This window comes from Lactuca saligna, chromosome 3 (genome assembly GCF_052625555.1).
Source record: "Lactuca saligna cultivar CGN05327 chromosome 3, ASM5262555v1, whole genome shotgun sequence".
NCBI lineage: Eukaryota > Viridiplantae > Streptophyta > Magnoliopsida > Asterales > Asteraceae > Lactuca > Lactuca saligna.
In genome coordinates, this window is record NC_136419.1 from 94,792,639 (window position 1) to 94,864,727 (window position 72,089).

General features: G+C 35.4%; 3 protein-coding genes and 1 long non-coding RNA gene across 4 annotated transcripts; 3 read left to right on the forward strand and 1 right to left on the reverse strand.

Moving 5' to 3' along the window:
* The first annotated feature begins 29,712 nt into the window (after nucleotides 1-29,712).
* LOC145037021 (uncharacterized) lies at nucleotides 29,713-30,842 on the forward strand. Its single transcript, XM_078985568.1, has one exon. It carries the CDS (start codon nucleotides 29,867-29,869, stop codon nucleotides 30,719-30,721), a length of 855 nt encoding a protein of 284 aa, XP_078841694.1. The 5' UTR covers nucleotides 29,713-29,866; the 3' UTR covers nucleotides 30,722-30,842.
* On the forward strand, nucleotides 30,810-31,973 carry LOC145037022 (glutathione S-transferase F11-like). Its single transcript, XM_078985569.1, has 3 exons — nucleotides 30,810-31,139; nucleotides 31,260-31,308; nucleotides 31,386-31,973. Exons 1-3 carry the CDS (start codon nucleotides 30,993-30,995, stop codon nucleotides 31,829-31,831), a joined length of 642 nt encoding a protein of 213 aa, XP_078841695.1. The 5' UTR covers nucleotides 30,810-30,992; the 3' UTR covers nucleotides 31,832-31,973.
* A 925-nt stretch (nucleotides 31,974-32,898) lies between these two features.
* LOC145033853 (uncharacterized) lies at nucleotides 32,899-38,595 on the forward strand. Its single transcript, XR_013677746.1, has 3 exons — nucleotides 32,899-33,062; nucleotides 36,858-38,226; nucleotides 38,342-38,595. It is a non-coding gene; the product is annotated as an uncharacterized LOC145033853 (long non-coding RNA).
* A 31,228-nt stretch (nucleotides 38,596-69,823) lies between these two features.
* LOC145035794 (uncharacterized) lies at nucleotides 69,824-71,887 on the reverse strand. Its single transcript, XM_078984305.1, has 2 exons — nucleotides 71,138-71,887; nucleotides 69,824-70,690 (listed from the first exon to the last, which is right to left on the reverse strand). The coding sequence occupies exons 1-2, from the start codon at nucleotides 71,885-71,887 to the stop codon at nucleotides 69,824-69,826; spliced, it is 1,617 nt and encodes a 538-aa protein (XP_078840431.1).
* Nucleotides 71,888-72,089: the final 202 nt, after the last annotated feature.

The window sequence follows — 72,089 nt, forward strand, 5'->3', positions numbered from 1 at the left end:
TTAATACCTACTTCCAACATATTATCGACTGTGGATGGTTTGAATAACTTAGTCATTCGGGAAGAATGACCTAGTTATTCTGGAAGTCAAAACATGCAAAGTGAAACACAAGAATAATCGAATCCAATATGGTCTCAGAACTTATGAATATAAATAAAACACCTTTTATTTATCACCATATTGATTACACATTATTCATTGTATAATGTTTCAACTGATCAACTTTATACTTGAATCAAAACAATAGTCATGCCATGCTCTAAGCAAGCACACTATGTTTATCCAAACAATAGTCATGCCATACACCAAGTATGCACACTATGTTTGTCCAAACATTAGTTATGCCATACACCAAGTATGCACACTAAGTTTGTCTATGATTTTTACTTTGTGAAACAGATCGATTGAACATAAGTCCAATGATTCTCATTTCACAATCCCGAAACCTTACTGCAAATGTAATAATTCCAAATTCCTGCCATTTACCGAAATCTGTTAGATTTTAAACATATATGCACTGATCCTCTTGTAATGATTTTGCGCAAAGTCAAAAAGACTTGTCAATGGAAATTACAGAGTATTCCAATGGAGATCATTCCATGGAAACGAAGTCTCAAATTCAAATTACATTGCTTTGAACATCCTTCTTGCATTAATTTTTCTAATCTTATACAGATTGAATAACTTCCACCTATGGAGACATTTCCATATTCCCATTTTGACTATCACTTATGAACATGAGTTTCCTCCTTTCAGATTATGTCAATAGTGTCCTTCCAAAATTAACACTATACTTCTAACTATACCTGAGCAACCAATCTTTGGTAAACCTTAGATTGTCCTCGACAATTGCTTAATCATTTTAGTCATATCCAATTCTAGACCTTTTCCCTTCTTAATACCCCCAAGCATTTGGAAAATTTAGAAAGGATAAATATTATAGCAATTGCAATCGATCCTATACCCGAAGCATATGGGACACTATTCATGATGTCTCACATAAAGACATGATTCTAGACCAGTCTTTTGCTACAATATTTTTATTTGGCATGTTTTCATAACTCGACTATGAAGAAGGATGTCGTAATCATAATCGAATTTTAAGAATGCAATATATATAGAATTTCTTTAAGTTGAGTCATTCCAACAAAAAATTCATATATATATATATATATATATATATATATATATATATATATATATATATATCCTTGACTAAAGATGATTAAAATCTCAATCTAAGCTTTTAGAATTGAAATGAAGTATAATTTTCTCTCCCTTAATTATAGCAAAACAAGTTTTCCCAATGGAAACTTTTGTTTTCTATACTTAACATTGCTAACTTGCAACACTTATCATAATTATCATGCTCCCACTAACATGATGATTATTAGCATAACAATTATGCTCCCACTAGTTTTGACATGTATCCAAAAATCAGTTGGACTTCTAGAAATCAATACATTATTGACTTTCTTACCAAATTTTAGATTTCTGATACGAGATGCTTTGATAAGACCTTATCAAAATCATACACCTTTTCTTAGATAGCTCACATGTGTGTCTAAACAATTATAGAACTATGAAAAGGGATGTCGTAATCATAGTCTCAATTAGGGTTGTAAACGAACTAAACGTTCGGCGACCCGTTCGTGAACTGTTCGGCGGGAAGTTTGTTTATGTTTGTTTATTTAATAAATGAATGAACATGAACAAAAATTATCGTTCGTTTAGTTAAATGAACGAGCATGAACAATGGTCTCATTCGTTCATTTATGTTCGTGAACTTTCTTTTATGATGTTCATTTACGTACATTTATGTTCGTTCGTTTAAGTTTATTTATATTCATCTATATTCAATTATTTTTTATTATATTGCTATATTATATGTTCGTTTATGTTCATATATGTTCAATTGTGTTTTTTTTATCTTTGTTCATTTATGTTCGTTTAGCATGTTCACAAACATAAATGAACGAACATGAACAAAGTAATTTGTTAAATGAACGAACATGAACAAGAAAATCTCGTTCGTTTATCCGTTCGTGTTCGTTTGTTGTTTGGCGAACTTAAACGAACGAACATGAACAAGACCTTGTTCGTGTTCGTTTGGTTCGTTTATAGCCCTAGTCTCAATTGTTTAGACCTTTGCGATTTCTCACAAGTATACGTTAGTATGTTGGTTAACCACACACGCTCCACTAACGACTTTGAGAATGCAAATGTCACAATTGCTATCTACTTAAAATCTTCTTAGTGAAAGCGTTTCCTCACCATCATTTTCATGAATCGAGAGAAATATTATGACACTTAGATTTTATGGTGTATGTTTTCCTATCCATGTGAATTTTGTCAAAACCATAATCACACGACAAGGTTAGTGACAAATTCAAATTCATATGGACTGAACTTGTGCAGTCTTAACTTCTTGCCACCTAGCAGCATAAGGGCATACCATTGCTTCCAAGTTGTTATGCCACCAATTGAGAACTTTCAGAACTCATATGCAGAGCCAACTTCAACTGGAATAGGTACAAAAATAGAAATATTTCAATAGGATAGGTTATAAACCTCAAGTTGTGTGCTAGTGATAAACTATCGGTTTTATTCTTGATTAGATCTTGAAACTCTTTCAGGATCTTTTAGACTCCCACTGTCCTCTTGACATATAAGAATCTCTTGGCAAGTACCACGCCTTGACAAAACAAACATTCAAGAGATAGTGAGGATTCTTATCAAGACAAACACTTCACACAATTGGCCTTAGTTGGTCTTTGTTTTATCCAAAACATGACAGTTTACCACTTTCAAATGTACGAGAGTAGAACACATTTTACTCTTACATTTGACAAATGTTATAAACTTTCTTTAAGATGTATCACTCAAGTTACAATCTTGGAGTATGACTCTAAGACTTTTTTTGGAACGAAGTACGACTCATCTTCTTGATTTAACCAGTTCAACAATTCATGACTCCTATTCATAGCCAAAAGAATGCACAAATGTGTCCTTAGAGGATGAATTGTGATATGGTCTCACAATCATTAAGATGATCATAAAACATAATACTAAAGTATTCTCGTATCGTTTCATATTTGAGAAACTTTTATCTTTCTGCCAAATTTGATTCTTCTCATTCGTTCTTCCATACATCGAAACTTTTTCAATGCTTTAGAATTATAATTAAACTTGTAAGTATAACCATATTTACTAAACTTTAGTAAATGATGACGAATAGTATTATCAATATTTTGTGATGGACTTGACCAGTGCACAAGAATGTGTACTTGATCCCTTAGTCCTTCACATGACTCACATATACATGTGAACAAGGAATTAGTCTTAATTTTCCAAAGATGAAAATTCTCATTCATCATACAATATAACTTGCATGATTCCAAGTTTTGGTCCAATTAAAACTTGGGTGATGAGAATCTTTCCTTATTTGGTAAATTTAGACATTACCACAAATGAAAGAATCAAATTCATATTTCCACTATTGCTAAAAACATACAAACATTAATTTTCCATAAATTTCATTGCAAGGAGATATAAAATAAATTAAAATTGTATTTATTTATAAAATGCGGAATTTTTTTTCCTTACAATGCAACTTTAAATGAAAACTATGTTATTACATGTTTCCTAGAAATATATCATAACTCCTAAGTAGTATCTCAAGAATCCGATCTTTGAACCATGCGATTGAAATCCATCTTCGTGATTAGATTCAACATACTCTTCGATTAAGTTTACTTCCCTTTGCTTGATCCTGCCAAACATCGAAATGTAACCGAGTCATATTTTGCATTAAAAATCATCCATTAGGAACTTAAAAGAGTTAGATAATGGACCTACCTAAAGCAGAGTCAAACTTTTTGATTCTTCCTTCTCTCATATCCTTCAGGTAGCCAGGGAAACTTCACAACCAATGCCCCTTACTTTGGCAATAGAAACATATGGACCCTTTGGGAATGGTACACGCGACAATCTCAGACTTAGCCTTTCTCTTTACCATTTGGTCAACCGAGTTGACTATGGCCGATCCCTTTCCATTGGGAAGAGAAAGCTCTTCTGGATTTCCGATGTTACCATTGTCAATGTCCATGGAAGTTTGGGAAGTCGATCTTCCAATCAATTTTGATTTGTCAGTGCTCCAAATCATTGTTGATTCAGCAACATTAAGCAAATATGTAAGATCATTAAGGGTCATGTCATAGTCTGTTACATAGTAGTCCCAAAGGAACTCACTATGTGACTTAGAAAGTGATCGATGAAGTCAACAACCAACTTCCTCAAGACTTTGACACCCAATTCTCCCGGCTTGTCAATATGTGTGACTTCATCTCCAAGATGTGAGCACACATAGAAATTGTTTGCCAATAGGGCTTGAGTGACCTTGAACTATTTAAGAACTTGTGGGTTAGGGAGAATAATTGGTGGAGGTGAAGGAATAGAAGTATGATTTCCATGAACCAACCACGGGACATCATCTTCATTTGGAAAGCTTGTTCAAAGGGATTTGGGAAGATCATAGTTATCTAAACAAGACATCTACAATGGGAGAAATTCAAGTTAGTTGATTTAAGTCCTTAATATAACACCCAATATGAAATATTAAGGCTAGGACCCAACACAATATTTTATAACTTGGAAGATGGATGTTGTAATACAAGCTATAAAATATTTGAAGGTAGGTGAATGATGATTCACCAATTTCAACCATGAAAAATGAAATAGAAATTAGGTTTTAATTGGTTTGAAACTCCTAGATCTTTTGAGATTCATTGAACTTTTCAATGGCATGTTTCAATCTCGATTGTGCCCTCTCTAGTTTATCACTGGGATACCGATGATCACAAAAAAAAGTGTGAATAACCATGCAAATATACTTGGTACCCTTAATATTTATCACTTAATCGATGTGTCGGTTAACCACACACGCTCCAACGATTCTATGATAAACATTAAGTTACCCTTTGCCTAGATTCTTAAATCCAAGCTAGTGTGTCGGTTAACCACACGCACTTCACTACCGACTTAAGCAAAGTGCAAAGTGTAATTTCATGGGTTAGCACCAAATTCACATTTTCCTAAAGTAACTAAGATTGGGAATTTATAAAAGGTTTAGTTACTCTATATTTATCATTATACTTACAATCAAGGGAGAATTATAGTCCTTGTCCTACCCGTTCGGTTAACGACCCTCCACCAGTCAAGGAGGCGGTAGGTGAGAGTGGACATCCATTAAGCTGTCGTTTTATAGGCAGCAACCTTATACCCCCCCTTTAGACCGACTTTGTGAATGAGACCTACTAACGGTAAGACTGACTCGATCTTATACATATATATATATATATATATATATATATATATATATATATATATATATATATATATATATATATATATATATATATATATATATATATAGGTTCAGGTTCATTTGAGATCATTCTAATTTTGTGAGACCGTGAGACCAAATCTAAAAATAATTTTAAAATGCAAAATAAATGGAAAAATCCAAAAATTCTTTTTTTTTAAATATTATTTTCGGAACTTGAATTAACTAAAAAAAACAAAAAAAAATCCGTTTTTTTGAAAAATAAGTGAAATATTCTAATAGAATATTATATTGACATATTCTAAAAAATAATTTTAAAATGCAGAATAAATAGAAAAATCCAAAAATTATTTTTTTAAATATTATTTTCGGAACTTGAATTAACTAAAAAAATAAAAAAATAAAAAAAAAATGCGTCTCACGGTCTCACAAAATTAGGTCGTCTCACATGAACCTAACCCTATATATATATATATATATATATATATATATATATATATATATATATATATATATATATATATATATATATATATATATATATATATATATTATTAACTTATAATACTATAAAGTATAATTGTTGAATTTTAATTTTTAAAACTCTAGGGTTTGGAATTAAAGTGTGTGTGAGACTTTACAAATTCCAAAACTTGAGGGCAAGTTTTGAACAATTCAAAAAACCTTTGGATTTTCATAACTTAGGAGTTTAATTAAGGTTTTTTATGAAAGAGTTTTCAAGTTCCATAACTTGAGGACAAGTTATGGAAGACATAAAAAACATTTTATGATGACATTAAAATTAGAGACTCTTCCATTTTCATAACTTATGACTTTTAATGACACTTTAAAAGAAAAAAACTCTTCATATTCCATAACTTGAGGACAAGATATGGAGATCAAATTACCAATTAACACATTAATCAAGTAATTTTTCTATGAACAAGATCAAACTCATAAATGAAGATAATTCATATCAGCAATTTTCAAGAACTTAGCTAATCACATAAACTAAAACAAGTCTTGAAACTTTGACAATTATCCTTTATTTGGATGAGAATAAACATTACTATAACATCAAAATCAAATTTTATGAACAAAACACTTTGTGGTAATGATTCTAATCCAGAACATGCCAAAAAAACTATTTTTTTCACTAAATAGTCACCACCTCTCGGTAAATTTTACCACCATGTGGTGAACTGGGAGATTCCAAAAAAACGATGTTTCTTGCAAATAGCATCAAGTATAATTGAAAACAAGCCTAGTCTCTGATACCACTGATGGGTTTTGAGCATTCTAACACTCCTATAGTGTATATGCAACCCGATAAACCTTGGATCTATGTTTTCTCTATTATACATGCAAATATTCAATATTCCAAGGTTTCATCCTAACTGGCATAATATGAAGCAACTATACTACAAAAGCCTAGTTAGATAACATACTTTTTGATGTAGCTTGAAGTCTTGAACTTTAAGAGCTTAGCCCCAATAGTGTGGAAGCCTCTAGTGGAATCAAAAATCACCAAAAACACATTGGAAAACTTGAGAGAATAGTAAGCAAACTTGAAATTAGACCACTCTTGTTTACTCACACACTAGTGCAATTTCATGTGCTAAGGACCTATTTATATAGTGTGTTGGATTAGGGTTACATTCATGTAAACCCTAATACCCATGACCTTTCATTTCCATAAGATCCATAGGTTAAAGCTACATGGACTATCAATGGACTTTCCATACAAGCCTAGCCCATTCTAAATAAGCATTGTCCCACTCTATACAAATACAAGAGTCCATATTTAATTGGTTGCTTTTGATCACCATATTAATTCTAAATTAATTCATGATCAATACTAATTTAATAATATGATTCAATATTGATATATTAGAACTTATAATATATTGATCTAAATCATAAACATAATATTCTCGAAAGACTATCCATATAAATTGTTACGGTGAAGTGCAACCCAAATGGACCATGCTACTCTCGGGTCAAATACATATCAATAACAGTTATGGGCTTAGACATCTAATCCAATAGGATGTCCCAAGTTGATTATACTTTTAGATCTTGAGTCATTAAGGGTTGTAAAGGCATAAAGGTGCAAACTTTATGCCATCTGAGTCTCATGCAAACCCTTAGGATGTTGTTATGGCCGTTTTAGCCCTAAAGGAGCCATTCATAGAAGCAAGCTCGAGACTTTACGTGGTCAACTAATGTCTAGGACCTAGATCTAGGTCTTTATTCTTTGGTTTGGAAAGCTAAGGCTATTTGGACAAGATCTATGTCCTAAAAGGACTTAGGGTTTCAGAAAAACCCTTCAAAAAGGGTTATCAATGGATAAAGTTGGAAACTTCACCCTTAGAAAGGTCGTTTTAGTGAAAAGTCAAAGTGTGGGCTTTAGATCTAGAGAGAAAGGGCTTAATCAGTTAAGATGGCCAAACAGACAGAAGGACTCATCGAGTCCATAGGGGAAATCGATGAGTCGTGTTGGGTTGTCCCGATTCAGTTTATAGAAAACGAGGAGTCTGTAGAGGGACTCAATGGGTAGACTCGCCAAGTCACGACCATGAGTTGCTCGATAGGACTCGACGAGTCGGAGGAACGGCTCAGCGAGTTGAGTTACAATTTCAGGATTTCAGGGTTTAAGAACTCAATGAGTTAACAGGTTGAATCGACGAGTTGGTCAACTCAGAATGTTGACTTTAACCAGAGCATTGACTTTGACTAGGGGTAAAATGGTCATTTTACCCTTGGACAGATTTTCAGTTTGCTGACTAAGTACTTATCATATAGAGTTAGCTAGGGAGTCGTGGGAGCAGTCAGAAGTGATTCCTCACACATGAGTTCATCATCCAGTCTGAGAGGTGAGTTTTTCTCCAGCAGGTGCTGGTCGAAGGCACCAATGCCAACCTGTTTATCTATGTTGGAGTATATCGGACTTCGTTCCGATGCCGAGGTTAGCCCGAGGTAGATTATATTATTCCAGACTTTGGTCTGATGTCGGGGGGTCCCGAGATGAGTATTTGTATGCTTGATGTATTTATGATTCATGCATGTTATGTGTTATGTGTTCCGAGGCAAGCCTGATGCATGTTAGTTTATTTGTTATATGTTATGTGTTCCGGGCTTTGGTTTGATGGCTGGGTAAGCCCGATGTATGTTATATGCTTATGTTATGTGATTATGATATATGATATGTTGTGTATGTATCGGGGTAAGCCCGATGCTAGGGTGAGCCCGATGCCAGACGTGGTCTGATGTCGGGGTGAGCCCGATGTCGGGTTCGTCTCGATGCACCTGGGCGGTCTCCTATAGTTGTGTTATCTGTTATGATATATATGTATAGTTTTTAGTAGTTTGGGGGATCTCACTAAGCTTCGTGCTTATGGTTCTCATTTTGGTTTCAGGTACTTCAGCTAGCAAAGGGAAGGGATTAGGGTGATCGCATGGCGTACACCACAATTTTTCCTAGCCTGGGAGATTACTCTGATATTTTCAGTGTTGTAAATATTGGCCTAGGCGGCCAATTAATCGGCACCTAGGCGCTTGGCAGTCCTCGACTAATGACGGTTATAGCTAATCGGCCTCTCTTATCGGATGTGATGAAAATCGGTCAAAGTTGGAGATTATCGGAGCTAGGCGGGGTGTAGGCGATCTAATCGGTTGACCAAGTGAACGAAACTTAAAAACTTTCAGGGGCTAAATTTTCAAAATGTAAAAATTGACGGTAGGGTTCCTTCCCGTTAAGCCATTCCATCACATTCATTTTTTTTTCATTTTGAAAGTCTCTCTGTCGGACTCATGGAAGGAGCGAACGAACTCCACCATGTTCTTCACCATTCACGACGTCGTATTCTTCTCCGTTCACGACGGCGTTGTCTTCCTCATCTGAAGTTCGTCTGAAGCACACTGGTATCATCTGAAGTTCTTCATCTTCTGCTGAAGCTTCTGTGTGAGGCTCTGACGCCTTCCGTTCCTCGCCTGGCGTCTTCTGTTCATCCCGCGACTTCTCCTTCAGGTTAGTCTCCAGTCTCCACTTCTCATTCTTTTATTTGTTATATGAATTCCAATTTCTAGAAATTAGTTGGGGAAGAAAATGGGTTTAATCATTTTTTAGAATATGTTTAAGCGTTTTTCTAGAATATATTTAAGCATTTTCTAGAAATTATTTCAGGTTAGTCTCCGTCTTCTGTTCTTTGTCTACCAATTTCTAGAATCTATTTTAGCATTTTTGAATCTAATATGTTTCTATTTCAAGTTTCCAGCTCTAATCTGTTTAATCTGTTGTGTTATATACCAATTATTAATCGATGTTTCTTGAAATGCTATAGCAGATCCTTGTTGAACCTTTGGGAATGTGCAAGAGGTGAATTACACTCCAAATTGCAGCTTGATTTTCCTAGGTTCTTAAAACCGATGCTTATATCCCATGTTTCAAGTGGGTTTTGGCTGGTAAGTTCAAAAGAGATTATTATACCCATTATAACTATATTCATGAGGTTGATATGTTTATTTGATAACTAGCATGCCAAGTGTTTGTGTAAATGCTTAAGAGAAATTTCAGTGATTTTGGTTGTTTATGGTGCGACAGTGGTGGAGTAGCTGAGGTTGTGATGGTGCTTGAACAGATGCAAACAGGAAAGTTGTCAATGGTGGTGTTTGGTGGTTGGAGCAAAAACAGATGGAGCAAATGGTGGTATTTTGCTATTCTTATTAGGGGTAGAAAGGGGGTGGTGGTTTAAGGTTGTTGCAGCTCTCAATTAGGTGGCTTGAATGAACTCGTTATGAAAACATGGTTTTGAAGAATTGATGAAGAACATTCAAGAACAAATGAAGAACATTTGTAATTCTTGGCTGATATGGTTGTTTAATCCAAATCATCAATGAACTAATATCTTTGTTAACTTGTTTACATATATTATTAGGATTAATGTTATATTTATTAAATTTTTAATAATTAATGGTCCCCGATTAATCCCTTGGCCCCAGTCCACCGCCGAGCCTACGTCGAGCGTTTTCTGCAACCTTGGATATTTTATATGAGATTTTGATATTTTGACAGATATTATGATATTTTAAGATACATGGTTTATAATTTTATACTAAGGTGATAATATTTATGGTTTTATTAATAATTTAAAAATAAAATTTTTGGACCGTATTTTTGGATGTTTCGTGTGTGTGTGTGTGTGTGTATATATGTAAGTAGAACACATCAAAAAGAAAAATCGGTTGAATTGGAATCGAACTAAGGTGGTTTTTTAAAAGTTAATGCATTCTCACAAACTATCAAGAAGAAATGAATATTGGTTTATATATTCTTAGTGGTTCGCCAATAACCAACAACACAAGAACAATCTTTCTAAAAAAAAATGCCTATAACATTGTATATAGTATAATGTTATTAAGTTAATAAGGGCTCTATTTTATCTATGTCCTTTTGCGTTCGAACGTCTTGAACTCCCTTAGGGTTGGCCCTGAATATGTTAAAACACTAATATTATCCAAAAATACAAAAAACACATGATACAACACTGTATAAGTAGTTTATTGATTCATTCAAGATAATAAAACAAAAAAAAGTGCAACTAGTGCTCTTGTGTTAATGTAAATTTTCTTGAATCAAGAGTTTTCAATTTGGACATACACTGTGCTTAATGTTTGTTTTAGTCACACAGATATTCTTGACACTTAACACCAACCGCCTTTCCCCGTAATGTTACATCACATTAGACATATCTTATTTTAGATATAATCATAATGAAATTTTCATCGATGGTCCCATTAATTTACTCTAGTTTCATATTCCGAGAGTTACACCTTAACACAAGTTATCATCCTCTTCATCCCAAAGTTTTTGTCATAGAAAACCCTAATCACATTTTGAACATGTTTATTCATCGAGTAACACATGTCCTTACACATTTTCTTAAAGAGAAAAAATGATTGATTTTAATATTTTTAAAATGTTTCAATTTAGTATAAAACTGTATTTTTCTACTCTGTGAAATAAAAATGGTTTGATATAAAATTCCAAGTCATTTTGCATAAACTCTATTTATTCCAAGTAAGAAATAACTTTTGATTCCAAGGAGTAGCAAGTTGGATACTCTTTTACCTAAAATCCTCAAACTTCGAGATGAAAATTATTGTTATTGATGATATGGGATTTAGGGTAAGCAGTGATAAATTAATAATCAAAGTTGATTGAGAGGTTATAAAAACAAACATTAAGTGAATATCCTTTCAAAACACTTAAGTTATGTCTAAACTTTTAGGACGAAAGCTAAGTTGTACCTTCATAGAGAACTGATATTATGTCTAAAGAATGAAGTAGACAAAACTTGTTACATAGATGTAAGCTTACTATGTAGAGGTAAGGTTAAGTTATTTCTTTGAAGTAAAGTTACACTAACTTCAGTTTAAAAATGATGAAGGAACATAGAACAATACTTTAGGGAAAAAAAGGTTGAAGTATCTACGGTTTCAGGAGAAGATCCAACAATATTTTAGAGAAACATCAAATTAAATAGCAAAGCAAAGTTAAAGAAATATTCTATAATGAATTTGATTAAACTTTGCTTTGGGGGAAACTAAGTTTCCTTCAAAAACTAAATATCTCGATTCATTAATCCTAATGTGTCTAAAAGAGAACAAAAGTGATTTGATCTAGTGCTTTCGTAAAGACATCGACTATCTTCTCATTAGTTGGGACAAAATCCATAATGTTTTCTTTTAAAATGTTATCCTTCATGAAGTGATATTCGATATTCATATAGTTAGTCAATGATTTCTGGACTGAATTATGAGAAATGGAAATAACACTTTTAGAATAAAAAATACATGGTACACAAAAGAATAGAATAAACATATTCGGTAATTTGAATTTTCATCCATAAAACATGAGATATGTAGCTTGTTACAATGATGTATACTGGCTCCATGGTTAAAAGAGATACGTAGCTATGTTCATTAGTTTGTCAAATAACAAGTTTTCCACCAATAAATTGACATCCTCTAGATGTTATTTTCCTATCTAGTTTATAACATGCATGACCTGGTTTTTTGATGCCTGCAAACAAAATTTCTTTCTAACTGGATACCAAATACCTACGGCCTTTGTCCTGTTCAAGTATATAATGATTAGCTTGGTGGTTGTCAAATAATATCCCTTTAGTGTGACTTGATATTTAGCACATAATAATGTAGAAAAAATCTAGTCTACATGACTAGCAGTTATCTATAGGAGAAAACTAATCATGTCTCTATACATCTTCTAGTCAATAGGGTCACCTAATAGGTCCTAAGGCAATTTGTTTATAAATACAATGGGTACCTTCATTGAAGCACATTTTTTCTTTAATATTTGTTTAATAATTTTCTTTTCTATATCTCTTGGTACGTGGGGCTCCACTTACTTGACTAGAAGACCCAAAAAGAAATTAATTTCTATATTTATGCTTATTTGAAATTTGTTGCCATGTGCCTTGTGAAGTCAATTACCAATGTTTCATTTGTCAAGCTAAAGATAACATCATCCACATATATAGATCTAAAAAGCATGAGATGTTTTTAATTTGATATGCAAAAGAGGGTAGGATCTACAACATCACACTTGAACCCATACTCAATTAGAAAGTTAGATAAAGTTTCATACTAGGCTCATGGTGCATTTTCAAGCCATATACAACTTTCTCTACTTAATAACAATTGTTTGAAAGTTAAAAACTTTGCAACCCAGAGGTTGATATAAGTATACATCTTCCTTTAATTCTTCCATTCTCGAAAGAAAATTTGATTTCCACTTATAAAGTTTGATGTACAAAGGTTAATCGTAGGTGATTCCTAATTGTTTATGATATCCTTAGGTAAACAATCTAATTGTGTTACTAATGAGTACTTCAGAGTCATCAGGTTTTTTTCCAAATAACCATCAAGTCCCAGCTACTGTATTGTCCCTTGGTAGAGGAACCAACTATGAATTATTATCCCTTTCGAATTCCTCATTGGAGCTAACTACTAAAAATTGTTCAATTCAAATTCTTCTCCTTCTTCCTACATGATTTGTATCTAATATGGATTCAACTAGCAATACATGATTTGTATCTAATATGGATTCAACTAGCAATATAAAGGCGTCAAATTGGCATTTATATTGAACATCCTTTAATATGATTACTAGAAACTTTTACTTTCAAATTTTTCCAATTCTTCGAGTTCTCCCCATGCACATGTGAGCAGCCCATAGATAAATCTTTATCTTCCGAGAAAATGAATAAATGTTGTTCTACAACTAATTCTATGGTATGATTTCTAAGCTCTCCTTAATAATTAAGATTCACCCTGCTCCCTTATGAAGGTTGTTGTCAAATTTATAATAACTATAGCTACACTCTCCCCCTCAATATGAGATGTAGGACGTTCAATCAACGAGTCTCTAAATGGAGAAAATGCTAAGGGAATTTTCTAGTGTTGAGCAACATGAGGCACAAAAAGTTTGTGAATTTATGTTAGTCTCTAGAGGGTCATATTAAGAATCATAATCAACTTCCATGAACTGAATATGTTAGCTTTTAAGAGGAGTATCACTTTCAAGAATAAAGTGGTATTATGGATATCTTTGGGATTCCATACATAATGATTGACATTCTTTAAATTAGTCATATAATTTGGGTGTTTATCTTAATGTTTAACTAAGAATATTGAAATTTAAACATAAATCTACTACAAAATGATTAATATTTGACAATTATGATAAAAAAAATTGGTGTTGAAGAAAAAGGGAAAATATTGGAACAAAATATGGAGCATATAAGGGCAGAATTTGAAGTTGCATTGAAAGATCGGGTAGCGCCACAACTGATAAGGAATGTTGCCACAAAAAAGAGTTTTACTTCGAGAACAATCCATGTAGATCATGCTTAGCGGTACGATGACAAATCCATAGAGACGTGAAGTTTAATTTCCTATAAATACGAGATTTTCACATCTCAATTCGGTGTGTAGAAAAGAATCCTCCTTTATTACAAAAAAATAAACGATATTATCATTCTAAATGCACATAAATTCGAAAAGGTGAATTATTTAAGATTTGTTGAAGAAATATTGAATTAGTTTATGAACATTGAATTAGTTGCTTATTAATCATTATTATTAGTAATTAGACCTCAATTTGAAGTTATCTTGTCTATCAGTAATCACTTTATAACCTCATTGCAATATCAAAAAATCACCCTAAGAAAAGGGTATTCGAAATCTAAGTATAATTGATTCAATATTCCTTTCTTCAATTCAATTCTTTGTTTATTCGATAAATAAAAGTAATTCTTTAAAAGTAAAGTTTAAACAGCCCCCTCCCTTTATTATTTTTAGTTTCAATTCATTTAATTTGTTGCTAGTCATACCTATTCTCGAGTGTTCGACACCTATATTTTCCATGTTTATATTATACCCAATGACGTTCATTGCATGTGTGTATTGGTTAACTCGTGATAGATTAATGATATGTAAATTTAAAAGATGATGTTTTAGTATAAAAATATACTTATTAGTAATTATTAAACTCTACATCAAAACTTTCTTCAAAATAGATAGCCTCATCAGATTTCTATTTGGATTTGTTAATGTTGTCTATATATATATATATATATATATATATATATATATATATATATATATATATATATTGATGAAATACCTACAACCAAAGATTAAAGAGAATTTGATGTTTGGTTTTGAACCCTTCATACCCTTGTAAGGACATTTATAAATATGTTTGTTGATGATACTTCAGTTAGACAAAAACAGGACACAAAGATATCTTTTGCCCAAAAGTAGAGTGACGGATTTTTGAAATTCAACATAGACTTATAATCTTCGATCAAGGTTCTTTTTCATCTCTACACAACGCCATAGTATTGCATGATATACGGAGCATAGAATTTGTTCTCAATTAATTTAGAAACCATATAATTATTGAGTGTATGATTAGTGAATTCCATTCCATTATCACTCTTAATAGTTCGAATGAGTAACATGAGTTATAACTATATAAATTTGATAAAGTAGTTCATATAACGTTTCTTATTTTAGTCTTGAAAAATATCAATACAAAATGAGTGAAGTCATCAACAATGACTAATATATATTTCTTGTGAGAAAACTTTCAACAACTAAGACTCAACAAAGATCAATATGATGGTGGTGTAGAGGACTAGTGATGTCAGAGTCATAAATTAATTGATTTCTCTTCTTCACTTTCTTTCCATACTCATATGCATAACATAGTCTTTTCCTATCAAACTTGAGGAGTGTCATCCTCACACCATTTCACTACTAGTAAGACTATGTTTTATGATACCCATTGCGTGTCATAAAAGGGAACAGATGACATGAAAATTGTATGTCATTAAAGCTCATGTCATAAAGAAAGACGATGCATTCTAGGAAGAAATCTAATTCCTTTCCAGCCTTGCCTGTCAAGACACATTCTAGGAGCCATGTTACCCAATATACCAACCACTAGTTAAACATTTTATCACATTACACAAAGTGAAAAAATCGTATTCTTAATCAACACAAAAATTTGTTAAAACGGTGTTGTTAAAGACCACAAAAAAGACATGTTGGTAAGCATATAAAAATGTATGTAATAACTAGTAAGGGTATTCCGATCATTTCAAGGAAAGGAGTTAGTGAGGTACGCAGTTATAGCAATGTTACCCCAATACAAAGTGAATTTATCTTCTATTACTAGGTTAAAAAATAAAAGTTGTAACACCCAGAATCAGGAAGACCAAGAAAAGAAAGGCTAAGCTCTAAATCAAGAGTCAACTCGTCGAGTCCAGGGAGGAACTCGACGAGTCGGAGCAGGATCCGGGTCATTGAGTAAGTGATCGACTCGGCAAGTCAGCGAGTGGACTCGGCGAGTCTGGTCTAGGCGAGAAAAACCCTAATCCCAGAGGTTGTGCCCTATATAAAGCACATTATAACCCACCCTCAGCCACTTTGCTCCCCTTTTGAGTTCCAGAAACCCTAGAATTGAGTGAGCCTTCATTATTTGACAGAATAAAGCCTTGAAGGAGAGAATCTTGGAGAGGGACTTGACGATCAAGGGCTTTACTGCAAAGGAGTGGTGTAGATCCCGGATTTACTTCAGTTGGAGCTTTCATTTGAGGTAATAGTCTGTTGTTTGGGCTTATGTGCATCTAAATCTATCTTATGTTTGAGTTTTGGGCATTTTGAGTATGGATGAGATCTATTTCGAGTTTGGAGTAGATCTGAGGTTGCTACCTCAGATCTAGGTTGGTAATAACCCAAAAAGTCATAAAGTTTAGGCCAATAAGTTATTGCTGAAGCCCCTTTGTTACAAACCCTAGCCCTAGAGTGTTCTAAGCGTATAACTCCTTGGTTAAACGTAAAGTTTGCCACTTTACGTGGGGGTTAGGCTCTAGAGGAATGGATATATGGATTTGAGCCCCTACATGGCTCGGAAATCCACTGTACGGATTAAGAACTGAAGAGACTTGGCGAGTCACATAGGTGTGCTCGGCGAGTTGTATGATCATGAGTATGAACTCGGCAAGTTGGAAGAACACCTCGTCGAGTCTGTCGAAGATTGCCTTGGACTCGGCGAGTCTGTTCTTGGCCTCAGCGATTCTGGTCGCAGAACCTCAAACCTTTTCTGGTTAAGCCTTGAATCAGTGAGTAAGGAGGTGACTCAGTGAGTGGAGCAGGACAGAACTCGGAAATCAGTAGACTCAGCGAGTCATGGTCTGACTCGGCGAGTCGAATCGCGATTGAAAGGGGTTTCTGAGCTTATGAACTCGGTGAGTTAGTAGGCTGACTCGGCGAGTAGGGTCAGCCTGGAAGGTTGACTTTGACCTTGACCAGAGTTGACTTAGTTTGAACGTTGAAGGGCAGTTTGGGACTAAGTGTTATATTTGGTATTAGTATATTGGGGAGTCATTGGACTAGCAGTGCGAGAGTTATCAGATATCAGTCAGCAGGGTATCAGCAAGAACTCCAGCAGTGCAGGTGAGTTTCCTTCCAGTAGGAATGGGTCTAAGGCCACAATGTTGGCCCTTTTAGCTATTAGTAGTTTCCGGACTTCGGTCCGATGCAGTAGTTAGTATGTTTGATGCCTTCATGGCTCAGACAAGATTTATGTGTTATGTGCTCTGGGTTATGGCCCGATGCAGTATGCAGTATATGTGTTCATGCTAGTTGATATGTTTATGCTATGCTATGTTTAGTTAGATCCGGATTTCGGTCCGATGTAGTCAGTTCCGGACTTCGGTCCGATGCAGTTATGTGACAACCCGAAATTTCCATTTTGTACAAACTATATCACTTCAATAGAAGTTGTAGCAGTCACAGTTAATTTTCAGACTCTTCGCATAAGTTTGAGAAATTCAGGGTTTACACTTCAGGAAATATCAGGAGAGTGGGTGCACTAGGGTTTTGTGCAACACTGTTATTCCAACACTCTATTTTATTAGGGATCATTTTAGGAATAAAAATATTTTCTACCAAAATTTCTCAGGACTATAAATAGATTTCTAAATCAAAATCATTCATTATTCACATTTCCGACTAGAGAAAAGCCATTTTCTCTCTGACGGATCTTCGGGTTTTTATACCAAAACATGAGTAACTCTTTATAGTAATGTTAGAAAGCTTTATATGTGTCTATAACATGATTTAGAAGGCTAAAACATGAGATCTAGGAGTTTACACCCCAAGGTGTTCTTGGGCGGTAAACTCCCAAAACGAAGCCAAAACCGACCCTTGTGTTATGATAAAGCCCTAGACTCATATGTATACATGTTAGGGACAAGAAAACAACCAAAATCCACCCAAAGTTGGGAGTTTACGGCCATAAATTATCATAGGCCGTAAACTCCAAATTCAAACCCTAAATGGTACTTTTATAGCTCCTAAAGGCTTAGACAATTACCTAGACTTGTTCCCATTAAATCTAGGGCATTAAGCACATCAAAGAACACAAACAAAGGAGAGTTTACGGCCCAAGTGTATCTTAGGCCGTAAACTCCATAGAAATGGACAAAAGGGTGTTTTCAAGACACCTAAAGCCCTAGACCCCTTCATGGAATTGTTTCCCACAAAAATGAAGAACCAAAGTACATAGAAATCACTCATCAAAGTGAGTTTATGGCCAAGAGAATGCTCTTGGGCCGTAAACTCAAAAGAATGGCACCAAAGTGTGCCTAAGGTCCCCATTTGCTTTAAACAATTGCCTAGAACATATCCGTCAAATGCAAGAGGCTTGAAAACAACAAAAACCCACCATACTTAGAGTTTACGGCCGTAAACTCTAAGGGGAATGGCCTTGAGGTCGTAAACTCCTATTTGGAGTACTTCTAGACCTTAAACACTTCCAAGGACTTAGCCACTAAGTTAGAATAATTCTAGAAAGCATTTGGGACTTCAAAACACACCAAACACACATGTTTGGGAGTCTACGGCCGTAAACTCAAGAGTTTACAACCATGAACTCCATGTGTGATGGTTTATAGAGAGTAAACTCTCATATAGGGTCCTTTGGAAACCCTAAACACAAATACCTTGTCCCACAATAACTTAGGTGCAATCCTTAAGGCTTAAAACACTTATATAAAGTGTTTATTATGTCTAGGATGTCTTAACTTTATCAATTAGTCATTTAAGTCTAATTGAGTGCATATATGTGTGATTATATGTTCATTAGGATCGTAGTGTGTGCACAAGTCCTCGCTTGACACCTAGCAATCCGATACCGTTCAGTTCATTCCAGTCACCAACTACAGGTGAGTTCATACCCCTAATCAATGTTTTAAATGATTTTAAATGCTTTAAAGAGGGGAATAGAAGTAGAAACAAACCTGTTATTAAATCATTGTTATGTATTTTATAACTGTGTTTGTCATTTAAACAGATTTCACATACTACAAAATGTGATGCATGAAATGGTTTTAAATCTTAAAAACACATTGTTATCTATTGTTTTATCTTTGAAATGTATATTAAAATGACATCAAGTCATTGTTAATTATTATTCAAAACCCACAAGATGTCTTATAAAACCATTTTACATCATTGAACTAAACTATGCATGTACACTTATATTCTTATATATGTATTGATGTTATAGTTTACAGTTTTCATTTAGTTTCTCACATCCTTGAGTAGTAAGAGTGTATAAACCTACTTGAACAACCAATTACCTTCCAGTAAATTATCATAGGGATAATTTGGAGATATCAAACATAATTCCTATTACAAGGAATCACACAAGAGTCAGTTCATTCATGAGTCTATACTAGTACATTACCTGATACATGAGTACCTTTATATTTGATTACATGATACATGAGTACGTTTACATATACTTACATGATACATGAATACCATACATGAATACTGTTACTTAGATACATTATCCTGTACTCACTTACGTGGATACTTGTACCTAGAGTTATTAGGAAGATTTTTTCGTACCTTCGGTGTAAATTTTCCTCCCTATCCCAATTCAATGGGATGTCTATACGGGACTAACCATTCTGGAACCCAGCTGTTAGCAACACTGGGTGATGAACATCTACGGATGTCTAAGGTTGTTTATGATATTAGGAGTCAGTTACAGAACTAACCATTCCTCCATCTCCTGTTGCAACAGGGGATGAGATGAAACTCTTCGGATGATCATTAGGTTAACGTTGTTATGGGATTAACCCCCTTCCACCCTGCTGCCGCTACAGAGGGTGAGTGGACAAATCTTCGGATGTTCATTAGGTTATATAGGTCGTGTTAACCCTAGTACTTGGGGATAACAGTTACATATGATGTGTTGGTCCTAGTACCTAGTGACAACACTTACAGTAGTACATTTTCCTGTTTACTTTATTTTGTGATTCTTTCACATAAACGATGAGTTAGACTAAGTACTTTAGTACTAAACAATTAAAGGAAAACTATCATTTTACTTACAAAATATTCGGGTCTTGGTAGAAGACTACATCTCAAACTGATAGAAAATAAGGGATTTTCTAGGGTTTTTCATACGTACATCAACATTTTCATTTACCAATTTACATGGCCTTTATAACAGATTTTCACAAACAAGGCAATGACACTTATATACTTATGAATTCACCAAATTTAAAGCTGATACTCGCTTTCAAAATAACTTGTATTCTCAGGTCATCAGTAGACAGGTATGGAGGCCAGGTTTTGGGAAGACGGAGCAGAAAAGTCTCGTTCTTTTATTTTGATTGTATATTTTTGGTGTCTTACTACAATGAAAGAAACACACATGTATTAAAACTTTACTTATAATGCAATGGATGATGTTGTTGCTTGTTTATTATATTACACTGTTGTGATACTACACATGATGTCCTCCACCCCTGAACGTTTCCGCCGTTCGTGGTTTTGGGGTGTGACAAGTTAGTTCCGGACTTCCGGACTTCGGTCCGATGCAGTTAGTTCCGGACTTCCAAACTTTGGGGGATCTCACTAAGCTTCGTGCTTACGGTTTCAGTTTTTGGTTTCAGGTACTCAGTTTTCAAAAGAGGAGCTCGAAGAGGTTGCAGTGCACACACCATAGCCAGTTAGCCTGGGATGTCTTACTCTGATAAAAAGTTATGTTTGAAATTAATACTATGAAATTATGTTATGACTTATGATACGGTTTTTATAAATGTGGTTTTAGTAATGTTTTAAAAGAAATTTTTAGTCGTGAAAATTGGGTCGTTACAAAAGTACAATGTTCTGATAAGACTTTTTTATATAAAAAAAATACAATGACAAAATAAGATCAAGAGGGAAAAAGAAAATAGAAGCTACCATCTGGAGGCTCAATTGAAAGGAAATTCAAAATATGTGCAGCTGAAGCATCATAGTCCATCATAAATGCATAGAAGAATATAGTGGATCCAATATGTAGTCATCTTCAAATATAAGAATGAACAAAAATATGTCAAAACAGACAAAAAAATTTGGTCAGGAAGTACCTCGGTGATAAGTATAATGTGATATGGGTACTGAGGAGTAGTTAAGAATGTGGCAAAGTTGACAGGTAAGCCATCATGAGGCCTCAATACTACAATTGGGGACGACTTATGATCATCCTAAATCTTTATCTATTCAACAAAATTTCAAAAAACAGAACTTAATTAGTTAATTTGTTGACATTTAATAGCTAAAGCAGTAAATTATATATGTATTTGTCACATGAAAATATATGAAGCCAAGTTCTATGAATTATCAACATACATTTTCCAATTCCAATAACAGGAACTTCTTGCAACAAATCAGATCATCCATCAAGTCAAGTTTTATGTAATTTGTGAAAGAACATACACAAGATGGGAAAAGGGTTTACCTATTTGTGACAATGATAACAAACTATAGGATGAATAGATTCACCCTTCTCCTACAACCTGAATGAGAATAACTATCTTCCAAGTAATTTGTGGCTTGTCCTTTTCATTTGCTCCATACTTCCATCTATAATTTTCCATAAATAATGTTGAACATTAACCACTTTCATTACCCATGTTTATACATGGTTAGTGGACATTAATCACTTTACTATACTCTAGCTCTTTCTACGAGATGGTTTACTTTAGTAGAAATACCTATTTTCGATGTTAACATATAAACATCCTTGATTAAACAATAAAAATATGACACAAAGGCTAACACTGTTCATGGAAAGCTCATAAAGGCTGAAAGACCACCCTCATGACTCATAGAATAATGAATGAAAACTCACTTCATATGTTTTCAAATATGAATTCCAGATGAGTAGTACCAATGATGAAGGAGAAAGCCACAAACAATGTAGTAGTATACTACTAGATTAACATCAATACAAACCTAAGAGCCTCTAAGGTCTATACCATATTTTCCCAATTAATTCAACCCTAAATCTTAGAACTAATACCGCATCCAAGAATATCTACAAACACCAAAGATATAATAAATGAGGTGTGTGGGATAATACAGAACTCAACTTCATTAAAGATGATCCATTAGAAAGGAAATTATGTAAATGTAAATGCATAGAAAAAAAATACAAGAACTTTAAATACTGAAAGAGAAAACATAAATTACTTGATTATGAACACTCAAATTACAAAAAACATCTTCACAAATTAGCAACGCATAAACACGTATATGAACAAAGTAACAAACAGAGTCATTGATTTTACATACTGATGGTAAAAGCGTGCCCCTCCAAGTCGACATCAAATTCAAATACTGAACCTTCACTCCTAATTCCAGTCATGTGCCCCTTTTCCAATAAGACCTAGATGTCTATTTTGTGAAGATGATGGAGATTACCAATAAGACCTAGGGATCGATTTTAGTCATCTGTCCATTTATCTTTAATTTTGTGAAGATGATGAAGAAAAGAATAAGATGAAGCAATAATGGCAAGGATTAGCACAAACTGTATCACCTTACACAATCATAGACGACATCAAAAAAGAAAACTTGATTTTAGCATCCTTTAACTTCATATAAAACAAAAAAAAATGAAATTTTGTATTTGTGTGTGTACGATAAAGAGAGAGAGAGAGAGAGAGAGAGAGAGAGAGAAGAGAGAGAAAGGGACAAGTGGGTTTCTTTCGATCAACCCAGAAATAGAGGTCCTTCATGGATCTATGGAGAGTAAAAAGAATATGGAAGAAGAAGTCGGAGGTGTCGATTCATCAGAGGGTAAAGTAGTGAACGACAATTTAATGGATTGAGGGAGAGTGTAGAGGAAAAGGAAGGTGGTGTGCTTAAAATTTTTGGGGAAATCGTTTACCCATTAATTATCAAACACGCATTCTTCAAAATTTTATAAAATGAAAGAAATTCTAGGACACTTAAAAATATGTGTACTAAATCCTTAAAATTTTGGAAGAGATGTCATTATTTTTTGGACACATACTTTTGGGTATCATAAACCACCGCATGTCATGGTTCACGTGTCATTAAAGGCCTATATTATACTATTGTTTAGATTATTCATATACCATAAACGAAGGAGATCAAGTATTCACTTCCGCAATTAACTTAGTTATGAGATGGTTGTTGACATGAAGCATATTCTCTTTTCTATGATGAGGTTCATGTTTAATGGATACATAGTTGATTAGCGACTCAAGATTATAGGGCATATTTCTATGTTCTTCGTGATGATGTATCTAAAGAATTCATTGAACTCTAAACAACAACTTTTCAAATGAAGTTAGCTTATATTAATCTATTTATGATTTAATCTAACAACATAAGCAACCTTCTGAATAGTAGAGCTTCCATGTTTCAGTATTCTATATCTTAACCGTTTGTGGAAGTTCCATTAAAAACAATATTGGAATAAGTCAGGTGGAGAAAATACTATAACTTGGTTTTGGTTAATGAATTTTTTTATGCATGTATATGTATATGATACATACTTCGAGGATGACTTGACACAACACTTTTCTTGAAGTTTAAGCTCTTTCTATAGTAGGTAGGGTAAACTATAAACTATTTTCCCTTAGTCACATATGAAGAAGAAATATATATTGCTCATCAACTGTTTCATCCTCAGAACCTTTACGTAAGGTTCAAACAATTTCTCTTGAATAGATATTATTGGACATAGTCCTAGAAGTTTGAGAGACAATTTCATTATAAACATGATTATTACTAAAGTTTGAAGTATGATTATGTAACGACCATGTTTTTGGGCTAAGCAAAAGTAGATGATTTAATAGTATAGGTCAACCAATATAACTCATTTCGAAATAATAAAGATGAATTAATTGAGTATTATGTGAATTATGTGAATTTATGTGCTTTATACTTAATTATAAAAGTATTATAAATAAAGGATAAAAATAAGCATAAAAAATAAAGTGTGAGATAAACTCGATATCTATACATAAAGTTGTAGTGGTCGAAAAAAAGGATCTCGGGTATATAAAGAACGCTGAAATCCGAGTTATAACGAAGAAGTTATGACCTGTTGAAGTTTTATGGCAAAACCAGCACGGTACTAGGAAATGTAAATAGTGAATTTACAATAGAAGACTTTTTAGACTTACCAATATAAAAAAAAGTTGTATTATACATTAAACCAAGAACGTGCATAAAAAGAATGCCCAAATTTGACTTCGTATGAGGAAGTTATGATTTTTCTAAGATTTGGCATAGTAGTGCACAACCCGATACTCGAATTTTAGATCGAGCTGTTTTTGTCCAACACGATCTAAATGATAGTTGAAGATCTCATTAATAGGAACTCAACGATAAAAAGACAGACGAAAACGGAGTCTGTATGAAGAAGTTATGAATTTTACGCGGTCATTTAACAGTATAATCTCCTCCTACTGTTAAATTTAAGATCGGTCGAGAACTAGCCGATGGGGTAAAAATGAAAGTTGTAGATTTTATTTTTACCTATGTATGGATATAAAGAACATCAAAAAAGGAGATCGTATGTGAAAATTACTGATTTTAGAAGTCGGAAGTGTATTGTGCGAAACTGGGCGATGTGGCACATTCCTGACCATTGCTTTCTCCCAAAGGCTTGCCACCAGATGGTGACATGTGGCACCAAGATGAGCCATATTTCACCCTATAAATACAACCCCTTCCACCCTCAGTCTTCATACCTTTCCCATTCTTTCTTTTCTCTACTCTCTCTCTAAACCTCCCAAAACCCTCCTAAGCCCTAAGGAACTCCCCTAGCGTTAAATGAAAGCCCCGAAGCGCTCGATGGCTCTGAGAAGAAGAGATTTTCAGCTCGGAAATACTGCTCCAGCGAAGCCAAGTTTTTAATAAAAATCCGCTGTAAGTGAGACATGCCTACCATACCTTAAAAATAGCTTACATATAAATATAATATCGTTATTATGAACCTATAAATAAGATTTATCAGTGATTCAAAGTCGTCATACTGATTGATCTACTTACAGGAATGATGTTTAGGTTGTGATTTAGTGACATGTTTAAAGTGGATTTCCAAACAGTATACTTCGTATACCAAACAAACCCTACCTCCGATATGATCCTACATGGTTGTTCCTTACTTGATAGATCATGAAGTAGACTCTGAGTTAATGACAAATCTATATTAATAATTAGTCGCAATAAATATTAGACTAAAATCTAGTGGTAATAATACTAGGTTTCGTCGAAGGAAATCATATTGTTAAGAAGCGAAGCGCTGCTCGAATTTCGATTTGTCACTTTAACAAGTGAGTGCATTGTTACTTTCATCTTACACATAGATATGAAGTATTTTATATAAATTACGTGCTAAGTGTGCATATTGTATGTATACTTGCTATATATGCTGGATGAACGATTTTTATACACGTTTTAAATGATTTAAATTGTATATGTATTATATATCTACAAAATGTGTTGGGTAAAACATGGGTAGATGTAATAGACGATGTGTGATAAAATGATGAGAGGCCTCGATTTTTTAAAATGATCCAGTCATCTAGCGGAGTATAGATGACAACCACGGACTATTCTAGACAATCCAATGGAACGCTAGCAGGCTCACAACCTGTAAGTGTTTCTTTGAAATTAGTGTTCACCAGCAGTATTCTATCCCCCACAAGGTTTCCTTAATTGACATAAATTGCTGAGGAACCCTCGAAGCAGTGTTGTCACCCCGATGAAAGTCCTTAGACTAGGTCCCTTGTGTTAGATGTTTTAGGGATGTAAAGTGAAGATAACGGGAACGGGTAATCGGGTTTGCTTGGTTTGATAAAGTTAATAAGTTTATTTATTGTGGGTTGAAAACCCTATGTGCTCACCAGACTCCCAAGCCTGACCCACTCAGTTTCTTGTATTACAGGTAGTGGCACACGAGCATAGATATGATGTTGGGATAAGGGTTTACGGAATATAGGCCTGTAAATATGAAATAATGTAGTAAGGCTTATATTGTACTGTTTATGCTTTTGATCTGTATCGAACATGACATCCCGATGTTTTTAATGAAATATATTTCTTCGAAAATGCTTTGATAAATCTTTATCATATTTTCTTTTGGGAACAAATTCTGCAACACTTTTCTCTAAAATATTACTCTGACTTTTAAACAAGCATAAACAAAATCGGTCTTTTCTACCCGTAAAAATGGGGATGTCACAGCTTAGTCCTGTGAAATCATCTTGGATAAAACAAATTATCTTATGGTTTTAGATAAAGCAAAATACTAACTTTTATGTGGCAATAGTTAGGGACAAATTTCACTACTAGAGTATCGAAAACATGGACATAAGCCTGACAATCGTGTCATGTTCAGGTTGGCGGAACAAAATATACAACATGAATACGACCCATTTAACGATACAGGTCACGGGTTGACGAGTTTGGAACATAAACCCATATATAACCCGTCCACCCACTTATTAATGCGGGTTCATAGCTAGGTAATTTCGTGAGTTATATTTGATTTTGTAGGTTTCAGGGTTCGTCCATCACACAAGGGAGACCAGGAAAAGGCTTATTCGATTTTGTTTGTGAGATTATTTAGGGTAACGTGTTGCAAATCAACAAATGGTTATCAACGAGTCAAATGGTCAATGGTATAATACATAAGATATATATTTTTAATTAAAATTCTAAACGGGATGGCGGGTCAACCCGTATATATATATTTTTTAGAAACTCATCTATGACCTGTTTAACAAACGAGTTGACGGGTTGCGTATTGGTAGGTTGAAAAACTCAACCCAAACCCGTTTATCTCGTGTTGTGTCATGGGTCGTGTCGAGAATTTTAGTAGGCCTACATGGATATAAGGCTTATTTTCATAGTTGACGATTGGATATATTTGTACATTTCCGCCGATACGATGGAGTGTTTTGCGGCAAAATAAATATGTGGTTGAGATTGATTACCTCAATATATATATATATATATATATATATATATATATATATATATATATATATATATATATATATATATATATATTAGTAGAGGTTCATTTGACACCATGATATTTTTGTAAGACATGAGGATGTGATTGTAACCACTCATCTTGGAGATAAAAAAAAAATCTAAAATGTAAAATAAATAGAAAAGTCCAAAAATCCTTTTTTAATTATTATTTTGCTCATTTTGTTTACCATAATAATAATAATAATAATAATAATAATAATAATAAAATAATTGTCGTTTTTTTAAATAACATAAAATATTATAATACAATATTATACTATAAATATTCAAATCATCATTTTAATATTCTACCACAACTATTTGATATGTTAAAATATTATAATATTATACTAAAATTGTTAGAATTTTTTATAATATTCTAATATTCTATTAAAATTGTTTGAATAATTGTAGTCTAATATTTTACTATGTGCACATTCTAATCGTTTGTTGTAATTTTTATAGTAGAATATATTTTATTAGAATATTTCATAGATAATTTAAAAAATCGGTAATTTATTTATTTATTTTTTATTTTTTTATTTTTTTGGAAAATATAAATGATGATAATAATATTTAGAAAAATCAAAAAATTTCAATAAATTTTGCTATTTAAAAATATTTTTTATATCTTAAATGAGTGTATAAGATTGCATCCCATGTTTCACAAAATATAGTCATCTCTCTCTTTTCTCTTTCTCTCTCTCTCTCTCTCTCTATATATATATATATATATATATATATATATATATATATATATATATATATATATAGAGAGAGAGAGAGAGAGAGATATCTAGGTTCAAGTATTCTAACTAATTATTGCGCGAAAATCGTATGCTATGAGAATAATAAAAAAGAATATGTTGTTTGATTATATAAATATGTTTAATCTTACATAACTATAACGAGTAACACATTCTCACTAATTAAATCGTCTATAAGGTTATTATACACTTATTATTATTATTTTCATATCTGTTAGAATGTTGTCAAAATGTTTGTTAGGGTCATATTCTGTCAAAATCAAAATGAATGAAAACGATGTGTGAGAATAAAAATAAAAAATAATTAGTTAGATTGCATGAAAATGACGATATTTTTATAAGGTTGAACGTATTTTTATATGTTGGAGATGTTGATTACTTACAGAGCTGGGAAAATGATAATGAAATCACGAATTTCAATTCTGTTGGAATGGAATGATAAATTCCAATTCTATTGGAATCACAGAAGTTGATGCTAGAAGAACGTACCACAAAATTGAAACGGATCAAATTATTCTTTTAGAATGTATTAGTCGTTTTTAGATTTTGATGTATTCTTTCCGGTTTTGATTAGTTTTTTTAGTTTTATTCTTTAACAATAAATATAGTTATTAATAATTTTTACCCGTATTCTATAAGAAATAATGTATTTTTTATTTTTATTCTTCTAATGATTGTTCAAGAATTTGTTATTCTACAAGAAGTTTTTAAATTCATGATCAAAAAATAGTTTTAAGAATATTTTTATTATTTATGGTTCAAGAATATTTTTAATTTTTAATATACACATAAACATATTCTGTCAGAATGTTCGAATTAAAATAATTATAATTCTTAAAATTGGATTTTTAAAATTAATAGAATCTATAATCCCTTAAAAATGCAATTTTTCTTTATTAAGTCTATATTAATTGACTGAATTACCCTTATAATTAATTAAGATGATATTTTTAATTATATTTAATTCAATAATATATATTAAATTTGAGTGGTTTACATTTATGCATACAATAACATAATAGATACTCTAAACAAAATAACCTAAGACTATATATATATATATATATACTAGCAGTGTACCCGCGCAAAGCGGCGGGGCGTGTTCCTCTACAAAAATGTTATGTTACAAAAGAAAGTACATATCGAAGACAAAATAATCAAACTATGGTGTTATTTGGGAGATAAAGTCATTTTTTGTTCCTGGACAGTGGGTTTTATAGCAGATGACGGAACAAAGAGGTATATGCGATTGGAGGGATATTTGAATCAACATGCTAAATTTAAGGATATCTAAAAGGGTTCAAAATTTGAATAAATCCGGGATTTGAGGGAACCATATCAAATTGCTAAGAAATATAAGAAGATTTGATGATAAATATTTGAATTCAAAACGTGGTTAAAATTTAATATTATTTTATTAATGATCACTTGTACTATCAGTTTCATCTTTTGGACGTCTTAAAAAAATATTATTATTATAATCAATCTATTTTTAGAAATAGTTAAATTTCTTTTATAAGATAGTATATATATATATATATATATATATATATATATATATATATATATATATATATATATATATATATATATATATATATATATATATATATAAAAGAGTTAGAATTTAGAAACCTTTAATATACATTATTTATTCCATTGGTTTGTGCTTTGTATTTTTGTTCACGCTTCCACTAATTTCAAATATATTTGCCTCCTTCACTATAACAATCCCACCAACTTCCCTATTTCTGTTCGACATCCCCATTGTTCACATTCTAAACACCAGATATTCATGGAACAAGATTCACCACCAACCTTGGTTCTTTTTAATTCCCATCAAAGCCAACAATTCCAACCCCTTAACGACGACTACGAAGACGATGAAGCTTTATCTCTTTGTGATCTCACCACCAGCAAACACGAAGTCCCGAAAGCTAACCATCCAGAAGAACAATTTTCCGACGATGTTGAACAAGATTTCGACTTCGGCGGCGCCGGAAACAGTTTGCCGGAAAATAAAATGTGCAGCGCCGACGAGCTTTTCTTCCATGGTCAAATTCTGCCGTTACATCATTCAGTTAGTTTACCATCTGAGTTAATAACCGATGGCCGGAGCTTCATCCGCTCCGTCTCATTTTCTGGATCCGAACCCACAAGTGTTGTTAGCAGCAGAAGCAGCAGCACTCGTAGTAATAATTCAGGAACCAGTGGGAGTGGTAGTACGTCAGGATCCGAATTCACCAAAACTCGAAACCAGTTCCATTCCCACCCGAGTCCGACGCCACAGATCCGAACCCGTAGCGTTCATCACTCCAACCCGAAAACATCATCAAAGTGGAGCTTTTTACAGTTGGGTATGATGAAACCACAAGAAATCGGATTGGAGGATCTCAAGAATCGGAGCCAGAGAAGCCATGGGAGTATCAAAAGCCTCAGCATGAACATGAAGGATCAAAATCAGAATAATAAGAAGAAGAAGACGCAACTAGCGTTGTTTGGAGGGTGTAAATGTTCTGCAAACGCCATCGAAAACACAGTTTATTCGAGGATTCCGATGGTCAAACCAACAGGTTTGAAAGAAGAAGAGACCAAATCGCGAATTTCGAAAGAAAGTAACGTTGGAAGGAGTAAAAGATTTTTTATATAAATATTACACACACTATAGGGCATTAAGTTGAGATTATTTAAACTTTAGGGTTTCTTTGAAAAAGTAGAACATTTCATTGGTTGATAGTGCTCGTGGAAATCCAGTCAACCACCATTCCTCATCTAACATTCTAAAATATGTTTGTTGGTTGACAACCCCCAAAATGTCACATTGTTAAAATCTAACCCCCATTTGAAATAACCTTTCTATTTAAGTACCTTCCTCATCATATGCTTCAATTCATCCACAAGACCTCAAAGTTCCTAAGAAAATGGTGGTCAAGGTATATGGTCCAAATAGGTCAGCATGCACACTGCGAGTATTGGCTTGCTTTTTGGAGCTTGATGTCGACTTTGAGCGCATAAACGTTGATCTCAACTCCAACGAACATAAACAACCAAAGTTTTTACTAAAACAGGTAAATCTTTTGTTGTAACACATACTAATGTACTCGTATATCAATATATCATATGTACGTTTGTAATTAATGAGCTATCATGCAAAATTACAAACTGCTAAAACTGTGTTATCCTTGTAGCCTTTTGGTCAAGTCCCGGTTGTTGAGGATGGAGATTTTCGGCTTTTTGGTAATGTGACATACATACGATGTCATTCATTGTTAAACGTCATTAAAATAATCTAACTCTTTCAAAATTTTGTGTAGAGTCAAGGGCGATCATAAGATATTACGCAACAAAATACGCTGATAAAAATCAAAAGCTTTATGGAACTACTTTTGAGGAGAAAGCCTTAGTTGACCAATGGCTAGAAGTCGAAGCGCATCACTTCAATGACATGGTTTACACAATCGTTCTTCAGAAACTTATCATCCCAGAAATGGGAGGGAAAACTGACTTTACCCTAGTTGAGAATTGTGAAAAGAAGCTTGAGAAAGTGTTTGAAGTTTACGAAGAACAACTATCGAAGCATAGGTATCTAGTTGGAGATTGTTTCACCCTTGCTGATCTAAGCCATCTTCCTGGGATTAAATACTTGATGAATGAAGCTGAACTAGGGCACATGGTGACACAGAAGAAGAATGTGAATTCATGGTGGAATGATATTTCAAACCGACATGCTTGGAAGAAACTTATGCTTCTCATGGATTAAGTGATCATATGTGTAGTTTAAACTTTCTATCGTTGATGATTTGTTGCTTTCTTATAGGAGTTACAATGAACTTTGAGTTTGAAAGTTGAAATAAGTCGTGGTTTTGCTTTTGGAAATAAACCGTTGTTTAGTTTTTGGATCATTATGGTATATGTTTTTGGGTATATCAGTGTTTCTTTTTAAAGTTAAATATAGCACATAGTTAATAATCATTTGATGAAGTTAAGATTTGGTAATTTTATATTAATGTTGGAAAGTAGGTTCTTATAATAAATTCTTACTTGTTGGAAAGTAGGTTCTTATAATAAATTCTTACTTGTTTTTCTACATTTGAACTGTCGAATCATCGAACATCAGAATGGTTAAAGCAGCTTTCTATTCAAGAAAGTACTCCTCTTTAGATTCAGCGCACATAAATGCCAACTCAAAATTATATCCTTTGATTTATAAAATAAATATATTAACTTTTTGACTTGACTTTTATCTTTTATAATTTTGCTCAAATTCTCATAAATTGTCAATTTTCATTTAAGTTTTCTAATAAATTTGAAAATATCAATCTAATCCAAACATTTTAATTAATTTAGTTAAATTTCCAACCTAGTTTATTAAATAAGTTGAAATCTAGTTAGAATGTTTGATTTTTTCCAACTTATTAAATTTATTAATTAAATGGACGAATCTGGATTATTTAAAAATAATAATAAAAAACAAATAACCTAATTAAATAAATTACAAGCTCTAATAATTATTCAAATAATAGTTAAAAAAGAAATTACAATAAATAAATAGCTACTGATGAGACACTTTAATATAATAATGGTATCCATTTCCAGGTCATGCTATAATATGTCCAAATGATATTATACTAACATTCTTGACAAAAAGTTACTATTAAGATATGTGGCTCTTTCTTCTTCAAGTGCATCATTTGGCAATCTAGCGAATAGTCCAAAATGCTAAAATTGTATGTGGATCAGAAAACAACACAAGTTAAAATTGGCATGTCATATAATATATAAACTATACTATAATCTAATGGCATATAATCAAACATGTCACAAAAACATAGGGGTAAAACCAAAAAAAAATTTGGAAGCTCAAAAAAATGCACGGCATGTGAGTGAGTACTTAGTGAGGTCGGAGTTGCTCGGGATAACCGGTTTTGGGATGGCAGTACCGCTAGGGAGCTTATACCGACCAGAAATCGGTGTGCTCAGGTGGATGATAGGTATATGATCCCGTGTTTAATGTTTGTTTTCTTTCTCTTCCACTTTGACCGGTCATTGGTCAAAAAATTTAATAATTTTTTTAAACTTATATTTATAACTATCTCATCATATTTGATTTCCATTTTATTCTATCTCAATTCCATTCTATTTTCTTTTAATTATATTCCAACAATTTTCAACTCTTCATTTTCTCCAGTTTTATAGAAAATGAATTTAAACATTCGAAAAATAGTAATGAAAAATTGTACAAACTATTCATCCTCGTGTATTTTTTATTTTTACAAGTGTGTTTTAATTAAAAAAAGTTATGTTTTATTTAACTTCGATTTCTAATTCAATTAAATTAAAAATAATGATGTGTTAGTCAGTTGAATGAGTTTAAAATGATGTTATTTAGTGATGTAAGTTGCAGAAGATGAAAAAGAACCAAAAGAGAAAAATTGATAGGTAGGTAAAGTAACAATGAGCTAATGGCTTGGAAGGAACCACTCCTTTCTCTTTGTATAAAATATATGAAGTAATTAAAATGGTCCCATATATAAACATTAATGAAGTTTATGATAAATAAATAAATAAATTAATTAATAATAATAATAATAATAATAATAATAATAATAATAATAATAAACACTCGAAACTTGAGAGCATAATATCCTAAACAAAAAAAATCACCTGAAATATAAAATGATCGAAATAATCGGGTCGGTCAAAATGATATTTCATTCACAACAATTTATAGAAAACTATGGAATGATAATGAAAATACAAGAAGCAAATGTAAATTCCAAAACAACTTTCATATTAACAAAGTTTATTTATTTGTTTTTTTTACATCAGGAAACCCTCCTTATATATGTTTGAACAGTTAAGAGGAGATGATTATGTTTTACAAATTAGTATTATGTGAGGCAGTGATGATCTCTATACAAAGCTACTTTATATACAGTTATCATACATATTTATAAAGCTAGCATTTTTTCTTGAATCTCATGCATTTGAAACCCCCATTATTCTTTTCTTTTCACCACATTCATTTGAAACTCCCATGAATTTTCAATTTCTTTATAATAATAATTATAATTTGGTAATTAGGTTAAATAAATATCAAATCTAAAGTGTAATCATATATAAACTACATTTCAATATTAAAATAATATCTTTACTGCTACTTATAAAATTATGTTTTTTAACATTTAACATATTATACTTAATTTATTAGTTTTAATACATATTGTTGGATATAAACCATTATCATTTTAATAGTATAATTTTTGAATAATTTTTATAAAATACTTAATTTATTAATTAAAATATAACATTATAGGCTCAACTTAGATATAAAACTTATTTAACTTAAACAACCCAAAGATTATTTTATAAATACTTAAAAGTGATAAATGGTAGTGTCTTTCTAATAATGATTGTAAGTTGGTTAAAAAAGTTAAATAAATATCAAACCTAAAGTGTAGTCATAAATAGACTAAATTTCAATTTTAAAATAATATATTTACTTCTATTTATAAAGTTATGTATTTAAATTTTAACATATTATACTTAATTTATTAGATTTAAAATGTTGTTGCATGTAAACAATTATCAGTTTAAATCTACAACTTTTGAAGAATTTGGACAAAATAACTAAATTATTAATTTAAATATAATATTACAGTGTCAACTTAAATATAAATTACAATTCCACTAAAAAAACCAAATAATATTTTATAAATAGTTAAAAGTGATAAATTATAGTGATAAATGAAAAAACTAAATTGTAATATCAGTTTAACTAAAATATTTATTAAATATATTTTTATAATCGTTAAAAATTTTCAAATAAGTAGCTTAAAATAACTTATAATAACAATAGTTAAAAATAACTCTATATAAATTATTATATTGTTATCTTTAAAATAAAAAAATAATGTTTGATGTTTTTAAATAATTATAATGATAGAAATTAAAACATTAAGCAAATAAATTTTAAAAAATCAATTACCAATAACAACTACTATAAATAATATTAAACCATATATAATATTTAATTTTATTGATGTGTAACTCGTGAGTAGAAGTTCATTCAAACGATTGAAATTATGACGTTATAATATATATATATATATATATATATATATATATATATATATATATATATATATATATATACATATATATATATATATATATATATATATATATATATATATATTATCATATAATTCAAAATAATCAATAAATTATATCAAATTAATATACGAATTATTATATCAAATTTAACAAAAACGGTACTGTTATATTTAAAAAAATATATATTTGTAAAGACTTCAACTATATAGGTTTTTCTGCGCATTACAATATCAACTCAAATATAAATTTCAGTTCCATTTAAAAACGTAAAGAATATTTTGTAAATAGTTAAGTTATAGTGATAAAAGCAAAAACTAAATTGTAATATCAATTTAACTAAAATATTTCTTAAATATATTTTTATAATCGTTAAAAGTTTCCAAATAAGTAGCTTAAAATAACTTACAATAAAAATAGTTAAAAACAACTCTATATAAATAATTATAGTTAGCTTTAAAATAAAAAACAAATAAAAAAACAATGTTTGATGTTTCAAATAATTCTAATGATAGAACTTAAAACATTAGGCAAATAAATTTTAAAAAATTAATTAACAATAAAAACAAATCTATAAATAACATCAAATCTTATATTATATTTAATTTTATTCATGTGTAACTCGCGAGTAGAAGTCATTTAAACGATTGAGATTTTGAAGTTACAATAAATGTATATATTATCATATAATTCAAAATAATCAATATATTATATCAATTTAGTATATACAAATTATTATATCAAATTTAACAATGTTATTGTTATATTAAAAAAACATATATTTGTAAAGACTTCAACTATATAGGTGTTTCTGCACAACGCGCGGGCATTCGCCTAGTATAATATAAGATCATCATAGTTTACCTAACCATAATTGAAACAAATAAATGACTATCATCAAACATTCAAACTTATAAAACTACTCCAATAAACACAAATAACAAAACCTTGTAGACAAACAATAATGCTTTCAATTAACCTGCAAAAAATTAGAGGTAACCTTTATAGGACTTGTATGTGATAAAAGGTATCTTTGAGATGGTAAGTTAACTTTGTGACCTTTTCAACAGCTGCAAAACAACAAATTGAAATATGTTTGGTTTGGAAATTAATGAAACTATGTAAACTAGAATTTAAAGCAACTTAACAATCAATAGTTTTAAACTTGTCTTATTTCTTCCTTTTAAAAGCTTGTAAATGCTAGATAATTCTTCCATAACATTTAGACATTTCATCAAACACTTCATATTCATTTTTAAGCATTTGGTACATTGAAAGAAAAAAACGATACAAATAACCAGTCATACTTGTGAGTCGTGTAACACCTCAAATTTCAAACTAAACTTTTTTCATTTTTAATTTGCCCAAAATATTGTTCATAAATCAAACCATCAGAAAATAACAAGTATCAAGTACATATCATCACTATAAATATCAGAGTGCCACATAATGCCCAATATGAAAATCTCTTAGCGAGTGTGTATTGTTAGCCTAATAAGATTTTGGGCTTTATCTTGTATTGGGTTTTATGATTAGGCATTTTAGCTAGGAAACCTAAATAGCTAGTCTATACGTTATGTCTTTCCTTTTCATTGTATTTGTACTTCTCTTTGATGATAATAGGAAACCCTAGCCATTATATGTTTTTCACTTGTTAGTTTTCATGGTATCAGAGTTGTAGCAGGCACAATACTATTCATCGAAGTTACCATTCATCAATACTGTTCATATGCACTATTCATCAAAGTTACTATTCATCAGCACTCTTCACGTATTTTTTTTCAATTTTGTGTATGATTTTCTTGCAATTGTGTGTATGATTTTCTTGCTCGTTTCTGTATTCAATTTGATCTGATTTTTTCTTTTCAACAACTTTGAGGGTTTTGTTTCTTCTGTTGGTTTGGTTGATTTTGAGATCTTGATTGTTGTTGATACTATTCGTATTTGTTGTTGTTTTGGTTATTCTCGTTTGATTGATATTAGAAATATGGCCCCAAGAGATGATTATATTTAGTACATTAGTATCAAACTCGATGGAAAGAACTATGCCTATTGGAGTTATGTTATGAAGAATTTCTTTGGAGGCAAAACTATGTGGGGGATTGTTATAGGTGACAGGAAGAAATCAACAGACGAGAAGGCTGATAACTATGCAACCTTATTGGATTCATGGGAGACTGATAACTCCAAGATCATTACTCGGATTAATAATTCTATTATCAAGTCTATTGGTACTCAGTTGGAAAAGTATGACACAACAAAGGAGGTTTGGGATCAGTTGGTTACGTTGTATACTCAGTTTAACTTTGCAGAGCAGTATCAGTTAGAGTTTGATATTAGAACCTTCTAACAGAACAATCTTAGTGTTCAAGAATTTTATGCGGCTATGTCGGATTTGTGGGATCAGTTGGCTCTTACAGATATTGATGTGTTGAAGGATTTTAAGCCTTATATTGATAGAATGGACGAGCAACGTTTGGTTCAATTCTTGATGGAATTACGTTTAGATTTGAAGGCATGCATGAATCAATCTTTCATCACACACCTCTTCTCACTGTTGATCCGGTTGTTTACGTGTTGATGGCTGAAGAAACTCGTATCATGTCCCATGTTGAAAAAGGTCCCAACACAGCCACTCCTGTTGTCTTTGTTGTTCCACAACAACCTTAATCTTCAAACAAAAATCATCCCAAACTTACATCTGATGAATGTGCTTTCTGTAAGAAGAAGGACCATTTGAAGGCAAATTGTCCTTTGCTCACAAGCAAGGGAAATCAGCAACAACAGCAAACGAGATCACCTGCACAGTCTCAGCCTTCACATCAGAGTAGGTCTTCTGGACAACCACGTCCCTCATTTCCATCTTGTAGGCCACCACAGTATGATGCTGCTACACCTTTAATTGAGAATGAAACAGATTGTACACCACCATCAGCCTGGATCCACAAATTTTTGAGCAGTTCAGACAGTTCATTGTTGCTAATCCAACTGCCATGTCAGCTTCCATGTCTCATTCAGTTATGTCTTCATCCAACACGTCAGGTATTCCTTCATCCTTATGGATATTGGATTATGGTGCATCTCATCATATGTCACCACATTTGTCATCTTCTCCTTCATTATCTTCTCATACACCTATCTTTGTTATTTCTATTAGTGTTACACCCATGTCAGTTGTCACACCCCCAAACCGAGATGGCAGAAACATTCGGTGGCGGAGGACGTCAAGTACAGTATCATAATAATGAACAATAGTAAAATAAGCAACAACATTCATTGAGTTAATAAAATAGTTAATACATGTGTATTCTTTGTAAAGTAGTATGACACCAAAAATGTAAAGCAAAATAAAAGACGAATCTGAACATGCACCGTCTTCTCAAAAACCTGCTTGAGTACCTGCTTACTAGATTCCTGAGAATACAAGTTATTTTGAAAGAGAGTATCAACATTTAAGTTGATGAGTTTATAAATATTTTAGTGTCAAGTTTTTACATTTGTTTCATGAAAATGTTTGTATTTGTTTAGTAAAAATGTTTACATCTAACTAGTGAAACTGTTTGTATCTTTCCAAGAAAATCCTATATTTTTTGTATTAAATGAAAAGTAGTCTTCTACCCAGACTCAACTGTTTGTATGACATGTTTTCTTGAAAATAGTTTAAAATATATGTTTGTGCTTGAAATAGAATAAATGTATGTTTTACATATTTGAAAAACTATCTTTACTCGAAAATAGTATGCATTTCTGATGTGAGAATATCGTCATATGAATGTAATGGAAAAATGAAGATATACAGTAGTATTGTCTAAGATACACTAATGATGCATTAACTACCTTGAAAACCAATTGGTTAATTAAGGTTAAAATGTGATTAGGTTGTAACCAGGCTTGATAGACTAGTATAATAGACGACGTTCTTTAGGCGTCGATAATGATATGACATTTGTCACCCGTAGACCTACAAGTCCCACTGTAGCTAGCAGTAAGGTGTGGGATGGTCAATCCCGTATAGATCTATACACAAATTCACACTTTCCCTCCAGGAGACTCTGTTTACAAAACGTAACATAGCAAGTGTATTTCTATGCCATGAAATAGTATTTCACATTGTAGTTATCTTGTTCTTGTTATAGTATGTAAGTTCCTTTTTATTCTTGAAAATGAATAGTATGCTTTGTAAATGAATAGTAATAGTATGTATGTATTGACTAATGTATTGTTTCTCTGTTCTAGAAATAGTATGCAGTGATCCTCTAAACTATACCTATTATAGTTTACTAGTATGTTTGTTTGGAATGTTACTGATTTGTAGAAAAGACTCAATTGTCCAACATATGCAACTGAGTTAAGTGTATTCCTTGAAAATAATGAGGTTTAATATCCAGGCATATATTTAGCAAGTATAACTATGATTTAACCAACAGTCGGACTAGTGATCCTACCCTAAGCCCACAACCAAACAAGGAACATGAGTTACGGTATTTAGCAATAGTCTTAAGTCCGTTAATGCATACGTATACATAAATATGTACACAAATATGATTTTGATATAAACAAAAATCTAAACATTGTTTTAAAAGAGTTTTAAATTAATTTTAACAACATTTGAATATAAAAAATCCTTTTTGTTTGTTTGTCTCCACTTGAAAATGAATAACACAAATATATTGTTTTTCTACTTGTATTCACCCCTTAAAAGCATTTAATAGAGTAAATTGTATGGGTATGAACTCACCTTATTTGAGTAACGCGATTGAAGTGTAAGTCCCTGATCTGCTTGTTTATCAATCATATATGTTTGATGGTGCGGAATCCCGATCAAACGGATTATGCCAGATCTAATAGATGAGAAGGAGAAGAAGATGATGATGAATCTTGAATGTAATCATGATATGATTGAAGTTCCTTACACAAGATTCACTTTCTCTCTCTAAAACACACCTTAACTTTCGCACACTTAAGCTCCTCTCTTCTTTCACTCACTCCCCCCCCCCTTTACACCTATATTTATAGGGAACATGGGACGAACACAAGTTCACGGCCGTGAAAGGGTTTACGTCGGTAAACACCCACCTAGCCGTAAACACATAAAATATTATATAAAAACACAATTGCCCAAAAAAGCAAAGTATAACCCATATTTTTTACCCAACAATCTCTCCCTTGGTTTATAGCTTTCTTTTCTTCATTGACCGAACAAGCTCCCCCTAAAAAGTAGATGACTTTTCTTGTAAATCTTCATCGAGAGCTTGGCTTCAACATTAATCTTCAAATTCTTCACAACTTCAAGATGAACTTGGTGAATCTTCAATAAATGACCTCATCTTGAGCAATTGGGCTTTTCTTCAGAATTTGACATTGGACGCACATTGGGTGAGGATGCTTGATGTACTGATTCTTGAAAGATAACTCTTTCATCTTGAGAATATTCAGAGATAACATCTGAGAGAACAAATCTTTTGGACCACTTCAGCAAGTTCATAGGTAGCAGTAGACTGATTGAGGAGGCTTCAATGCAACCCGTCACATAATCTTCAATTACAACTTCACCTAGCTTCTGGGGTAGAACGATTGAATGTTGAAAGAATAATATTCATTTCTTGCTCCTTGGAATGAGAATTCTTCGATGATCACGGATGAAGCTTCAGCTCAGAAAATCTCGATATAGTCTCCATGAGTCTCATCTACACCTAAATTCACTTTTCAAGACAAAACAAAACTAAAAGAAAACTTAGCACACAATATTTTTGGATTTTTCATATTTTCTGGAAAAATTAAAAAACAAAAACAGAAAAAAAAATATTTTTGGATTTTCTGATTTTTCTGAACAAGAAATAAACTAGAAATAACACTATTTTTGGATTTTTAATTTTTCTTATTTTTGTTTGGTTTTAAAATTTTAATTATCCCCCTAAATTTGTGCATGGAGGAAAACTATGAACAAATTTAACAAAAACAAAAATATTTAGGATTAAAGTTGTGAGACAGTCTTAACTTGTTTATAAGTACCTTCACCTTCATGAATAGATCTGGTCAATTGTCGGTATTGTAGTTCATTTAAACATGAATGCTATTGACAAATTTTTCTAAATAAACCGTTTAGCTGACGACAACCACAGGTATTGTTGTCCACTTAAATTAAGCAGCGAGATTTACAAACAACCTCTAAATGGTTCAATTTTAGTTTCACTAGAACATGTTCCCCACTTCCCGATATACCCTGTTATCAAGAACTTCCAAAGAACTCCTTACTTTAGGTGAGTAAACAATTATTAAGGAGGAAGTCAGATTTAGAAATAGGTGCATATGTTGTGTCCCAATTCAGATGTCTTCCAATCACACAGAGGGAACAACATATGACTAACATATATAGGGGTTAAAGAGATAGAATGTTGCATATGCTGTGTCCAAGGTCGGATCTTCCGATCACGCAGAGGGGACATCATACGGATAACAGATAGAAAGAATTTCAGAGATAAGGAGGTGTGTGGAATTAGAGTTGCATATGTTGCAATCCAGGTCGGATCTCTTCCAATCACGTAGAGGAAGCAACATACGACTGACCGATAGAAAGCAAGAAAATAATTTCCTACATACCTACCTTATCAGAACCCCCCCAGTTGCCCTATCAGAACCAGAATTAAGGACATAAGTCCGTACATCAAGGAAGAGTTAAGCTACAGTTCTAGATACGTATTAATTTAGTGTATCTTGTGGGTTCCCGTGTTTATCTCACTGCTCAATCTACCCAAGTGTCGTATGGTCAGTCCAAATGAAACTATCTAAGTCTATATTGTATAGTCGTTTCATGGTCAATCAATGTCTAGTCCTTTTTGAATCCTTTCAGCCTACCAGCACATTGAACACAAAGTCTAGACAATTCGATTTTAGTGCATTACACGCATTATAAATTGCCCTTTAGCACTAGACTTCATATCACTTCCCAACATATTACCTACTAACGAAAAACTATAAGAAAATAAAAAATTGTCTTTGAAACGAATCGGAGTAATATAAACTCAGAAGTATAAAGAAGAAAACGCAAACCGTAATTCACCGATTGAATTTGCATTCAGAAGGTCTGAGAACAGCATGCATAATCTCAGAACATATCCGAAAATTATTCATGTCATTAAGCACTAACCCGATTTGTGATCTCTTCCTTTCCTCCTTTCCTGCAAAAGGACACATACTCTCAAACAAAGGTCTGAATGTTGTATAGTTGAGAGATGTCCCCTATCATGTGCCTGGAATAGCCACTACCAACAAACCAAAGTCTGATGATATGCCTCTATAGCTACTCCGACACAGAGCGGGATCAGTTGGTCTTTGGAATACAATCCATTTTGAAGCTGGGTCGACCTTTGTCATCTTTGCACGGTACTCTCTCCCACGACATATCCTTATTATCACAAAAAAAAGATGTAGAAATATTAGAAGCATTAGGAGATTTGGGAGAGTGAGCCTTTGGAACCCATTTGTAGTTCAGTTTAAGCCATTTATTTTTCGATCTGATGGGTGGCTCAGTACTTGATTTTGATCTTGATGTCGGCCGTTGAATTGACTTTGACCTAACCGGTCTTTGTTTCACTGGGGATCTCTTGGAATGGGCTTCTTGGATGATATTCCCTTCTTGACCTTAGGATTCGGATTATTGTGGGTTTGATTCTTGGCCTTCTGTGAGTTCCAGTCACCATTGTCTGAATGTGACCTTGAGGGGTTTTTTTTGGAGTATCTCCCTCTTAGCGCGTTTTGCCATACATATGCATAGTAGGGAACGTATGCATGATTTGGTTTTAGGAAATGTGTCCAGGTGTTCCACAGTGAAAACGTGTCTTTTTCTTCACTGTGAAGTTGTTTCTTCCTGCCCCTGGTGGCGTATCCTTGTCTTGTCTCTTATTATTCCCACAAGCACAATTACAATAGGTACTATGTTTCACTGGAATTGGTGGCCTATATTTCTTAACAACAGGTTGATTAGAAGCAACTGAGTTCGAAGCAACAGATTCAGAGTTCAAGGATATGTTGATTTGTTCAATGGTGTTCTCCTTGTTCTCATCCTCTGCTACTTTACCTGCACATGAAGTAGAAGAATTAGTATTTTCAACCAGAATACCTCCTGACACAAATCCAACTGGTTTGCCATATTGAGGATGTGCCTCCCTGTCAATTTCTTCCTGTATCATAGGGATGGATGTATAGTTATGATTGAAAGGTGGAGGAACACTATCATACCCTAGACCTTTTGTTGGTTATTTTTTAATTGTAGACAATGGTCTATCATGTTTGTAACTACTTTGCTTGACACATCAAATTTTTTAAAATCAAAATATGAAGTTTCAAATTTGCTTTTTAATGTGTCAAGCTCAGCAGTTAACTCAGCAAGTTGTTTCTTAACATAGTCATACTTTTCACATTTATTATTATAATCTTCCTGAAGCCTCCTAAAGTCTTTGATTTTTTATTCTAATTCAGCCTTTAGGGGTGGTTTCTGTCCTTTTCTGAGTTGATATCCTTGATATTGTAGGTCCTTGACTTCCTTTTTTAGCAAATCATTATCTTCACGAAGAAGTTTAATCGTAGGTTCACAAGATGGAGTACATGAAACTTCATTGACTAGGATGTGTGCGGAACTCATTGTTTTTCCACACTTCAAAGCATCAAGTTCTTCAGTTACAGCAGGAAGACTAAGACAATTGATATCTTTTGTCTTCTTGATGACAACCACGTTCATATCCGATGATTTCGGAAGCGAATTCAACAACTTTTTGTTTATCTCAGAATTCATTAAGAAGATCTCAGCTATATTAATCTCAGTAGTAAGTGTAGTAAATCGCCGCAACTAAGCTTCCAGGGTTTATCTAGGGATATAATTGAACATGTTGAACTTTTGTCTTAACATATCCTGACGACTCTCTTTCATGTCTTCATTTCCCTCGTAGACCTCAAACGCCATTAAAAGCACAAATTTAAAAGTCAAACTTAAATTTAAAAATTCCCTTTGACTATAAACCTCAAAAGTCAACCTTAAAAGTCAAATTAAAAAAGTCAAACTCAAAATTCAAACTTAAAAGTAAAACCAAAAAGCTAAATTTGAATATTTAAAAGTTAACGAGAGAGTCAAAGTTTAAAGTCAAAGTCAAAATTTTAAGTAAAAAGTCAAAAATAAAAGTCAAAATTTAAAAACTAAAAATTTTGGGTTGAAAATGGAATTTAAGAATAAAAGAAATTTAATTTTGGGCTGAAATTGACAAAAATACCAAAGTAGGTGCGAAAGTGAGTCTTTATGAATTAAATTTGGGAGTAATGGAACAAAATTCTGCCTCCTATTTTTTGTGAAGCGCATGCGAGGAAGAGGCTACTGCTGAGCCAAGAAACCCTAGCCGTCCACCGAGCCGCACACTCAAAGCCGCTCTAAGCCGCACACACCGAGCCGCAAGCGCCACCGTAAACCACCGGCCGCAAACCGCCAACCGCAAACTCCAGCGATTGTAAACTCTAGCTGTAAACCCTTCAAAGGCCATAAACACTGCTTCAGATCGCAAAAAAAGCGACGTTTTTCATCAATTTTGCTCTAAAACTCGATCTAGAACTCGTTTTTATGAAAAAGACGAAGAACAAACCCCCTTATTTTGCCACGATCTATCCAAAAACGTAGAAATCTTTCACAAATAAGATAAAATAAGCTCTAGATCTGAAAAATTGACTGATACAGTTCACGCTCTGATACCACTTGTAAGTCCCTGATCTGCTTGTGCATAAATCAGATCCGTTTGATGGTGCGGAATCCAAATCAAACAGATTATGCAAGATCTAATAGAAGAGAATGAGAAGAAGAAGATGATGAATCTTGAATGTATTGATGATATGACTGAAGTTCCTTACACAAGATTCACTTTCTCTCTCTAGAACACACCTTAAGTTTCACACACTTACGCTCCTCTCTTCTTTCACTCAATACTCCTCACCCCTTACACCTATATTTATAGGGAACATGGGCCGAACACAAGTTCACGGTCGTGAACAGGTTTATGGATGTAAACCCGTTTATGGCCGTAAACACCCACCTAGCTGTAAACACATAAAATATTACATAAAAATACAACTGCCCAGAAAAGCAAAGTATAAACCATATTTTTGACCCAACATGAAGTTTTGATATGGGATGTTTTTCCACAATAAAGCTCCCGGGACAAATCAAGTCCTAAATAACAATTTATGCAATATAAAGGTATGGAATTTGTGAGTATAACCTATAAGGCATTAGGGAAACAACCTAGGATGCAAAAATAACTTACTAAAAAAGGTGATAGGACCGAAATCAAGAAGCTACTTGATGTTCACGATTGCCTTCGGTGTTCACGGCCGAACAAGGTTTTTGGCCTTTGAATATTTGAGGTTTTACAGTCGTAAACCCAGAAAAGAATAACACTTGCTTGAAGAAAGGATGAAATTTTGATGATCCACAACAAGATCCGAAGGTGATACAAGGATCGTCGGATGATAGATGAAAGAAAACAGAGTTTTCGGTCAGAAGACTTTGAGAGAAAAAGGATGAGTTTTCGGTTAGAAGGGAAGAAATGAGGTAAAAACCAGTCTAGCACTTATATATATATATATATATATATATATATATATATATATATATACACACACACACACATACACATATAGGTAGTGTTTGCGGTCCGAGGCGAGTTTACGGCCGTAAACCAAAGTAGTTCATTGCCCGAAGCAGATTACGGTCGAGAACAAAGGTTGTTTGCGGCCATGAGAAGTTTTGTGGTTCTTGATCATTGCCCTCGGTTCTAAATGATTTTGTGAAACACCCATAAAATTTTACTCCAAATTTAAACTTTTCAAGCTTAAATAAAACCAAATAGTAACATTTTACATCAATATCCATCAGAGTGTCCCAAAACAAGATCACAAGGATGAGGAGCGGTACGGTCATGCCTTTGCCTTGCCATGATCTCCTCCTGAAGTACTTGAAACAATAAACTGCAAGCTGTAAGCCCGAGGGCTTAGTGAATTACCCCCAAAATACCAATATCACACTCATAATACAATATCTGTAGTAACCAATTAATCAACATGTATACTGGGCCATCAGCCTGACTGGACCGCCCTACAGGGCCTACAGTGCCTTCGACATGACTGGACCGCCACATGGGCCTACAGTCTTCCCGGACCGCTCCTCGGGTGTATTGGCCTTCAGCACAAAGCAGGACCGCCTCAACCCATGCAACAAGCAAATAACCATGTGTGCAAAACTAGCATATACTGGCATATATAAGCATCAAACATAAGTAACTCACTGATCAGCAATCCTAGCAATCTCTCATGACTAGAATATAGACCTAGCAGGCCACTAACATTTCGATCCCTAAGGATCATAGAAGCATAACATATATATATATATATATATATATATATATATATATATATATATATATGTACACACACACACACATATATATATATATATATATATATATATATATATATATATATATATATATATATATATATCATAACGATAACAACTAAAGGGTCGGCCTTGGTGCCTTAGACCCTTTTGATATAGTGAGGATAAATCACCTTGAAGATGTCGACTCGGTAGATAAATCCCAACTCTTGTATCACTCGCCAAAGACTCCTCCACATATTACAATAGTACAAGCCTACTCATAAATCCTCAACCTTACAAGTAATCCATAAACCAACCAATCAACCCCAGGTCAAAGTCAAAGTCTTCAGTCAAGGTCAACAATCCATGTTGACCTTAACTCGTCGAGCACCCTCGGCTACTCGCCGAGTTCCTTGAAGCACTATCCAACTCGCTGACTCATCGAGGTGACTCTTCGAGTTCCTCCGATTCTTGATCACACTTCTAAGCCACCCGTTGAGTTTCCTCCTTGCAACTCGACGGATACACACGCATACATATCCTGGAGAAAACTCATCCGACTCGCCGACTCTATGACAATCTTCATCGGACTTGCCGAGTTGTTCATCCAACTCGTCGAGTTCAAGGCCATCTTCATATGACTCGCCGAGTCAACCTTGCGGCTCACCGAGTACCTTCAGCCCTTAATCCATACAGACTCATTTAAGCCATGCAATGGCTCCAAATTATAGATCCAAGCTTCTAGAGCATGTTTTTCACGTAAAGTTGCAAACTTTATGTGTATACATGGCTAAAAAGGCTCTTAATGGCAACTCTAAGCTCTTAATGGAATTTCATGCACAAGGAGGGTTTCAATCACCCTCATACTCATAACTTTATGACTCTAGGACTTAGGAAGGGTACAGATCTGAAGTTACAACTTCAAATCTAGCCCATAGCTCCCCATAACAACTCAAAATCCATAAAACCCTAAAACTCAACCAAAAGAAAAGAGATCTAGAAGGAAAGGGAAGTAAAGATTGCAACTTGATACCTCCAAAAGATGATAGCTGAGGTAAATTATGCTTCCTACACCTTCCTTGATTCAACTCCTTTGGTCTTCAATCTTTTCCCTCCTAGCCAACCTTCTTTCCAAGGCTTAAATCACTCCAAGAAGAGTACCGCACAAATTAGGGTTTCACTGAGCTTCTCAAAGACTATAAAGAGGCCATAGGAGGCTGAGGCTCCTTTAAATAGGGTGAAAAAACCCCGGGATTTAGGGTTTCATCTGCCAGATCCTACTCGTCAAGTCCCTTTATGGACTCGGTGAGTAGGGCAACCCACTCGTCGAGTAGGACATAAAACCAAAGAACCTTTTATATAATCAATACATGAGAATCGGGGCGTTACAATTCTCCCCCACTTGAACTAGACTTCGCCCTCGAAGTCCACTGGGATAAACAATGTCGGGTAATGCTCGCGCATTTCCGCCTCCGGCGCCCATATCCACTCAGATCCCTTCCGATGTTCCCACTGCACTTTCACCAAAGGTATTTCTTTGTTTCGTAAAATCTTATTCTTCTTTTCCAAGATAGCCACAGGCCTCTCCACATAGTTCAGGCGCTCATCGACCTGAATATCATCCAGCGATACCACTGCCTCCTGGTCCATAATACACTTCCGCAATTGCGAAACATGGAACGTGCTATGGATCCAGCTAAGGTTTTCCAGGAGCTCCAACCTGTACGCCACCTTGCCAACCCTGGCAATGATCCTGAAAGGCCCAATGAAGCGGGGACCCAATTTCCCTTCTTCGTGAAATGGATCACACCCCTCCAGAGTGAGACTTTCAGGAGTACTATATCACCCACCTGAAATTCCAACTCGGATCGGTGTCTATCGGCGTAAATCTTCTGCCGACTCTGAGCGGTCTGCAAATGTTGTCTAATCTACTGTATCTTTTCGGTAGTCTGCAGAACTACCTTTGTCTACCCCATTACCATGTGCCAATCTCACCCCAGCAGACTGGGGTTCTACACTTCCAATCATACAATAACTCGAAAGGCGGGGCGCCAATACTGGAATGATAGCTATTGTTGTAGGCGAACTCTGAAAGCGGTGGGTAGGAATCCCAACTCCCACAAAAATCAATAACGCACACCCTCAACATATCCTCGAGGGTCTGGATGGTCCGATCACTCTGTCCATCTGTCTGCGGATGGAAAGTTGTACTAAAATGCAATCGCGTGCCTAGTAAACCTGACATCCCGATCGAAAACGATAGAAACTGGAACCCCATGGCGAGAGACAATCTCGTTGACATACATGTCGGCCAATTTCTCTGCCGACGAACTCTCTCGTATGGCCAAGAAATGGGCACTCTTGGTCAACCGATCCACGATGAATCAAATAGAAACTAGAACTCCTTCGTCGTCCTCGACAACTTTGTAACGAAATCCATCGTGATCTGCTCCCATTTCCACATGGGAATCTCCAGAGGCTGCAGGTTACCATGCGGTCTCTGATACTCGGCCTTAACCATCCTACAGTTCAAGCACCTCTCAACATACCCAAAGATGTCTTGCTTCATTCCGGGCCACCAATAACTCACGCTCAAATCACAACACATCTTGGTGGCCCCGGATGAATAGAAAAATGAGACTTATGAGCCTCCTCCATCACTGTCTACCGAACCCCTCCAGACATCGGAACCCATACCCTACCATATCGGGTCAATAACCCCCGGCTATCCTAAACAAACCGGGCGCTCTCTCCCTTAATTCTCTCCAACTTCCAGTTCTCCGGTCTCATACCCTCAACCTGAGCATCCCTAATCAAGCTCACAAGCGGGGAATCCACCGCTATCCTCATACACCTTGCTGGGGTAGAAGACCCAGCTAACTTACAACTCAAAGCATCCACAACCACATTCGCTTTACCAGTATGGTAAAGGATCTCACAATCATAGTCATTGACAACATCCAGCCACTTGTGCTACCTCATATTTAGGTTCGGGTGGTCCATGATGTGTCTCAAACTCTTGTAATCCGTATATATAGTACATCGGACCCTGTATAGATAATGCCTCCAAATCTTGAGAGAGAAAACCACCGCTCCTAACTCAAGATCGTGTGTAGGGTATCTCGTCTCATGCGGCTTCAGCTGCCGCGATGTATAGGCTACCACCCGCCCTCTCTGCATGAGGACCTCCCCTAAGCCCGGGATGGACGCATCACAAAACACTACAAAGTCCTCGACTCCCTTGAGGAGTGTCAACACTAGCGCCTCACATAAACACAGCCAGAGGGTCTCAACCGCCCGCAGCTGCTCACGGCCCCACTGGAAATCCACCCCTTTCCTCGTAAGATGAGTAAGGGGTACTGCGATCTTGGAGAAATGTTGAATAAATCTCCGATAGTACCCTGCTAATCCCAAGAAACTCCTGATGTCTAAGGGAGATCTTGGAGTCTCCCACTGCATAACCACCTCCATCTTGGCCAGATCAACCAAAATCCCCTCCTGATTAACGAGATTTCCAAGGAACTGAACTTGGCATACAATTGTTCTCGCCGCAGGACCTCCAGCAGCTCCGTGAGATGCTCCTCGTGCTGCTCCCGGGTCTTGGAATACACCAATATATCTTCTATTAACATAATGACTGAGCCATCGAGCATCGTTCTGCAGACTCGGATCATCAAATCCATGAACACTGTCATCGCGTTGGTGAGCCCAAACGAAATCACCATGAACTCGTAATGACCATAACGAGTCCGAAGCACGGTCTTCTCCACGTCTTCCTCCCTCACCCTGACCTGGTGATATCCTGACCTTAAATTAATCTTGGAAAACCAAGATGCACCCTGCAGCTGATCAAAAAGATCATCTATCCTCGGGAGTGGATAACGGTTCTTCACCGTTAACTTGTTCAACCCCCTATAGTTAATGCACATTCTGTGTGAACCGTCCTTCTTCCTGACGAAAAGGATCGGTGCTCCCCATGGTGAACTACTCGGACGAATAAACTGCTTACCTAACAACTCCTGCATCTCAAGTGGTGCCAGATGGTATGGCGACCTAGCGATAGGGGCCGCACCCGGTACTAGATCAATCCTGAACTCAACTTGCCTATCCGGAGGCATTTCGGGTAACTCCTCCGGAAACACATCAGCAAACTCTCTAACTACAGGGACCTCTGAAACTGAGGGCTGATCCCTAACTCGCGTATCCACCATGTACGCTAAATAACCGACACACCCATGTTGTATATATTGTCGAGCCCTGGTAGCCGAACAAAAACCCTGATCCCATCCTGGTGCCCTCATCGTATACCACCAGTTCTCCCCCACTTTTGGTTCAAACTACCACTCGCTGTCCCTCACAGTCGATCATGGCGCCAAATCGGCTGAGCCAATCCATCCCTACGATCACGCACACTTCCCCCATGGGAATCAGAATCAAATCTATCGGGAAGGCCATCCCGAAAATCTCCAACTTGCATCCCCGCTAGACCGAAGAAGTAGAAACCCCATGCTCGTTGGCGATCGAAACTCGCTACAGGTACCCAAGCTCATCTATTGGCAAACTAAACCCTCTACTGAAAGTCTGAGATACGAACGGCCGACTCGCCCCCGAGTCAAATAAAACTAGAGCAGACAAAGAATTCACTAAAAACGTACCTAATCATAGGTACAACCAATAAGCATATCACAAATACAATAACTGAGACAGAGAACAGAAACGTACCAGCAACCACATCCGGTGCTGCCTTGGCCTCCTCGGCCGTGATCTGGAAGGTGCAACCCTGAGCCTTCGGAGGCTCCACCGTGACTGGCCTCCTATCTCCAATCCTCACAGTAGTTGGTGCGGGACCCTGCCCCAGCTTGACGGCGAGCTGCGGACAGTTGGTCTTCACATGACCAACCTGATGAAAATGGTAAAAAATCTTCATATCTGCTGGAGGGGCGGATTGACGACAGTCCCTGGCATAATGCCCCTCCTTGCCACATTTTTGTCACTCACCTCCTGCTCGACAAACCCCAAAATGACCCTTGCCACACTTTCCACACGTACGGCTCTACTGACTCCCAGCCCGAGTATCAGCGGTCTTAAACCGCTTAGGTGCCAGCTAAAACTGTTTCGGTGCCTGACGCTGCTCCTTCAACTACAGCTCTAACTCCAACTCACACCGCCTCGCGGCTTCCTGAAGATCCAAGAGGGTATCACAACGCTGTGTAGACACGAACTACCGAATATCAGTCTTGAGCATACTCAGATAACGGGTCATCTGAGACTTCTCTAAAGCAAACTTCGGGCAAAACATCACCCTCTCCGTGAACATACGGGTAATCTCCATCACAGACTCCCCATCCTGCCTCAAAGTCAAGAACTTCTGAGCAAGCCGCTCTTGCTCCACACGTGGAACGTAGCGGGTGTGAAACATATCCCGAAACTGCTCCCAAGTAACAGCAGCTCGCTGATCATCAGTATACGACCCTATCGTCAATCTCCACCAGTCCTTTGCCCCAATCCTCAACAGGTTTAGGGCACACCTGACCTTCTGGTCAGCAGGACATGAACACGTGAAGAACCATCCCTCCACGTCAGATAACCACCTCATATCCCTGATCGCATCCTTTATACCATCAAACGTCGGGGGCTTTTTATTATCGAAGTCTCGGTACTGGAAATCCCTGATGGCTCCTCCTCCAACCCCTGCCTCAGTTATAGCCGAAGTGGCTGCAGCAGCAGCTGTCTTTGCTAGAGCTGCATATCGCTCATCAAAGTACTCAACCATAGCGGTCTTAATTGACATAAACATCTCTGGCAGCTGCGCTTGGAACGCAGCAGCAATCTCGTCGTGTATAATCTCCTGGGTCCTGACATCCAACTCCTCGGTCCCTATCTGTACCACGGGCTCAGTTGCTACTGGCACCTCCAACCCTCCGTCTCCCAACCCTGATCCTGATCCTAATCCTGATCCAGATCCAGAAGAAACACGTCTCGTCACCACCATACTGAAATATATACAAGTCATCAGATAAATAACATAATATCGGGAGACCAAAACCCACAAACCTTAGGGGTTGTGATTTCCTTGCTACGCGTATGGGTCCTGTGGTTTCAGTAGTACGGGCCCATACTACCTTCCACACATATCCATATTTGTCTCAAGTATCACCACAACACCCTATCAATATTATCAACATAGAAATGCGCTCAACACTCCCTTGTACAGGAATATCAACTATCTCGCATCTAGTCTTACCACTTCTCATGACTTACACATCCATGAAACTCCCATCATCCCCAGCAACGCTAGTGCATGCTAGCTGACACATAATGTTGGACCCAATAGACTTTCGAATTCTAATCCTACTTGAAGTACGAATCAATATTCTCAGGCTATAAGGTCTTTATTATGCACAGCCGTGATGCATAAACTAAACATCTACAATTATGATGTCAATTCCATATACAAGAAACCCTAGGCTAATAGGCATCGTATAACTAGGCAAATCTACCATGCGATTCCTGAAGATCCCTAGCCTAGCACTAGCATGCTATTCTAACATATCAAAATATCAAATACTATATATGGTATTTTGGGGTTCAATTACAGGATCCGACTGATTGTATACTATGCATCCTCCATCCTTTATTTTGAAAACCATTTTAGAATTTATTTCGGAAATTTCCTTGATTTGAGATTGGGTTCACACGCGTGTTTCCTCCAATTCACTCAAACCAGGGCTCTGATACCAACTTGTAACACCCATAAATTTTTATGCCAAATTTAAACTTTTCAAGCATAAATAAAACCAAATAGTAAAAGTTTACAAAACATTTTCTATCATTATCCATCAGAGTGTCCCAAAACAAGATCATAAGGATGAGGAACGGTACGGTCACGCCTTTTCCAAGCCATGATCTCCTCCTAAAGTACCTGAAATAATAAACTGCAAACTGTAAGCCTGAGGTCTTAGTGAATTACCACCAAAATACCAATACCACACTGATAATACCATATCTGTAATAACAATTTAATAAACATGCATGCCTGATTGGACCGCCCTATAGGGCCTACAGTCCAACTGGATCTACATCGAGCCTTCGGTATGAGTGGACCGCCACATGGGATTATAGTCTTCCCGGACTGCTCCTCGGGTGTGTTGGCCTTCAGCACAAAGCATGACCGCCTTAACCCATGCAACAAGCAAATAACCATGTGTGCAAAACTAGAATATACTGGCATATATAAGCATCAAACATAACTAACTCACTGATCAGCAATCCTAGCAATCTCTCATGACTAGAATACAGGCTTAACAGGGCACTAACATTTCGATCCCTAAGGATCATAGAAGCATAACATACTATTTATCCTGATTCCAATCTATCAGATCATAACCATATATATATATATATATATATATATATATATATATATATATATATATATATATATATATATATATATCATAACGATAACAACTAAAGGGCCAACCTTGGTGCCTTAGACCCATTTCATATAGTGAGGATAACTCACCTTGAAGATGTCGACTAGGTAGATAAATCCCAACTCTCGTATCACTCGCCAAAGACTCCTCCACTTACTACCATAGTACGAGCATAATCATAAATCCTCAACCTTACAAGTAATCGATAAACCAACCAGTCAAACCCAGGTCAAAGTCAAAGTCCTTAGTCAAGGTCAATAGTCCATGTTGACCTTAACTCGCCGAGCACCCTCGGCTACTTGCCGAGTTCCTTGAAGCACTATCCAACTAGCCGACTCATCGAGGTGAGTCATCGAGTTCCTCCGATTCTTGATCACATTTCTAAGCCACCCATCGAGTTTCCTCCTTGCAACTCGATGAATACACACGCATACATATCCTAGAGAATACTCATCCAACTCGCCGAGTCTATGACAATCTTCATCGGACTCGCCGAGTTGTTCATCCAACTCGTCTCGTTCATGGCCATCTTCATACGAATCGCCGAGTCAACCTTGCGACTCGCCGAGTACCTTTAGCCCTTAAGCCATACAGACTCACTTAAGCCATGTAATGGCTCCAAATTACAGATCCAAGCTTCTAGAGCATGCTTTTCACGTAAAGTTGCAAACTTTACGTGTATGCATGGCTAAAAAGGCTCTTAATAGAAATTCTAAGCTCTTAATGGAATTTCATGCACAAGGAGGATTTCAATCACCCCCATACTCACAACTTAATGACTCTAGGACTTAGGAAGTGTCCAGATCTGAAGTTACAACTTCAGATCTAGCCCATAGCTCCCTATAACAACTTAAAATCCATAAAACCCTAAAAGTTAACCAAAAGAAAAGAGATCTACAAGAAAATGGGAAGTAAAGATTGCAACTTGATACCTCCAGAAGATGCTAGCTGAGGTAAACTCTGCTTCCCACACCTTCCTTGCTTCAACTCCTTTGCTCTTCAAGCTTTTCCCTCCTATCCAACCTTCTTTCCAAGTCTGAAATCACACCAAGAAGAGTACCACATGAATTAGGGTTTCAGTAAGCTTCTTAAAGACTGTAAAGAAGCCATAGGAGGTTGAGGCTCCTTTAAATAGGGTGCAAAAACCCCGAGATTTAGGGTTTCATCTCCCAACTCCTACTCGTCGAGTCCCTTTATGGACTCGGCGAGTAGGTCGCTAAACATGCGATCCCACTCCGCTGCTACTCGATGAGTAGGGCAACCAACTCGTCGAGTAGGACTTAAAACCAAAGAACCTTTTATATAATCAATACCTAAGAATCGGGGCGTTACATATTTTCCCTCCATAACCATCACACACTTGCATACAAGGTTTAAACACTTATACCTCATTAATCTATTTAAATTAAGACAAAAAAAATAAGTTTGACCTTTAGTTGACTAAGCTTGACTCTTAGAAGAAAAGAAATTTTAGGTTGTCACATCAGTAGAGGGTGTTGGTTCTATTGTCATTCCTTATATATCTTTAACAGATGTGTATTACATTCTCACACTTGCTTTGAATCTTGTGTCGGTCAGTCGGTTATGAAAATCTGGTTGTTGGGTCTTCTTTTCTAATTCATTCTACTATGTACAAGATATTCGGTCTCGGAGGGTGATTGGGCTAGGCCGCAGACTTGGAGCTCTACGTTCTGGAGAAGCTACATGTTGTAACGACCCGATTTTTCAAAGGAAAATTTTTATTTTTGATTACCCAAAAACATTTCCATAAATTACAAAATCCCATATATAATTGTTTTCAAACTCATATCAATTAAAATTTTTATTTAAAACATTGGAGTATCCCATAAGACGCTTGTGAGAGAGTGCATGCCACGCTATCAAGCCTTGCCCTTGCCCTTGGGATCCGATGTACCTGAAACAAATCCACAACCTGTAAGCTAATTCTTAGTGAGTTCCACAGAGCATACCCCACACACAATCCATGTAACAGATATGATATTAACTATGAAAGCTACATATACCACATAAGCTATGCATACATAAACCTGTATGGATGTCATGAGCTCCCCCAAGGGTCTTATACCATCGTGTCATGGGATACTCTACATGGTCTTTACCTAGGAATACCATGGGCTACCCCACATGGTCTTATATCCAACTGCCATGCATTTTGGGGTCTTCCATACAATAACATATATAATCAACTAAGCATATCATATCATAGAAGTGTCTAACATACTGCATAACATATACATAAACCTGTAAGGATGTTGTGGGCTCCCCCGGGGGTCTTATACCATCATGCCATAGGCTACCCCACATGGTATTTACCTAGGAATGTCATGGGCTACCCCACATGGTCTTATATCCAACTGCCACAGGCTCCCCCAGGGTCTTCCATGCAATAACTGGCATACCATATATTTCTACAACCGCTAGTGTACCACATAACAGAAAATGGGCCGGCCTTGGTAGCTTAGACCCATTAGTAAGGTGAGAAGACTCACCTCTGTTCGAAGAATCTGAAAGATACTCTCCTAACTATCCGTAACCTCCCGTGTTGAAGAATGATAACATTACCCAAGGTTAGGACTTCACATAATCAAATGGAAAATCCAAACCTCAAGTCCTCACATACAGACCCAAATAGTCTTCCTTTGTTAATGGGCCCAAAGTCCATGTCCAAAAATCATTAATGGGCCTCATGGCCGTATAAAGCCCAATCATAACATCCATGGCCCAAAACAGATAAACTAGCCCTCTAATCCCAAAATATGACCAGGCCCAATGACTAATTGAGGCCCAAAAGCTCGAAGGCTCAAAACATATCCAAACCCATCTGCATTGTGTACGCCTTGCGTACCATCCTGGTACGCGCAACGTACTCGGTCCTTGAGCTGTACGGGCGACGTGCTCCAGGCTACGCCCATCGTACAACCAGATTAAGCACCTTTTCCATTAAGTGCTTAATAATCTGTTTTCAAACGTCCAAACCTTAGATCTGACCTTATTAAGACGTATTAAGGCATAAAGGTTGCAACTTTATGCCTTTGCATGTCCCCTATACTCCCAACAACCCATTATGACTTCTCCAAGGGTCTTAATCCATGCATGAGGTCAAAACACCCATCCAGACTTCATTTTTATGCCATGACTAAGTCAAAGGGCTTCATATCTGACTTTCCTAAGTTATGGAGTTGCTCAAACTCTCAAGAGAAGTCCAAAAACAACAAAAGGGACCATAAAGAAAACGCTAACTAGATCTGAAGAATAAGATGGAAACATCAGAGTATCTCAAAGGGTTTTCAGTTTTTGGGTGGGTATGGGTTTTCGGGTTTGACATGGCCCAATAAAAGGGTTTTCGGCGTAGGGTTATTTGGGTTGATAACTTCTAAGCCAAGGTTCATTTTTGATTTATGTATGATGCATTTGATCTATTTGGTCTTCCAAAGGTTAATTATGAATATACATTTATATGAGCTCATACAACATTGTCATTTTCGAATTTCAATAGTCTAATGCAACAAGGTTACATAGAGAATTGTTTGTACATGAATAAAATATCGACCCTAATTTTGCTAGTTGTGACACATTAAGTCCAACATGACGTGGAGCCTTTTGGAACATGGCGTGTTGACGGCTGGAATGAAAACCCTAATCTCCCGGGATTTTGCTCCCTGTTTAAGGAATAAGAAGGCTATGGTTTGTCCATCCTCATCCTTAAAAGAAACCCTAATAATCTTCGTCCATTTTTAGAGCTAGTTTGGTGTTTTTGAAGCTAAGGAAGGAAGAAGGAGGAGGAAGGAAGCAAAGACCAAGCAAGTAAATCCCATTCTTCACCTTAGCACTATTATGGACTTTTGTAAGTGTACAAGACTCGATTTTTATCATTCTAAGTTGTTAGATCCTAAGTTTTGTCCCTTTATCTTCTTGTTCGTGAATGATGAAATGGTTAGATATCGTAAGATTTGCAACTTTATGAATCTCCAGGTCAAGGTGACCTTGTAGTGTTTTGGATACGGATTATAATCAAGTTTTGATGTCATGCATAGAGATTAGGTCATAAATCCCCATTTTGACCTAATATGGGTTCAAGACATGCATTGGATATGTATGTTTATAAAGCACCAACCTTTGGGATGGTTTTTATGTTTGAATCACTTCTAGAAAGGATGGACTTCAGAATTTAAGGATCAAGTGCTTTTTGGTTAAGCTCTTGCATTAATAAGCTTTATGGATTGAGTTTTAAACCTTTTGGGTAGTCCTAATGGATAAAGTTGGAAACTTTATCCTTCTGGACCACATTATGGACTAGATCTGAGCTTTGGAGCTCTTGGAATCGAAGAAAACGACTTAATGTATTAAGTTGTTGGAGCTTCGGAAAACACGGAGTTTTTCTAAGTCAACATGGCGTGTTGGCTCGAGTTTTCCCGAATGTTTGGATGATGTCGGAACAGGACGTGGCTAACGGGCAACGCGACGTGCTTGGTCAACATGGGTTGTTGACTTTGAATTTCACCAGAAGTTTGATTAGGGTTGACCATGGGATATTTTGGGCCATGTTTAGGCCTTTTGGATTGTAGGTTTAGGCTTTTGTCTTGGTCCGAAATAGGTAAGGGGTAAAATGATCTTTTTACCCTAATTATGGGTTGATGATTATGGTTGGAATCCAATTTTAATTGGATGTTATTTGATATTGACAGCTTGGGGAATTGTCAGACCAACAGGTAGAGATTATCAATGGGATTCAGCAGTGCGAGGTAAGTCTCCTCACTATACTATGGGTCGAAGGACCAATGACGACCCTATTGGTTCATGTATTATAGGAAGACCAAGGGCGGCCCTTAGCATTTCTATGAAAGACCATGATGTGGCTTCTGCTAAATCTATATGCAAGAGTAAAGTTTGGACTTTGGCAGCTGAGTAGATAAGTAGTGGTAGATTGTATGTTAGTTATATTTGTGATGCTTGCATGGAAGACCAGGAGGTGACTCTTGGCACTTGTCTGTAAGACCCAGGGTTATGAACCCCGTCCTGGGAAGGAAGACCATGATACGGCTCGTGACATAATGGTAAAACTATGGTTGGCACATAACACCTTCTATTGAATATGTATGATATGTTTGACTCGTGTAATATGTATGGTATATGATCTTTGAGAAACTCACTAAGTTTTTGTGCTTATAGTCGTAGTTTATGGTTTCAGGTACTTCCGGTTCGAAAGGGGAAAGGCCCGGCTTGATCGCAGCGCATACACCCATATTTTTCGTAACTCGAAATTTTAGGATTGTACTCTGATAATTGTTTTAATATGAAATACCTTTAAGTGTTTTAGTAAATAATAAATGAATGTTTTGGTTGTTTTAATAATAAAAATTTTACATTCACATTTTTTGGGTGTTAATATATATATATATCGGTAAAAAGTTCAAGGTTTAAATCACGTTAGACGTAACTTAACGACAATGTCAAGTTTCAAATTTTTATTACCCGTGGTGAGTCATCATTTGTAAGGCGTAACTTTAGGCAACAATTTATATATATATATATATATATATATATATATATATATATATATATATATATATATATATATATATATATATTCTACAATAATTAATTTTTATATTCATATGAGCATATATCTATACAAGCCTTACAACCATAACTAGCTTTTTAAAAACTTGCAAAACTATATGCTTATATTTCAAATCACATAAAATATATACTATATGCATTTTATACAGTCAAAAACATATTCTATACCTTTTGGAAAAATTGTTTACGCAATTAACAATTAAGCAAAACTAAATACATAAAGTCTTATAATGATATTCTAAGTAAATAATTGATAGTTGTTTCAAGAAACAGTAGTATTTTGTAACCTTAAATATTTTTATCAAAAATTAGATAAATGAAGAAAGATTTTTCATAATATATTTTTGAATTGTATCCGTTTTTATCTAAACAAGTATTCTTCATAATTAAGGACAAGGTAGTGAATAATGTTGTATTTCATTCTTACAAACTGTTTTTTCTATGTCTCTCAAAGCATTGACATATGTGAAAAAGAGTAAAAGACTATTATCACATAATAATTGAGAATCTTTTTTGTTACAAGAAATTGACTTATTTGCAACTAAAAACTTGAAAGTTTGATGATCGGTGTCACAACTAGAAATTTTATGTCTTGTAATCACTATACTCAAGTAAATGTTGAAATCAAAAACTCAAAAGCATGTATGATGCTTACTCAATGGAAAACTAAACCCCAATTCACTACATCAAGCAATTGGAAAACCCTAGAAGTTCTTGTTAAGTCCATTTTGGACTAGAACTTCCTTATTGGATCCAAATGGACCAACAAGCTTCCAATTGGACTATCATGGGTTTAGAACCCTAATTGGGCTCTAATTGGACCCACATGCATTTATTTCAATATTATGGGCCATATTGGGCCTAGAATGAAATAAATTGAAAGCTTTGATCCATGATTAACCCAATCTAGCTTATTAAAACATAAAAATCACAATTTTATTTTATAAGGCCAATAAATACCTAAGACTAACGCTAATATTGGGCTTAGGAGCAAAAAGCCCAAATTTTTCCTTCCTCCTTCCATGTTCTCGGCCCAAAGCAAGCCCAAGAGAAGGGTTTGACTTTCTCATGCCACATCACTTTTATCTTTTGGACTTCCATGCAAGAGACTCATGTCTCCATGCAAACCTCACCTCAAACATCATTTCTTCTTCCTCTCTCTCTCACTCTCGGCCGAGCAACACCCACACACACACACATCTCTCACAAACACTCTCTAGATCACTCAAGGCTTCTTTCTTCTTCTCCATCCAAAATCTCGAGATTTAGGGAGCATTCAAGGAAGTTCTTCCACAAAAATCATCATCTAAGGTAAGGTTTTGCTTGGAACTATGACTTGTATTCCTTGTTTTATCAAAATCCCTTCCTAATCCATGCAAAAATCGTGATCTTGCACTCTAGAAAACTCCATAAACTCGAAAACTTCATCAAGGAGTGCAAAGGCCAAAAATGACTTCATTTCTTCCATTCTTTCTTCAAAAACCGAATCAACACCCAAGGTAAGTTTCATACCCCCTTATTTTCAGTTTTCATAAGTTTTTGTGGGGGAGAATACAAGCAAAGGTGTAGATCCATCATTATGTGTATGTTGTGGTTGATTTCTATGCTTATATGTATGTTTTGTATGATTTTGATGCTAGATCTAGTTATGAAATGCTAAAAACCGAGATATGTATTTTATTATAGCATAAAATATACTACTACATGCAAAGTATACTAAGAAAAATAGCCAAATGGCTTGACAACACTTAATTTGGGCTAAAAACTCATTTTTTTGACATAAAATGTTGAAAATACAAAGTTGAAGGGCCTAAAATGAATTATTTCGAAATCTGATGGGTGAGATGAGTCAAAACAGTTTACATAATGTATTTTCTGAAAATATACTATTTGGAGGGTTAAAAACATAAATTCCAAGCTTAATGGGCTAAAGATGACATTTTCGGCCCAATGAGGCCCAATATGCGAAATTTTCTGTTTTGGAGGGCCAAAACTGCATTTTTCTGTAAAACAGTGGACTATAAGTGATCCAAGTCCTTTTCAAAGGTTTAGAATGCTTTTTAAATTTAAAGGGGACTAAAGTTGCAAAAAATTTTCAATTTGGGCCAAAATTGTTAAACTTGCGAAAAGATGGGTTATAACCGAGAAAACTGAAATTTCAAGGACTTAAACTGTCTTCAATGAAAAATATGCTGAAAATATTAATTTCAATAATTTTTGGAATTAAAATGTCAAGAAAATCGATTTAAGGACCAAACCGGAAAGTTTTAAATAAAGGATTGAAAAAGTAAATTTTTACAAATAATGAGGGGCTGAAAACAGAAAAATTCTCAAGACTAGTTCAATACGTGCAATTTGATCAAATGATAGTACCACGACTATCGACGAAATACAATACATTACAACACCAAAAGTCATTGTGAAACGAATTGGTTCGGTCTCGAACCAATAAAAATCCGAAACTACTAACACGACGACACTATGACATTACGACATTACGATTCATAACTAATAACGATTGGGAAGTCACTATACATGCGAGTGTGCACAGACGTCTACGCACCACCTTTGGGCCCCAAAAGTGTAAAATCTTGTTTGTTGAGCCTAGCTAGCCCAATGACCTGATCTTAAGGCCCGAAGACCTCTCTCTCTCTCTTACGAAGTGTTGGGTTTTACCGATCTGACATAACGTAAAAGGACTTTCAATGGCAAACATGCTGCTGGTCCCCAAGGGTCCTTCAGTGCTGCTAGTAAAGTCGGGAACTCACGATTGCGGGATTGGGCTTCAAGCCCTTCGCAATTGCAATAGTCTTGAACGACGCGGGGAAATACCGAGGGTTTCGCACCTTCTCTCCTTCCTTCCGGTCGTGGGACTACACAAGTCCGGGAGGATTGAGTTGTGTGAATAATTACGAGTGACGCCTAAGGGATTGCTTGTAAGGTTGTCGATGGGACGTTTTCATTAACGCACGTCACAACACTTCACCACCCACTGTACTCGCAATGCCTCCGGAGCTCAACGATTACCTCTAACGCAACGAAACAACAGTATACAAACTAAGTAAAGCAAAGTGATAGGAAAACGTCGGGTTTTCCTAGGGTTTTCAACAAGTACAATTATGAATTACCGGTCGAATTTCACAACTCTTACGCTTACATCTATAGAACTCAAACAAGCATACTCATGGATCTTCGCATATTTTTACACTATTCTATTTTTAGAAAATATCGGATTTTCTGATGGTTTTCAAACAATACATTGGATTTCAAACACTACTTATGAACTCACCAACATTTCATATGTTGACGTTTTTCAAAATACTTGTATTCTCAGGTAACAGATAAGGTGAAGGATGATTTGTACTCTATGACGTTTTGCTGTGGTTTAAGTAGTATCAAACAATTTTTTTTTTTTTTGAGAATGTAATGTTTTGAACAATGTAATGAATGTAAACGCTACCAGTTGTATCATTCCAAATGTTGGTGATGTATAATGTTATGTTTCATGTATATGCATTGTGATGGTATTCAATGAGTCACGATAGCCCTCGGACGTTTCCGCCGTCTGGTTCGGGGGTGTGACAATCGGGATGACCAAGAGGTTGGTGCTAAGTAGATGGGGTGACACTGAAAAGAGCTTGAGGAGTTGGACTTGTAACTAGGTAGAGATCCCCGGTGCTATCACATCGGATGGGAACTTGTTTGGTCAAAAAGTCATTCACAGAAAAACCAAACTCGTCAAATTCGATTGAGCATTTATTATCACGAGTAAGTTTACGAAAGGAAACAAGATTTTTAATTATTTGGGGAGTGATAAGGACATTCTTTAAGATAAGAGCATGAAAGGGATTTAAACCTAGGGTGGTGGTACCTATTTTGACAACAGGAATTCGAGACCCATCACCAACAAAAACCTAAGAATTAAGACAGTTATGATTAACAGATTTGAGAATACATGTGTTGTTGTTTAGATGAGCCATAATGCCTATGTCCATGTATCAGTCAGCATTGCCCGAGTCTTGAAGAGACATAGTGTTGAATGCTTGAGGTAATGATGTAGGTTGATCCATTGGTTGCGAGTACTGAAAATACTGCCATTCGGTGGGAGAGAAGCGGGTTGTCCAACTTTGGGTTGTCCGGTAGTAAGCAACGCTTGTTGGGCTGGATCTGCAGTAGGCCACGTAGTAATGGCCTATCAACATGTAGGAGCCGGCTGAAAAGACCAAGGGGCCATCGTAGGCTATGGCAGGAGGCCACCTTGAGGTGAAGATGACATGGGCCATGCGAAGAATCCATCCCCAAGCACTAGGAGAATGAAAAACACCATTGTTCCAATTGAATCAGCCACCTCGACCACCACTGTTCTGGCCGCTGGCGCGACCGCTATATCAACGAGAATTGCGACCGCCACCCCTGCCACTGAGAGAGGATCCACAAGTGGAATTATTTGAGGGTGGAGGTTGATCAGGGGCAGCTTAACCATTGTGGGGGCTCTAATAAAACCAAACTTTTGAGGCCCTTTGTACTCACATTATTCTGCAGTAAAGTTCTCCTAGTCATAACTTTGTAATCTCCTTGACTCTTCAATGAGGACCTAAAGAGAATCAATATATTTAGTGTACATATTATTACCTTAAAATAAAATTTTGCATCTTCCGAATTATAACACCTAATTAAATAATTATGTACATTAACTTATGTTCAGATTTTAAAATATTTATTTCGAGTTAGTTTTTAGTTAGAATATTAGATACAACTAATGTGCCTAGGTAATCATAGATCTAAACTTTGTTCTTAAGAACGTTTTCAATTTCACTTGATTACATGTCAGCATAAACATAATATTTCACAAATTTAACATACATTATGTTTTCACAAAAGAATGATGTTTGTGTTTCAATTACCATATCCTTGACTAGACATGCTGGTGCTGTGAGCTCCAACCAAAACGAAACTTGAGATATAAAATTGAATGTTGAGTGAGGTCAAAAATCTTTATGTATAGTCTCTATGGAACTGATTACAATCTATTCTAAAACACCTCTCCCGAAGCATCATCAACATGTAACTCCTTCACAAATCCACATGTGACAATTTTAGTCCTAAAGTTTGGATCAATAATATGAAATAAGGCTTTTAACAAATCATTTTCAAGTTCTATTGTCAATAATGATGAAGCCTCAGCTACAAACAACACAGTAAGATATGCACATCAGGTGTGATTGGATCAATAAAAGAAAATAACAATATAACATGGAGGATGATCATTAGAATGATTTTCTGCTACATAGTTGTCAATAATCAAGTCTGCACTATCTACTCAAAAAATCCAAGTTTTGATGCTGAACTTGAAACTTATTAGTGTCATTTAGTGGTTTGGCTAACACAACACCTAATAGTAAGTAATCCAAGTTCTGATGCTGAATAATTAACTCTCAATCAAAGTCAAAGCTAGCTTAACCCTTTGAGATCACTCCGTTTCAACATTTATCCACTTGATTACCTTTAAGGAAAGCTAAATTGATTTTCACAAGAAAATTCTGAGCACAAAATAAGTAAAAACTCACTTACCTTCAAGACAAGCAGTTGTAGCAGAAACATGATTCATGGGCCTACGTGTTACAAAAAATCGTTGTTTTTTCTTGCTAAGAATCGAGAATCAAAGAACTAGAAGGAAGAAGAACAATCGGTCACTTGGCTGATGATTTTTGTGGTGTGCGCCAATAGAGAAGGAAGAATCCACCAATTGAGATTTACTGAAATAGGTTAAGTGGGACCCCTTAGAATTGGGGGACCTTAAGCAAGGGCTTAATTAACATAAATGTTAAGCCGGCCCTGAGGCTGATGTTTGGTGTTAAGAATCGTCGGGGCAGATGATTTGTCAATGTGCGGAGTCGGTACAATCCTGTTTTCATTTTTGATCATGGCACGTTCTTCCAAAGTGAGCATGGCTCGCATCTCCAACCATGTTGGAAAAGGTTTTTGATGGCGAATGGTCATGACAATGTGAGCAAAATTTGGAGACAACCCATTTAGGGTATAGAACTTAATAGATGTACAATATTTCATAACAGTGGAGTCCCCAATGGCCAGGTTTCGAAGTTAATCATATAATTCCAAAGCTTTATTTTCTTTATTTTTGTGAAAGAGATCCTCAATGGCTTTCCATACATCGGCTGTTGTAGCATCAGGGATAAGAATAGCTTACAGAACCGACTGAGATAAAGTTCCATACAACCATAATTTGACAATATTGTCAAAAGTCTTCCATAAAGGGTCAACAATCAATCTGGTAGTGGAGGAACCGTCCAGATGATCGAAAACCGAGTATCCAACACAGTGGGTTTTAAAGAGTTCTTTCCAGGAATCGTAGTTCAGACGATTAAGATCAAGAGAAGAGGAACATACGATTTTATGTTAGTGATACCGTAAATAGTGTCAGAAGGGCTGCTTGGAGGAGTAGACGTATCTGTGTTCGGCATGATGAAGTAGAACGAAAACAGCAAGAAGCAAAAGAGGGAGCAAGGTAGAGGGTGAAGCTGGGATCGACGTCAGGAGGGATTGATTATATTAGGGTTAGCCGAAAAGCCTGATACCATGTTGAGTTGTATTTTTTTTTCCATGAAATCGCTTTCAAGCATTTGCAATACAATAAATACAATAATAAATGTATGGGCCCGTATCAATATATGGGATGTACAATAAACATATGGACCATACATAATAAAATAAATATATGCTAACAATCTTTTTAGAAGATAAAAGATATAATTAAATATTCATATGAAATATATTTGTGTGAAGTTTTAACGCCCCAAATTTCAAATATAAATATAACTTAACATAGTCCCAAAACTTCCAAAAATCAAGATTCAAATTCTAATGTAATTATTAATAATAATAGCGGAAGCAAATAGAAATTTAATTAAACACTTGGTGCGCTACGTCTTCCTCAAAACTTATCGCCTTCTTCAAGTCTGAACTTTATCCTTTCCATTCCCGCTGCCACTTGCTACGTTATTTCCTGGGTTGCGTGCATTTAAAGATTCTAATGGGTAAGCCTAGGGCCTAGTGAGTTCGTGGTTTTCATGCATATTGACGTCAATAAAATAAAAATAATGCAACAATTTATATATATAAATCTTTTCATTTCTTTCCACCCTTGATGACATATTAGGGAACTACGGTCATTTCCAGGGAACGAGTCCCTCCGCCGGGCACAACAAATATGCTTACGGCTAGATAAACAGAGCGTAAGCTCTCCGCCGCGTACTAACATCCTGTACGACGACTAATAATAAGACCGTGTAAATACACCTGTTCCCTATATGTCACCCACCATTTTCACCCTTTTATATGAAATAATTCACAAAATTTCACACACATATTCATAGCAATAACAACGATAACATATAATTGCAAATAATTTAGAATCAACTTTTCATGCAAGCAACCACAAAATTCACACGAAACTCACCTCGTTGGCGTTAGGTCTTAACCAAAGCTTGTCACGCTACACGCTCCCTACATTTAACCAACATATTTCTAAGGCAACAATCCTAGAAAAACATCCTATGCGATCATTTTGGTTCCGATATCCACATATCTTGTTCGACCCACCAATAGTTATTTACTAACATATTTACGACATTTGTAAAATCTTACTTAAATATATGCCAACATTGCATAAATCAGATATCTAAACATATGATGTCATATTTTAATTTAATTTGTTAAACTAATAGAATTTTACTCTCAGAAGAACATATAAAATAAATAGATACATAAATAAGTGAATAAAAATAAATAAATAAACTTTCACAGCGTTCAAAAATACGACCATGTGAAGTTGCCGTATTTAACTTTTGAATAAGACCCCAGTTCATAAAAAAATACTTCAGGGACTAAAATTAAAGTTTCATGAACTTAACTTTTCTTTCAACAAATGTGTGCTTATTAAGCACAAGGTTAGATTCAGCAAACCTTTCAAAAGGTAAGGATCATTTGTGTAAATATCTTTTCAAGCAAGTAAAGGAACACGATTCATTTTGCCCAAAAAAAAACTGAAATAAAAGGAGACGCGCCCAATGATTAATAACACGACCTTGAGTACAATCACCTTTATTGACCAGTAAACTCCTACTATATTTTGGTTTTAAAATTGTAAATAATTTATTTTAAAACACTGAAAAACAATTCCGCCCACCCAAAAGAAATATACCCGGATAGTCATCTTCTTTACCCGCAAACAAATTTACCTACTGCCATTTTTAGAATATAATGCATCTTCGAAAAAGTATGTAAAATATTTTTTTAAAATTACCACAAAACATCTCCACCTTCTGTTGGCATATTCCCGTAAAAATTTAGCAATAATTCTATAAACATACGAGTTGCATGTTTTATTTTCAAAAACTCTATTTTTAGATTTTTGTCAAATTACTATTAGTGTGGGTCGAATCAAGACAACATATGGAACCAAAATACACCTATCATGCATGTAAATCTATCCAAACAACAATATCAAACTTAAATCACGTAATATTACCTCAATTTCAAGAACCACTCCGAAAATCTTCAAGAAATTCAACACCCGATTTCTCCCTTGATTCTTCGTCTTTTTCACAATTCCAGTGGGGTTTCCACTTGATTTTTCATGCTATATATAATGCCTAAGTCTATAACCGGCGAAACCCTTTCATTTTCTCGCATTTAACTAGCCTAATCAAGGTGACGGTTTTGATCATTAAGCCTCATAATTTGTATATAATTAACCCATTAATTGCGAACTAATCCTCTTTCTTTTAAATTGATATAATCAAATTATATATATTACATATATGTTTTTTTGATACAAGTTATTACAAACTTCCCCCCTTAGAAAAATTCCGTCCTCGAAATTTTGAACCAATCAAATAAATGAGGGTATTTAATCATCATATCTCGTTCGGTCTCCCATGTTGCATCTGAACCTTTATGATACTTCTACTGAACTTTCACTAACGGTATCTCCACGTTCCTTAACTTTCTGACCTTTCGATCTACAATTGCAACAGGTTCTTCTGTATATCATAGCTTCTCATCAACCTTAATTTCTTGAAGTGGCACTTCCATGGCGGCATCCGCTAGACACTTCTTTAGATTAGAGACATGGAATGTGCTATGAATGCCCTATATTTCCCTTGGTAGCTCCAATCGATAGGACACCTCTCCAACTCGTTCCTTAATTATAAAGGGTCCAACGTAGCGAGGACTTAACTTCCCCCGCTTACCAAAACGAACAACGCCCTTCCATGGGGAAACTTTTAACATAACTTTATCACCAACCTGAAACACTATTGGCTTTCTCCGCTTATCCGCATAAATTTTCTGCCGATCCTGAGCAACCTTAATGTTATCCCTAATCACCTGGATTTTGTCAGTAGTTTGCTGAACAAGTTCAGGTCCAGCCAACTATTTCTCCCCCACCTCATTCCAACATAATGGAGTTCTACATTTCCTGCCATATAGAGCCTCATATGGTGCGACTTTATACTTGCATGATAGCTATTGTTGTAGGAAAACTCAATTAACGGCAAATGAGTTTCCCACGACCCTCCAAATTCAAAAACACAAGACCTTAACATGTCTTCCAAGGTCTGTATTGTCTGTTCACTTTGCCCATCTGTTTGCGGGTGGTATGTCATGCTTAATTTTACTCGAGTACCCATTTCTCGTTGAAAACTACCCCAAAATGTCGACGTAAAACGACTATCCCGATCCGAAATAATAGACAGTGGAACTCCATGCAGTTTCACTATCTCGTCAACGTACAATTTAGCTAACCTCTCCAACGGGTATGTCTCCTTAATCGGAAGCAAGTGCGCCGATTTAGTTAATCTATCCACAACTACCCAAATCGCATCATATCCTTTCGGTGTCCTTGGTAACTTGGTCACAAAGTCCATTTTGATGTGTTCCCATTTCCACACTGGAATCTCCATTGACTGTAACTGACCGTATGGCCTTTAGTGTTCAACCTTCACCTTCAAGCACGTCAAACACCTTTCAAAAAAATAGGCTGTATCCTTTTCATACCAGGTCACCAGTAAGATTTTCGTAAGTCTTGATACATCTTGTTTGTTCCCAGATGGATTGAGTACTTTGACATGTGCGCTTCCTTTAGAAGTAAGTTACGCACTTCACCCACTCATGGTACCCATACCCTTCCTAGGAAACACTTCAAGCCACGACTATCCTTTTCCAATGATTGTATTACTCCCGCCACCCTTTCACTTTTCCATTTCTCTTCCTTCGAGGCCTCCTCTTGATTCTTTCTCAAATCATATAATAAGCTGGTGGTTATGCTAATCTTCATCATCCGAGTCTTCGGTGACTCTCTTCTTTCCTTACGGCTTAGTGCATCAGCTACAACATTTGCCTTCCGTGGATGGTACAATATCTCACAGTCATAATCTTTTAATAGTTCCATCCAACGTTGCTGTCTCATTTTCAGATCTTTCTGATCGAACAAGTATTTCAAACTCTTGTGATCAGTGAAGATCTGACACCTTGTCCCATACAAATAGTGTCTCCAAATCTTTAAAGCGAACACTACTGCAGCCAACTCCATATCATGCGTTGGGTATTTATGCTCGTGAACCTTTAACTGTCGTGAGGCATAAGCAATCACCTTACCGTTTTGCATCAAAACACACCCCAAGCCTAACTTATATACATCATTATAAACAACAAAACCATCATTTCCTTCTGGTAAAGATACTACTGGTGCACTGCTAAGCTTTTTCTTTAAGACGTTAAAGGCATTATCTACCTCTGGCCTCCATTCGAACTTCACATTTTTCCTTGATAGGGTAGTTAGCGGTGCAGCTATGCGCGAGAAGTCTTGTATAAACCTTCGATAATATCCTGCCAACCCAAGAAAACTTCGAACTTCTGATGGGGTTCTTGGTGGTTCCCATTTTTCAATCGCCTCAATCTTTGCTGGGTCCACCTTGATACCATGTTCGTTTACAACATGTCCCAAAAACTGGACTTCCCGAAGCCAAAACTCGCACTTTGAAAATTTGGCAAATAATTTTTCTTTCCTCAATAGACTAAGTGTTAGCCGCAGATGTTGCTCATGGTCTGCCTTACTTTTAGAGTATATCAATATGTCATCGATAAAGACAATTACAAACTTGTCTAGGTATGGCTTGCACACCTGGTTCATCAGATCCATGAATGCAGCTGGTGCATTGGTCAAACCAAATGGCATTACTAAAAACTCGTAATGACCATACCTAGTTCGAAAGGTTGTCTTCGACACATCTTCTTCTCTGACTTTCAGCTGGTGATACCTTGACTGCAAATCGATCTTTGAGAAGTAACTTGCCCCCTGGAGTTGATCGAATAGGTCATCAATTCTCGGTAATGGATATCGGTTCTTTATAGTCACCTTGTTTAGCTCCCTGTAGTCAATGCACATTCGCATTGTCCCATCCTTCTTCTTGATGAATAGTACTGGTGCACCCCACGGTGAGTTACTGGGCCGAATAAAACCCTTGTCGAGCAAATCTTGCAACTGAGCCATCAACTCCTTCATTTTGGTTGGTGCTAACCGATAGGGCGCACGAGCTATCAGTGCTACTCCTAGGGTAAGATCGATTCGAAACTCCACTTGCCTATCCGGTGGCAAGCTAGTTAGGTCATCAGGGAACATATCTTGGAACTCGCGTACAACTGGTATATGTGTTATTTCAGGCTTGTCCTGCTTGGCATCGAGAACATATGCCCAATAACTTTGACACCCTTTCTTTAGATAACGAGTTGCCTTAGTCACTGATATCAAAATAGAGTCCTTAATTCGCCGATCACCGTAAATCTTTACCATTCCTTTTTCTGGCACCCAAACTTGAACAATCCAATTTTCACAATCTATAATCGCTTGGTTTTTCGACAACCAATCCATCCCTATAACAATATCAAAATCACCTAGGGCTATAGGTATTAATTTTAACGGTAGCACACTACCTTCTATTTCGATAGAGCAATCATCATATTCCTCTCTTACTACTACCCAATGATCGTCAGCAGTTTCAATTTCTAAGGCATGTTCTAGAGTCTTTGCATTTCTACCCAGGTTTTTGCAAAAAGTAGTAGACACAAAAGATCTATTTGCACCAGAATCAAATAACACCCTAGCATGAATTGAGTTTACTAGGAAAGTACCTGTCACCACATCTGGGGTCTCCTGAGCCTCCTGAGCCGTCATGCGAAAAGCTCTAGCTTTCAGTCTACCAGTGTCAGCCTTTTTATCCGTCGACCGATTGTCTGTTATCCTGACTTGATTGTTGTTACCCTAACTCTGGGGATATTCCGACTTAATGTGGTTAGGGGAACCACACCCGTAACATACCCTTCCTGTCTTAGCTTAAGTGTTTACGGAAACACCTAATCTGCTTAAACAACGCTCT

What these genes read in the sequence shown, in the direction of transcription:
- LOC145037021 (XM_078985568.1), top strand. Translation starts at nt 29,867, where the DNA reads ATGGAACAAGATTCACCACCAACCTTGGTTCTTTTTAATTCCCATCAA.
- LOC145037022 (XM_078985569.1), top strand. Translation starts at nt 30,993, where the DNA reads ATGGTGGTCAAGGTATATGGTCCAAATAGGTCAGCATGCACACTGCGA. An exon ending in CAAAGTTTTTACTAAAACAG is followed by an intron (nt 31,140 to 31,259) that starts GTAAATCTTTTG and finishes TTATCCTTGTAG; the next exon opens with CCTTTTGGTCAAGTCCCGGT. An exon ending in TGGAGATTTTCGGCTTTTTG is followed by an intron (nt 31,309 to 31,385) that starts GTAATGTGACAT and finishes AATTTTGTGTAG; the next exon opens with AGTCAAGGGCGATCATAAGA.
- LOC145035794 (XM_078984305.1), bottom strand. Translation starts at nt 71,887, where the DNA reads ATGACGGCTCAGGAGGCTCAGGAGACCCCAGATGTGGTGACAGGTACT. An exon ending in ACTCACCGTGGGGTGCACCA is followed by an intron (nt 70,691 to 71,137) that starts GTACTATTCATC and finishes AAATTTTCAAAG; the next exon opens with TGCGAGTTTTGGCTTCGGGA.